At 50.6% G+C, this 71,256-nt stretch overlaps 1 protein-coding gene across 1 annotated transcript; it reads right to left on the reverse strand.

Annotated features, from left to right (window-relative positions):
- Nucleotides 1–10,707: 10,707 nt before the first annotated feature.
- HS3ST1 (heparan sulfate-glucosamine 3-sulfotransferase 1) lies at nucleotides 10,708–45,961 on the reverse strand. The gene is made up of 2 exons (XM_066384877.1): nucleotides 45,112–45,961; nucleotides 10,708–13,085 (listed from the first exon to the last, which is right to left on the reverse strand). The coding sequence occupies exon 2, from the start codon at nucleotides 12,974–12,976 to the stop codon at nucleotides 12,041–12,043; it is 936 nt and encodes a 311-aa protein (XP_066240974.1). The 5' UTR covers nucleotides 12,977–13,085; nucleotides 45,112–45,961; the 3' UTR covers nucleotides 10,708–12,040.
- Between the last annotated feature and the right edge of the window lie 25,295 nt (nucleotides 45,962–71,256).

Raw genomic sequence — 71,256 nt, forward strand, 5'->3', positions numbered from 1 at the left:
CCATACCCTCTCCTGCATGCAGTCTCAGAAAACACACTTTCAGACACTCTTGCCGTGTCTACCACGATAAGGTACAGTTTTCAAAATAATTCTAAATCCATTCTGCCTCAGCCCCGGTTCCAGACCGCAACAGCCGGACTGAGCCTCTCTCACCACACAGATCACGAGCAGCGTGGCGTGGGATGTGGAAGATGGGTTTATGTGGCTACGCCCCCACCCCCTCCTCCCCGACCTGGCGTGGGATGTGGAAGATGGGTTTATGTGGCTACGCCCCCACCCCCTCCGCCCCGACCTGCACCATCACGGCGCAGAGGCTGACGGTTCCAGAAACGAGATTTGTAGACAGAGGGCTCAGAGCAGAGGGAACAGGGCTGCAAGGGAACCCTCCCGTTTCCTCGGCTAAGGACATCACGAATCGGTTACAGCTCAGAGATTAGTCCTCTGGCTTCTGCCCAGAACGACTTCACGCATTGAAGGTATTCCTCTCAGAGCAGCTTGTGACTTAACATCTTGGCAGGTTGAAAAGAGACCAAGAAGAAGAAAGGAAAAGGGAGAAAAAGGGAAAGGAGGGGGAAGGAGGGAGAAAAGGGGGAAGGATCGAAGGGAAACAGACCGAACTTTCCTCTCTCTCTCTTTCTCTCTCTCTCTCTCTTAACTTAAGAGAAGTTAAAACATTTCAGACCTTGCCAGGAAGTTAAAGGTCACCTCGTTCTATGACCTTCTTCAGTGAAGGGAGCCTGAGGCTCAGAGAGGTGAGGCTGTGTGTCTGAAACCACACAGTGATCTCACAGATGGGCTGAAAATATTGTGCACACGTTCACAGCCCCGTGCCGTCTAGACAAACAACAGCTGAGAGGAGAAGAAGGTCTTCCTGGGCGATTATCTCCCCCAGCGTTTAATGAGAGAATCCAGCCGCCTGTGTGTACAAAGTTCCTTCATTTCAGTGAAGAGAGGAAAAAAAATAGTGTCTGTTTGAGCCTCTGGCCACCTTCCAGAGTTGGGGGGGGGGGCATGGCAGTGAATGGGAGGGAGGCTCCCAGCTGGGGGAGGGGCGATCTTGGCTCTCCACAGAGAAATGCGAAGCAATCCTTCACAAAAAACAAACAAACAAACAAACTATTGAGAAATGCATCCAGGACCATGAACAACAGCCAGTGCCCGACTGCTGGCCAAGGATCAAGTACGAAGGTGAACAAAAAGCCAATGAAAGGCCTTCCTTCACTTCTCTTTTTCTCCCCAGCCTTCGCCTTCTTCTCTTTCTTTCACAAGCCCTAAGGTGGTTTGTTTTTTTCTGATATCTGAGCCCCTAGGTGTTGATAAATCCCACATCTGTTGACCAGGAGTGGGGGGCGGGGCCCACCGTGCAGAGACTTTGTGTGTAGCTGACGACTTTGCCAATCCTTTCTTACTCCCTCTGCTCACTAATTAACAAGTGGGTTTTGTTCTGAACAGGTACAGTAGGTGGAACATGGGTCTGGTGGTTAAATAAACCCAGCTTAGAATTCAGACTCTGTCCCTCTTTGGCTGTGTGTCCCGGAGAAGGTGTTTGGATGTCTCCAAGTCTCACGTTCCGCGGCTGACCGCAGGCACAGAGCATGGACCACGGGGACGCGTGCGGGTGGGGGTGAGATGAGTTCTGTCGCCAGTTGTCTGTCAGTGAGAGATTGTCAGAGATCACCTCCCTTCCCTCCCTGGTGTCGATTTCTATGCACCAGATAAAAAGATGCTCTGTGCATTCATGCACTGAGTTTTGATAGTATGGGCCAGGCACTATTCTAGACTCTGAGGATTCAGGAGTGAACAAAAGACACACGTCACCACCCTCGGGGAAATGGGGATCTAGTGAGAAAGATCAGTAAGCCAGCACCAGAGGAAAAGCTGTGTGACGGAAAGGGCTTTGCCTGTTTCTTACTGTTCCATGTCCAGTCCCGTGAGCAGTGGCTGGCACATAGTAGGTGCTCAGGTCATACCCATGGAATGATGGAACAAATTACATATGGCACGAGGAAATTGAAATAAGGGAGAGCATTTAAAAAATATTGAATCTACAAATAAATATATATCGGAAGTCATAATCAGTTCTATGAAGAAAAATAGAGTAAAAGAAACAGAAAGTAGTGTCGGGGAAGTCCTTGCAGGGGAGGTGATATGTGCGTAGACCTCTGAGCCATCACGGTGAACCTTCACGAACCACTCCATTACCAAGCACAGTCCTTAGGGTTTACCGTGTGTTCCATGACTCGGGGTTTATCACTACCACTTAATGTTGATGACACGAGGCTCGAGGAGTTAAGGGATCTGTTCATGGTCACGCAGACAGAAGAGAGGTAGACATTTAATCTCAGCAGCCTGACTTGGGTCTGCGTCTGCCATCATGGGGGGATCCTGTCTTGACTCCTGCAAGAGGGGATGCCTTCTCGAGCCTTGGACCCTCCAAATCCAAATTACAGCGCAATCTTCTGTGTGTTTCAGAAAGAGCTGTGACACTTAGAAAACAATTCAGATTCCTGAGATCCAGCGTCATCCCTGTGGATGACAGCCTCCTGGAAATGCAGTCTGGTTGTGCGTCTTAAAAAGGCTCCTCAGTGACCTGCATACACGCCCATCACTCAAGACACTGGTGGGGCGGGGAGGGTGGACGGGGTCTGAGAAAGCCTCGTGTAGTCAGGACTCCACTGAAGAATAGGGGTGGTGGCCAGTGGTGGAATGGAGACAAACGTGGATCACATGTCTTCTGTGTCCTGAGGTGCCTTCCCCGATCCAGGTGACCAGGCCACCATGTCCCTCCTCTCTGAGTTCACCACTCTGGCAGGGCCTGCTGGCCAGACATCCCTGTCTCCTGCCCGGGGCCGTGGGCTCCTCCCAGACAGGGAATGTGTCTGAGCCCGTTGTCCCTGTCTTACAGATATCAGGGGCCTCATGCGATGGATTGAAAGAAGGCCCATACACCAGGATTTCGGGGTGCAGACCACGAGGCACGAACTATGAAAAGGGAAGACAGAATGGAATGATCTGAGCAGGAGAGACATTGAGCAGAGACAAGGCTGACCCGGCTGGCCCCGTCTCTCAGACACATGGTATTAATGGACCTGTGTTCTTCATACCTCTCTCTCTCTCTCTCTCTCTCTCTCTCTCTCCAGCCCCTCATGGTCTCTTAACTTGCCTTTTGTCTCTGTGATTATTTTCATTCTAGAGATGCCATATAATCGGAACCCTATGCTATTCACCCTGTTCGTTTCAGTGGGTCTACTGTTTCCCAGGTCCGTCCGGGGCCCTAGCACCCGTCAGAGCAAGGTTCTCCTGGTGAACAACACCGCATTGTGCGGACGGACCGGATGTGTTTACTCAGTCATCCGCTGGGGAACTCTTGATTTGCTTTTACCATTTAGTGACCGTGAATAGGTCTGAATTTTAATAAGTATATGGGCAAGGCTAAAATATCTCTTGAATTTGAAAACTCTTTTTAAAGTTTCTTCCTGAAGGTTGCCATAATCACCTCCACTTCCTGGGGGGGGTGGCAAAAAGTAAGCAGGACATTGCACATTGACAGAGGGGAGAAACTGAATTTTAAAGGAGTACTTTTGTTGAAAATGGGAGAAATGGCAGCTAATTAAAAAAATAGTCATTTATATCCTTGGGAAAATAATTAGGGTCTTCTTTATGAAAACAGGTACATTTCCAAATGATTAGTAGAAATTTTTTTTCTATTCAAATGACCTTTAATCGGCATCTGTAATGTGTGAAGGAAAAAAAGAAAAAAGAAAGACCAAACTTTTCTTTTTCTTCTTCCTTTCGTGTGTATTTCAGAAAAACATAAAGACCTTTATTATTCAGGTAATTGTCTCAAAAATTGTGTTTATTGATTGCTTGGATTTATAGGAAAGTTTATGTTTAGAGGCACAAAGAAAAAAAAACACATCATTAACTTTAAATGCATTGGCCTTGACATTCACAGCGGGCGGAGATAGCTGATGGAGTGCTCTAATCCCAACAGTGAGGCCTGAGTCACAGAGCCTTTGGGTGTGTCCACAGAAAGTGCATTAAAAGAACAAGAAACTCTGGTCAGGGCACACAGGAGAGGCGACCATCTGCTTCTCTCCCTCTCCCTCTCCCCTTTCTCTCTCTCTTTCCCTCCCGCAGCCAGTAGCTTGATTAGTTGAAGCATAGGTCCCACATAGGGTTGCTGGGTTTATGCAGGAATAAACCCAGTGGGGTTTACTACCCCGGTGGGGGAGTGTGCAGGAATCTGTCTCACTATCTCCTCTCCTCTCACTTTAATAAAAAAAAGAACAGTAAACGCACATATATTACATGCCTGTGTGCCTGGCTGTGTCACCACCTTTCAGATACACAGTAATTTCTTAAATAAAGTCTTATTCCCATTTAACATACAAGCCAACCGACCCTCTGAAATGGTTAATCAAATGTGCCCGTGTTACCCATGTTTTAAGTGGTGATGTCAAGATTCAAAACCCAGCTTTCTCACTGGGAAGCAGATAAAGAGATGCATGGTGGGGAGGGATGTAGATCGCAGCTGAATTGGATACTTGAAGTCCAAATTAGAAGTGGGTACAATCTTTAATTGTGTGGAAAATGTAAATTGCTACTGAAGATAGGACTTCCAAATCGCAGAAAGTGGCAACAGAACCTGCCACGCATTCTTCTTTGAACTTCGCGTTCAGTTTTTCCTGTGTGGCCTCAACACACTCTTTCATGTTTGATGAGTCATCTAAGAGGTCTTGTGGGTCTGCCAGGGTTTGTGCCCACACAAGACCAAGTTGGCCACGCTGCCCCGTCTCCAGCTTGTTCTCTGAGTGTCTCTTCCTCCTGTGATTTGGCCGGGCTATAAGACAATACAGGAAAAGCTTCACAGTGTTCATGCCTGTATTTTACTTACGGGACAAAAGATGTCTGCAAAATCGCTTACTCGCCGTCACATACGATCAAATGATTGGACTGAATCTAGTCGAATGGCTTAGGTCAAAAGAATGGAAGTTACAGAGCCAGCCCTAGGACATATAATGACCTATAATGGACTCGTGAAAGCTTGCCTCTCTATTAATCTCCTTTTCAAACAGGACTGAAGGTCCATTCGGTAGGTGTTCTGTCCATTTGGTTGTCAAGGAACAACCAAGTGTAGGGCCTCCTCTCCAAAGAGGCCCCCCAGTGAGCACGCCTCCCCGGATTCAGCTCCTTGTGGGGTCCTCCCCCGCACTGAATCGGGGCTGGTCCCACGGAGACAACGGGAGGTGCCACTTGTATCCTGTGTAACCCTTGTGACCTCTGCTTTGGTCTTTTGGAGCATTCACTCTGGGTAAATCAAGCTACCATATCCTCAGTGCTGCCACCGACCCAAAGTCCGCCGTGCCGAGAGGAAGAAGCTGGAGTTGGCCACATGGAGAATGAAAGAGGGGACAAAGGCTAGGCAGCCCCCAGATGTTTCAGTCACCTTACCTGAGGCATCAAATATGTCTCCAAAGAAGCCATCTTGGACACCCAACCCAGTCTAACCTTCAGACAGCTTCAGCCCTAGCCACCACTTGGTGATAATGAGGTGAGCACCCAAACAAGACCTTCCCAGTGTTTCCCACTTCCCCCTCCACAAAACTATGAGAGATACTAGATTGCTACATTAAGTTTTGGAGTAGCTTCTTTTTAGTTTAATTTTTTTTATTCAGAGGCAGAGAGGTGGAGAGATAGACATGCGCCCCAACAGGGATCCATCTGGCAAGCCCCTTACTGGGCAATGTTCTGCCCATTTGAGGCTGCTGCTCTATTGCTCAGCAACCAAGCTATTTTAGTGCCTGAGGTGAGGTCATGGAGCCATTTTCAGTTCCCAGGGTCAACTTGCTTGAATGCAGTAGAGTGTCAACCCCGGTGTGTGGATGTCCAGGGTTTGATTACCAGTCGGGGCACACAGGAGAAGAGACCATCTGCTTCTTCTCCCTCCTCCCCTTCTCTCTCTCTCTCTGCTCTCTCTGTGGCCATGGCTCAAATGATTTGAGCAAGTTGGCCCTGAGCATTGAGGATGACTCCATGACCTCGCCTCAGGCACTAAGATGGCTCAGTTGCAGAGCAACAGAGCAGCGGCCCTAACATGGGCTGAGCATCACCTGGTAGGGGCCTTGCTGGGTGGATCCTGGTTGGGGCACATGTGAGAGTCTGTCTCTCTGCCTCCCTGCCTCTCACTTTACTAAAAATAAAAAATAAAAATAAAATAAAAATTGAAAGTATTAAGAAGTAAGTTCTGAGTTCTCATCTCTGAAATTCAGAGAGAATAAGACATTTTTGCAAGTTGACTATCTTAGATTGGATGCCTGAGAAGCCAAGCCAGAGAAGTGGGTTTCTGTATTCTTGGGCAAGTCAGCTGCTGGGAAGGGAATTGCAGGAGATATGGGTAAGGCAGTAGAGGCACAGGAGAAATGAGAGGACTATTCTCTGCCGGAGCCATGAGACCTCTGGAACACGGGTTGTACCATGGAGACCAGGAGTCTGGGCTCCACATCCCACATCAGTCAATCATTAGTCACAGGCAGTCCCCAGGAAGGTGGAGGACAGAGTGGACATAACATCCCAGGCACCTTCAGCGAAGGCAGCTCCTGCCAACTCAAGGATACTCATCAGAAAATAGTGCTGGGTGAGCCACTTCTTCTGGGGTGGGCTGGGGACCCTTCCCAGGTAAATGTGATCTAGCTGGGACACTCCGAGCAATGGCTGAAGTCTCATAGATGCAAGTAGACGGGGAAACAAAGGTAGTGGGTGTGTGCTCTTTGGTTCAAAACCAGTCTGGGTTTGTCTGCCAGAGTCCTAAACGCTCTTAACCACTAACCCGCACACCCAACAAGTTTATGGTTTCTACCTACTGGAATTTATTATTTTTCCCCAAAACAGAGTTAAGTAAATATCAGCCCATTGAGCATCATTCACAAGGAAATTGAGGTTCTGAGAATGTGAACCTAAGGCCACATGGTCAATAATCAATCAGTACAGTCAAGATTCACCCCCAGGTCTCCTGGGTCTAATTACTTTTTTTTTTGTCAGGTTACCTAACAGGGAAATTGGGGGGAAATGGGTCTTCACAGCGGGGTGACAAGCTAAGGCCATTTCCTACATCAAAATACTCCATAGAGCAACTCCATCAGTGCCTGTGGCTCGGTCCTCCCAGTTGGCCGTGTGGAGAGCACTGTTGTGTTGCTCTGGTCTCTAGCTCAAGTTCAGGCTTCCTCAGCGAACTTCTGTGAAGACGGATCACGCTTTGTCATGGACCAGCTGCATCTAGTCTTTCGCTGGAAGACGGTCTGACCCCGTCAAACCCCGTCTGTGCGCCCCCACATCCCGGAGGCCCAGCACTTTCCTCCTGGGCTCTGCTAACGGACAGCTGCTCACGTAGGACTGCTTCTCCTCTTTACCCTCCACTGCACGGACTTGATCGTAGCCGGGCAAGGAGGTCAGCGACTCCATTCCACTTCTAACAATCAATGAGTCGGCCATCGAGGGCAAAACCTTTCATCTCGGGGCCTGAGGTTCTGCCTCTGTCAAGTGAGTACTATGCCATTTCCTATTTAAAATTGTCCTGCAGATTAGAAGAAATATATTCAAAGTCCCAAGCACATAGCTGGCGTGCCGTACACCACGATGGGTATTTTTATGTGACAGACACACCTCCACAGGAGACGGAGAAACACGAGTGCCTGCTAAGTAAGCTGCCACCGTCGGAAAGCGGATGCCACGGCCACGACGGGCTGCTGCAGAGCGAGTTTGCAGTGTGTTGAACCCATGTGCATGCCCAGCAGACAAGTCTCTTGCCTGCGTGCCCCCTGCCTCCCCCCACTCCCCATCATCACAGTCTTAATTCCTCAAGGTCTCCTTGTCCTGAATGCCCTGCTCAGGTGACATCCGTCACCCTCCATGGCCCAGTTCCCTAGCACATCCTCCAAGAAGCTTTGTGGTGGGCAGAGTAGGGGTGCTAGGGCCCATCAGTTCTGATGATCTGGGCCATAGCTCTGCCAATGACCTCTGGGAAGACTGTTGACCTGTTACTACTCCTGAGTAATGGCATTGGGAGTGACATCTCTGTCATCTCTCATCTTTTGTTTGTGACCCTCAGTGACAACATTCCCCGTCTCCAGGATAACTATCCCTCGAATGTGAGTAGCAGTCTTCTCTTTCTTTGAAAGCAACAGGGCAGGTCCAGTTCTTTCTCTTTTCTTCTTTTTAGTTGTTTTTTGATTACTTCTCATATGTGTCTTGACCGGAACCAGTGACCCCTTGCTCAAGCCAGTGATTTTGGACTCAAGCCAGAGACCTTGCTCAAGCTGGAAACCCTGTGCTCAAACCAGCATGCCAGCACTCAAGTCGGCAACCTGGAGGCTTCGAACCTGTGCCCTCAGCGTTCTGGGTTGATGCTCTATCCACTGAACCGCCGTTTTGTATACCTCGGTTTCCTCCTCTCTGTAACAGGGCTAGTTGTTCCTAAGTTAAATGAGAAGTACTGGTCAGTTTACAAATCTCATTTTCCCTGTCTTCCTGGCCTCTTCCATGTTTTTTTTTTTTTTTTTTTTTTTTAATTTAAGCCAAGAACAGTTAATAACTATGGAGTTCTGGTTGCTTCATTTTCTTTTATTTCCTTGGCTATAAAAGAAAATACAGAGTCCTTACTCTGTGCTTAATAACATGTTAAGCACAGAGAAGGGGCTCAGAAGACAAATACAATTTTAATGAACGTCTGAACGCATGGGCGTGATCTCTGACTCCCCCCGGAAGTGGCAGGCACCTGGGCACAGGTCTCCTCTTCCTACCTCTCCCGTTAGTCTCCTGGAACAGAAAGAGCAAGCACCCTGCGCTCAGAGGCACAGTGTCATTTCTGCTGAACTAGCGGATTTTCAGGCTGTGAGTGATAACTGGTGTTAACAGGATTTCAGCACTATCTGATTCCTGGGAAAAGGGGAGAGGGCAAGGGGGTTGTCTTGATTCAGAAACATCACGTGCCATGAATATTCTAAAACTAAGAGCTGAGGGTTTTGCTCAGCTGCCTCGCCCAGAGGACCCCACCTAGAGCCCAGCAGGTTATCCCTGGGACTGGACCCGTGCAGGCAGGAACCTCCCTCCCTCTGGTTGGCATCTCTCTCTCTCTCTCTGTTAGTAGAATCGGTAGTAGGTGTGTTTGGGGAGGGACCAGGTGCCCAGCTCGCTCCTGAGTCATGGCCTCTGGGCCTCTATGAAGGCAGGCACCGGTCAAACACAGGGCATCCTCTGAATGTGACAGTGTTCAGGTGACATCCAAGTGCCTGGGCTAGGTCTGGAGCGATGGTTTCTTACTTCCTGTACCTTATGAAGAGACGCAGCCATAGAACCCCAACCCTTTGTCCATAGTTGACATCCATGAACGTGCCCCAAGTCAAGACCCTGCGTCCCCAAATCAACAATTATTAAATTCACACCCATTGATCATTTCATACTGGACCGCCCCCTCCATACCGGTGCGGCCCCAGCAGCCAGACCACGTCCTCGGTCTGAGTCCTTCCTCCCGCCGTCCCTACCCGGCGCCTCTCGCCCCAGCAGCCAGACCACGTCCTCGGTCTGAGTCCTTCCTTCCGCCGTCCCTACCCGGCGCCTCTCGCCCCAGCAGCCAGACCACGTCCTCGGGTCTGAGTCCTTCCTTCCGCCGTCCCTACCCGGCGCCTCTCGCCCCAACAGCCAGACCACGTCCTCGGGTCTGAGTCCTTCCTCCCGCCGTCCCTACCCGGTGCCTCTCGCCCCCACACTCCCTGCCCCAAGCCAAACACCCCCATTAGGGTCCAGGCATTCCCAGGCATTTTGCAAAGACCATCCTCTTGGGAGTTGAAAAACTCACACTGGGGTCTCCACTTTGTCACCAAATTCCTGGGCCGCCTTGGAAACCAGATTTACCCTTTCTGGGACCCTCCTCTCTTCAGCTCTCCAATGGGGGTGATAACACTGGATTTACCCTTTCTGGGACCCTCCTCTCTTCAGCTCTCCAATGGGGGTGATAACAAGGAGGCGCAGTGCAGAGCGCAGCCTCCGGGGGAGCCCGCTCCGGGATCTCTGCCTCAGCCTCCGGGGAGCTGGCTGTTAATGACAACCCTGCTGGGCTCTGGAGAGGGCGGCCTTCTCTCTGCTGTCCGGGCAGGGCCTGGGGCGGCCGTGGGCCGGGCTAAGGCCAGGCGGGGCTGCAGGTGCTGAGCCAGAACCGAGGTGACTCACTGCCCTGACTGCCGGGCTGAGAACTCAGCCCCTGCCCTCTGGCTCGGGCACACGCACCTGTCGGGAGAGAAAACCTCGGGCCCCAGGGAAGGAATCTGTCAGGCTGAGTAGGGAAGGACTGTCTCTGAGTCTGGGCCTGTCCGTTTGCATTCAGAAAGAGTTGTGCAGAGAGAAACGAAGTGCGAGCGCTCCAGCTCTCTGCGGGGCCTCCAAGGCCCGGCTTACTCACATCCATGCGAAGGTGGGCACGGTCCTTATCTTCTCCGCCCCTGTGTCTGCCTTTTTGATCTTGGCATAATGACTCCCGCTTCCTGAGGTTCCGCGGGGAAACAGTCCCATCAGTTCCTGTGCGCAGAAAACGGTTGATAATGTCCATCTCACTGCTCTGCCTTAGTGTACGCGCTCTGTCAGGAAATGGCTTTATTTTGCCCATCTGTACTTTTCGTTTTACTGTAATGAATATGTTTTTGCTTTCGTGAGGAAAAAAAAAAAAATCCAATTTATTTAATCCTGTAAAAGGCTGACTGAAGGCAGGCGGCACGAGCGAGAAAGCCCAGGCTCCTCCGACAGCCCAGCTGTTCGGGGCCGAAGCGGAGCTGCAGCGGGAGCCCCGCTTCTCAGAGCAGGTGTCCTGGCCCCCGGGCCTCGCGCTCTGCTTTGCGCTTCTCTCCTTTTTGATTATCACCCTTGGGGGTTAAATCTTTCTCCTTCAGGACTCCAAATTAAGAACTGATTTTTTAAATATACACATATCTGCGTCTCAAAGCATATGGCAGGTACGTCTATAAATGCGTGCTGGGCTTTCAAGAAATAGATAAACAGACACCAGCTTAAGCAAAAGGCCATATACCTTCTTAGTCAGCTTTTCAGAGAATCCACAAGGCGGGGGACACAGTGATTTCGCCGTTCTCCTTTTCTATTCTAAGTGGCTCTGCGGAGGCCCACTGCCACCTGGGGCGGCACAGTCCCAAGGTCATTCTAAAGGCCAGTGCTTTAAACTCCTTTTATTGTAGGATTTTCCCAACTTGATTGTAGGTTTCGCCCATCTTTATTGTACGTTTTGCCCGCGGCTGAGGTCAGCAGGCTAGGCAAGCCCTCTGAGTCACAGGTACATTGTAAGGAGCTTCTGACGTGCTCTTCCCTGCTTCTCCAGTCTTGACATTGCTTTGCTTTGCCCACCTGGAGGTCACATGGTGTTAGAACCCACACTCAGGTGCCCGCTGAAGTCAGGAGTGGGTGAAACTGCCCCCTTGAAGAATAACAGTGGGTCTCAGTGAAAAGAAACCTTACAATGTAAATAACAATAAATCTGATGACCACAGTGAAACATTAAAAATTAAGAAAGAGCAATGAAGAAAAACAAGGCGAAAAGATGAACATAGTAGCCATGTAATTTTTTTTTTTTTTTTTTTAGTAACAAAGGAATATGGATTCTCCAATGAGTGCAACACAGACAGCTAGCTAGTTTGAGTCAGGGCCAAGTTAATTATATTAAAAAAAGACAGCGTCTCCAGAATTTTCTCTTTTCTTTGTTTTTTTTTTTTTTTCAGTGAAATCTTTTAGCTCCTTCATATAGAGACATATTACGCAATGTTAACAACCATGAAAAACAATACAAAATGCCCTCAATTTAACAAGTAGAAAAATATAACTAGTATATATATGGCAATTGTGAATCTAATACTGTACAGAAGTAATTTATGGATTTTACAAATAAATTATAGTTTAAATGCCCTTTTAAAATTACTTTTCCCCCACCCCTAGACGCACACGAGAACTTACAGTAGGGAAGGTTCCGAGCCTAGCTTATTGCAAATCAGTGCCAGTCAAATGTCCTGCCCACAAGCTCAAAGAACTTCTTGTTTGGCTCGTGGAAATATTCGTGCAGTTTACTGAGAAGTTTGGGGTCCACGTGGGGGTGCGCCCGGCCTTTGGACTCGTGTAAGCAGCGGTCCCGGCCGCTGTCCCGCAGGCAGTAAAAGCCCTTGGTTTTGTTGAAGTAGAAGTTCGAGGCGTTGATCTGTGGCGACAGCTTCAGAAACCTCTCGACCTTCTGGATCTCGGGGAAGGGGTCCCTGATGAGGCGGTCGCCGTCCACGATGTGGATGTGGCGCAGCGGGAAGAAGCGGAGCCAGTTGCGCAGGTGCACGTGGTAGAGGCTGCGATTGAGCGCTTTGTAGTCCACGTTGAGCCGGCCGTCGCGCACCAGGAACTCCTCGATGGACGGATAGGGCTTGCGCTTCTGCACGTGGTTATACAGCACTTGTGTGTAGTCGGACAGCACGCGCTCGGACGGGTCCCGCAGGATGAGCAGCAGGCGGATGGCCGGGTTCATGCTGTGGACCCGCTCAGGCACTTGGGGCGATGTGAAGTACGCGGGGGTCTTCTCCACGGTGAGCTGGTGCGGCGCAGAGAGGGGCATCTGGCCCAGGTACCAGCCCAGGCCTTGGCTGTAGTGCTCTTCCCAGTCGAAGAAGTGCACCTCGTTCTCGGCGGCAGCCACGTCAGGGTGCAGGCTGAGCATCTCCAGCAGCGCGCGCGTGCCGCCCTTGCGCACCCCGATGATGATTGTCTGCGGCAGCTGCTGGGCCGAGCCGTTGGGGGCTGCGGCGTCCAGGGCCTCGTCCTGGACCGAGGCCGCTTTGCGCACAAGCTCCGGCTGGCTCTGCAGGGCCCCTGGCGCGCTGGGGCGGGAAGGCACTAGCTGGAGCTGCGCCACCAGCAGCACTGCGCCCAGGAGCAGCGTGGCCATGCTGGACACCGCGGTGGCTTCACTGGGCCCGACGTCGCTGGGTCATGAAGCGTCGCTGCAGGAAATGCCTCCGGGTCAGTGACACATGGGTGTCGGGGGCAGCCAGTTACTAGGAAACAAAGTAGGGAAAATATTAAACCCCAAAGCCACAGGCTTACTGGAGCTGACCAAGTCTATAGTCTTGGGCAGGGCACTCATTTCCTTGTTCTCTCTCTCAGTTTCTGGATGCTACAAAGCAGAGTGGTGGCAAAGTTTCTGTGCGGGGCCAGGTAGGTGTGGTTTAGGCTCCAGGGACATTCTGTGGCAACTCCAAGTATGCCGTTGTGCTCGAAGCACCCAGAGCCAGCTCACCAGTGAACGGGTGAGGCTGTGCTCCAACAAAACTGTCGTGTGGACACTGAAATCTGAATTTCATATAATTTTCATGTGTCCTTAAATATTCTTTTTTCTTTTTCTCTACAACAATTTATGTGTTTAGTTCTCTGTGCAAACAACAACAACAACAACAAAAATAGATTTGTCCCAGAAGCCAGAGCTGGCCAAACTCTGCTATATGGAAATGGTGGGAAAGGTATTCTGGACCTCAAGAAACATCAGGGAAACATCTACCTGCCGTCTCCAGGCGGAGGGGCGAGCGATATAGGAGCAGACATTCCTCCTGCCTGCCATCCAACAGGGGGTCCTGATGCAACAGGGCAGGTGAACCCGCATCGTTCAGTTCCAATTCTCCACCCCACCCTGCATCCAGTTCTTGCTACGGCCTCACTGTGAGGGGAATGTGCTTCCTATCAATTTGATTTGGGTTTGCGGACATGTGGGCAGAAAGGATAATTTGTCAGTCCCCAGTCTGGGCATTCAGAGGCCTCCTGTGTCTCTATGTCTCTATTGACCCTCTTGCCATGAGAATAATGAGCTCTGGCCATCCTCTCGTCTAGGAGGAAGAAGAGAGACAGGTGCAGCAGAAAGAAATGGCTCGTAAGAAAGAATGCCTCAGAGAGGCTGTTAGCCACTGTGCTGGGGGGTGGTTTGTGTAGCAGCGCAAACCCGGGAAAAGTTAACTGATGTAACCTGACTGTAGGTACCGACACGCTACGTGTTTAGATTGTATTTTAGGCGGTGTACCATGAGGGCAGGGTATGTTCAATCATTCTGCTTGAAAGAGTTGGGGAAGGCGTCCCAGTGGAGGAAATGTTTGAAGTGGGGCTATAGGGATAAACAGGAGAGGTTACTAGAAGGAACAAAAACCTTTCATGTGTGCAAAGCCTTACTTTTTATAAAGGAGTCCTGCAGTCTGCTCAGTTGACCTGCCGCCACAACCTGACAGTGTAAGGTAGGAAGGTAGGACAGTTATTCACGGGAGCCTTACCCAAGGACACCAACATTCAGCTCATTTCAAAATTCAGAGCCCCCATTCAAAACTCTAAACCCAGGGCTCTCTTTCCACAAACAGCCTCCTTTATACCTCCTCTTCTTCACCCATCTGGGACTTAAAACCCCTCAGGCACACGGGCGCAGCTGGGCAGATAGCATGGGTCCCCAAAGACATGAGTCATGGTCTGCGTTCTCTGTGTGCTGATGAAAAACAATCTGTGTTTGATCCTCTCCAAGAACTAGGAGATTGGAAGCTGTCTTTTAAGAAATCCCTGTCTAAACACAAGGATGGCTCGGGGACTGCTGGATTTCCAGAACCAATAAAAATGTTCTGCATCCAGAGATCCTCTTTAGATCAAGTTTAAAATCCTCTTAATTAGTTTAAAACTTGTCCAGAATGTATAAGCAAAGAACCACATCCAGAGCTTCCGTTTTAATGGTCAAACCAGTTGATCTATTTCCCTTAAGTATCGACGGTATTAATAGTTTGGGGGGAAAACGTATATACAAGATCAAGCAATTAAACAGGTGGAAAGGTTTATAGAACCGCAGGATGCTGGAGAAGAGACGTGCAAGCTCAGGTGGCATAACTGCTTTGGAAAAAAAAGAAAATGTGCAAAGATGGCTGGCCGAACAAGATGTGAATCAAGGTTGGCCCTACTGATTGGATAAGCTCAATTTAATGGGCCATTTGCTTTAGTCAATTGAACATTTCAGTATGTTTCAGACAAATTCCATTTCCTTCTCAACTGCCCATGTGGGTCAACAGAACGGAGCAGCTGTGACGGCCTTGTACATGTTTTTGCGTGTGTGCGCGCCCAGGCATGTACACGTGTGCTCTTGTCTGGGTGTGTGTGTGTGTGCGCGCCCAGGCATGTACACGTGTGCTCTTGTCTGGGTGTGTGCGTGTGTGCGCGCCCAGGCATGTACACGTGTGCTCTTGTCTGGGTGTGTGCGTGTGTGCGTGCCCAGGCATGTACACGTGTGCTCTTGTCTGGGTGTGTGCGTGTGTGCGCGCCCAGGCATGTACACGTGTGCTCTTGTCTGGGTGTGTGCGTGTGTGCGCGCCCAGGCATGTACACGTGTGCTCTTGTCTGGGTGTGTGCGTGTGTGTGCGCCCAGGCATGTACACGTGTGCTCTTGTCTGGGTGTGTGCGTGTGTGAGCCTGGGTGTGTGTGTGCACCTGTGCAGGGGCGGGGGGGGGGCAGTGAGTGAGAGTAGCTCCTTTACACTGGATTCCCCCCCCCCTTTGCTGTGGGTGGGGCTGTCTCCATCTCACTGCTCTGTACTCGGACTCAGGACACATTTACAGGTCCCTGACCTTCAACACCTGAATGACAGAGTCATAGACCAGGATCTGAAAGTCACAGTGTCTGAATATTCTTCCCACTCTAAAATGGGGACTCCTGGTTAGCACACTGCACATCTGAGATCTTTATCCTGGCGGGAAAAAATATATATTTTTCCTAAAGGGGACTTACCAGCCGTCACAGAGAGAAGAAACTAAATATAGTGTGTCCTTTGAAAAGTAGAAATATAAATAAATGGGGCAGCTAGAAGTTTAAAAGCTTTTCATTTCTACTTTAAACTTTTGAAAAATGTGTTTATTTATTGTAAGCCTTCTACATTCGAAAAATGCTTACTATTTGAGCTATATGGAAAATAAAAGCTTAGTTCACGAACATACACATTCAGAAAGGAACAGAGAGAACAGAGAGAGAGAAGCACATATATATATATATATATCAGAGAGAGGTATATGTACAACGTGCACATATGAAACTTCAGCTAAGTTATATATACGCATATATATATCATATTATACATACACACATATAAAAGTATATCTAAATGTTAAGTATAAAATATATTACACACCCACACACAATGGCCAGCAAGAACCAACTTCTTCTTGTGGCAGTCTGGAAACTTTAATTTCTCAGTGGCAGAGACAGAATTTCCAGGCCTCTTAGTAACACTCTCAGAGAAGCAAAGCTCTCCACACTCAGGTGAACGTGTAAACCAGGACATCTGAGTCACACGAATCTTGACAATGGGATTGATTGTCAATATCAAAACAAAAGAGAGTCCCTGCCTTTCCTTTTATAGGTCAGAGGCCCCGAGATGACTTGCCCAAGGTCCCATAGTGAATCCAGTCCTAGACCTTGTGGCTCCTGAATTCTAGTTCTGTCTGTCTGCTACTCCTGCTGCCTCCCAAGCATGTCCTCATCACATCAACTAACGGCAATGGCTTTGGGGCCCTAAACAGGAAATGTCCCCCCAAATCTACCCAGCATGGACAACTCCCTGGCCAAAAACTCCAGAATCAGCTGATACATGAAGAACACAGGGTCAAACTCATTCATTTCTTCTCCGCAGAAGAATCAAAAGGAATTACAGAGCTACGGAGTCAGTCTCCTTCACTATATTGACTTTAGTCAGAGTGAACTGACCTCTCCTGTCTCAGTCTCCTCATCTGTACAATGATAATAATTCCACCCACTTCGAACGGTTGCCTAGAGACTGTGTATCACCGAGATACTGCATATCAATGGGCACTGGCCAGTAGAAATACAATAGGAGCCACGTACGCACTTTTTTCATTTTCCAAACATTTATTGAGTGTATGCTCCATATCTGACATCTTAGCTAAGTACTGAGATGGACTTCCCATTTTCACCAGGGCCTCCTCCCTGCCTGTACCATGGCAGTCACGCGGCGGACCAACTGCATTGGCAAAAAATAGAACACAGTCTCAGAAGAACTCAGCTCCTCACAGCCAGCCAAGGGATGAGCATGAAGGTGACCCCAACCCTTCCCAAAGGCGACAGCAACCACTATGTCCTCGCATGTCTCTGGTCCTTAGTCAAAGCTGGCCTTATGACAAATCCAGCATTATTATTGCTTCTATTATTAAATGTTAAAATGACCCACATATGCATTTCCAGGAGCCATGTTCATTTTCCAGGAGCCATGTTCAAAACAATGCAATGTACAGAGGATATACAATAAAATTGCACACTCAAAACCGATGTAGGTTTATTAACCAGTGTGACTCCAATAAATTCAACACAATGAAGAAAATACTTTACGTAGCCCCATATATCCAAAATGTTATCACTCCCGCACATAATCATCACATACGATTAAAGAGGTATTCTGCCTTTATTTTGCAGTAAGGCTTCACAATCCAGTATTTACATTTATTCTTACAGCACATCTCAGGGCCACACGTGGCCCGTGGCAGCTGCTGTGGCCAGCACAGAGACCCGGAGCCTGAGTGGAGGGCTGGCCCGGGGCCCAAGCGCTCTCGGAGGGCGGAGGGCGCTCTCTGACGAGCAGGAATCCCTCCCCACTCACAAATCAGGAGCTTCTGGAACAGGAAGAGGACCGGGGAGGCATGTTCACCTTTGCAGACATCACAAAGATAAATTTGTTATTCTCTCTCCAGCAGTAAACCTTCGGAGCGTCTGAGTTATGAGCTGGCAAGGACAGGGACAGGGCACTGGACAGCACCTAGAGCCCAGGGCACGACCCTCGCCAAAGCAACGGTGGCGGCCGCCATCCGTGGCATTTGTTGCCGAGTGGACTCCAAGCGGGCGCCTTTGCACAGAGGGCCCTGTGAGGCTTTGCACAGAGGGCCCCGTGAGGCTCAGTGCAGGTCCTGCAGAGGACCGGCATCCTTACGAGCAAGTGCGGTCTAAGAGAAGTGAAGTCAGCAAACAGTCCGGGCACGCAGGGCTGGCCTTCCCCCTTGCCCCATCTCCCACTGGCAATGCCCCGTCAGAGTGGCAGTAGGCACTGGGCTCCTGGCGGCGAGCCTCTGGTCCCGTTAACTACACAATCCAGTCCCGCCTGGCTCCGATGCTTTGATGAGAGGCAGAGCTTCTTAGAAGGCCCCAGACTTCCAAGGATGAACAAAGTGAACCCTGTCTTTCTCTGTGCAGGTGGGTGAAGAGGACTCAGAGGAAAACCGGTCCCCTCTTTGTTTACGGTGCTCCCCTATATCAGGAAGGCCATGTCCTTTGTCCGTCCTGCACTGATAAACAAGCCCTGGGTCTCAAGGACTCAAAACAGCAAGTCTTCCCCATCAGCGGCACCAGGCTACCTTGGGGATGTCGACCACGTACCAGACGTGGAGGCCTCCAGGGAGGGGCTGTGGTGTTTTCTAGGTGGAGGTTCCCTTGCGCTTGGAATTAAATGCAAACTCCTTCCAGGCCCCAGAGGCCCTCCGGCGGGACCTGCCGCCCTTCCAGCCTCCATGCACTCCTGCAAACCCAGCTCCGGCCTCCCTGACCTCGCTGCTGCTCCCGGCACGAGGAGCTCCCGCCAGCGCTGGGCACTGGCATTCGCTGTCCCTCCCTTTTCAGGAGGCAGGGCCCCAGGTTCCGGGGCCTGGCTCTTTCCTGCTGTTCAGATTTGATTTCAATGGCTGGCTACTCCGGCCAGGGAGCCCACCTGCTCGCTTCCCGTCACCTTCTTCCTCACCGTCCGCTCACAGCCCGCTTGTGCTATCCGGAGCTGGAGGCATCTGCCTTCCTCTGTCTGCCTCTCAGCTGACGACGTCCATTCTGTGCTGGCTCCTTGGCAGGGTCCAGGCCCCCCTGTTGTGCTCTGCCCCCCCCCCAGGAGACTGGCGTGATTTCCGGGACACCGTTGGGGCCAGAGATCTTATCTGCCGAGTGGACGTGTCAGATGGAGTGGCCAGTGAGGTGAACATCCAAAGGTACAGAGAAGGACTTTCAATCGACCCAAAGGGAAACTCAATAGTGTGTCGAGGAAAACGACTGCATCAAAAGGTACTGAGTGTGGCCCTGGCCAGTTGGCTCAGTGGTAGAGCGTCAGCCTGGCGTGCAGAAGTCCCAGGTTTGATTCCCGGCCAGGGCACACAGGAGAAGCGCCCATCTGCTTCTCTACCTCTCCCCCTCTCCTTCCTCTCTGACTCTCTCTTCCCCTCCCTCAGCAGAGGCTCCATTGGAGCAAAGATGGCCCGGGCGCTGGGGATGGCTCCTTGGCCTCTGCCCCAGGCGCTAGAGTGGCTCTGGTCGCAACAGAGCGACGCCCCGGAGGGGCAGAGCATCGCCCTCTGGTGGGCAGAGCGTCGCCCCCTGGTGGGCGTGCCGGGTGGATCCCGGTCGGGTGCATGCGGGAGTCTGTCTGACTGTCTCGCCCCGTTTCCAGCTTCAGAAAAATACAAAAAAAAAAAGGTACTGAGTGTGTGGTTCCTAGAGAGTCGAGCAGAAACCAGACATGGGAAAGCAGGACAGGACGGAAGGGGGAGGGGGAGCTTAGCCCGTCTAACGGTCATTGGACGAGGCCACCTGAGAATCTAGAAAATACGTTAATTAAAAAAGGAGGGGAAGCAGTAAAATAAGCGTGCAAAAATATTTTAATTTTGTCCTTAAGTCTTCGTATTCCATGATTCACATCGTGACCCAGATTTCAAATGTAATTAACTACAAGACATCCTCCGAGTCCCACCCCTGGAAGAATTCACGAGTCAAATGAAATACCAACAAGTATGTCACAAGAGGGACACTTAACCGTGTTGGGAACAGTGGTGTCTGTGCGCCATCGACAGAACCACCACCCCAGCCTTCGGCACCAGGCCGTGACACAGCTGTCACCAGCCAGAGCGCCTCCGGGGGGACAGAGAGGATCAGAAAGCTGAACCACAGACATCCTTAAAGGGATTTAACCGAAGGGTCGGAAAGGACGAGATAATGTACAAGAGGGCCCACCAAGTGCCCGGGCAGGAAGCGCTCACCTGTAAAATCACCCCTTCCAGTACTTGCAACAATATACGTGGGCGGGAGTTACTCTCATTTTATTTTACTTTTCTTTTTTTAAACAATGGGAAGGTAGCATGCGGGTAGTGGCAAAACAAAGTCGTTTTTGCCCTTGGACAGATTCGGGCTAGAATTCTTCTACCTAACTGATCTCCAATAGGCTTCTTCCCCATCTGGGTTCAATGTGCAATTAGGCAAAAGGAGCTAAAACATACTTTCTACAAATGCCGTTGTGATTAAGGGGACCCTCCACAGCACATAGGCAGCGCGGGGGCCTGGCTCCCCAGGACAAATAGGAAAACATGCTGTTCAGGTTGAATGACCTTCCCAAAGGTTACAGGCCTCGGGAGGGTGAAGAATAAAATTCCGCAAGCCGTCTCTAAGGCACGCTGCACGCCTTCTCCTCTGACGGATGACGCCTCCTGTGGGCGCGGGGGTGCTGGCAGGCAGGGGAGCATTAGCGGGCACGTGATGAGCTGGCAGAGAGGACCAGGATCGGACCTATTCGACTGCGACGCCATGCAGAGCCGGCCTCTCTGCAGGCTTCCCGGGGTGCGGAGTGATTTAGTTTCCCCGGAATGTACTGAAACCTGATTAAAGATGGTTTGAACAACAGAACTGTCACTCCCCTGTCCAGAGACATCAACAGCATAAGATCACGTGTTCACCTTCAAGAGTCCCGCGTCTTCACGTTCACCGTTGCACAACTACTTATGCACACTTTGCAGCGGCATCAGATTTCCCTCGTTGGCAGGTCCTCTTGGAAACCAAGAAAGAGGAAACAGATTCCCCTTGTGCCTGTCAGTCCGAGGCAGGCAGTGCGCGCTCAAGCCTCGCATACATATTTATTTTCTGGAAATTGCTTACACATGACACTCTTTTCAACAACAGCTGACATTGGCTTTTGTTCGGATTTACTTACGGTAATTGCTGTGAGGTAGGATGGGTGGAAAGAGTTCAGAGTAGAAAGGACTCAAGGTCAGTCCACAAAACGTTCGTAAGTTCCCCTGGACCACATTTACTATCTGAGACAGGAAGGGTAATTGGCCCCCTTTCCCCTTGGAAAAGAGGGTGCCCCCCCCCACCCCCCACGTGCCCTCCTCCAGCCCTTCCACCTCCCCTGCGGCCACATGGGCGGCGCTGGGAGGGTCCATGTTTACAAAAGGGGGACTGGAAAATGAGGGTAACTCCGCAGGACGGAGGGAAGGAGGCACCCAGGCAAGCCAGGGAGGGCAGCTCGGTGGGGGACAGGAGCAGGGCTTTGGGGCCAGGAGAAATAAATCACAGTGTGGTTTCTGAGCCTCTGAGAGCTCCAAGGACACAATGGCTGGGGGGGGGGGCAGCAGCTTGTCCCACAGGGAGCCTGAAGTCCACCGGGCAGTGCTCCTCTCCAGGTGAGGTGAGCGGTCAGGGCAGAGGATCAGGGTTAGGAGATGCAGGTGAGAGGTGACTTAAGCTTCCCGCTCAAGAGCTCTGGCTGCCCCGTGACAACTGCCCAGCCCTACGCTTTCCAAACTCAGACGTGCACTCCAGTCCCCTGAAAATCCTTATCAGCATGCGGACTCTGACCGAGAGGTCCGGGAGAGGCCCAGGTGTCTGAGTTCCCAGCAAGCTCCCGGGGAAGGTGAGGGCCCTGTGCTGGGACCCTCGGGGCATCTGTGCCCACTTGAGTTTGATTTCTGACCGCCTTGGCCTTGAGCCGGGGTGGCCGATTTTCTTTCGGTTTTTGTTTCTTACTGTGGTTGGGCAGTTTTTTGTTTGTTTGTTTGTTTTTTGGGTTTTTTTTGTATTTTTCTGAAGCTAGAAACGGGGAGAGACAGTCAGACAGACTCCCGCATGCGCCCAACCAGGATCCACCCGGCACACCCACCAGGGGGCGATGCTCTGCCCCTCTGGGGCGTCGCTCTGTTGCAACCAGAGCCACTCTAGCGCCTGGGGCAGAGGCCAAGGAGCCATCCCCAGCGCCTGGGCCATCTTTGCTCCAATGGAGCCTTGGCTGCGGGAGGGGAAGAGAGAGACAGAGAAGAAGGAGAGGGGGAAGGGTGGAGAAGCAGATGGGCGCTTCTCCTGTGTGCCCTGGCCGGGAATCGAACCCGGGACTTCTGCACGCCAGGCCGACGCTCTACCACTGAGCCAACCAGCCAGGGCTGGGCAGTTTGTTTTTAACTGCAGGATAAAAACTGTGGTAGAGGGATCGGTCTGGCCACCAAGGTGGTCTTGTTCTCAGAAGAGGTGGAGGGGGATGTAGGGTTTCATAGAGGAATTAGAGCCCCCCTAACCTGGCTCAAAGCTCAGCTCTGTAACTTAAAATCCTCCAGGCAGCGTTGAAACTGGGAGTCTTAGACCTACTGCACTGGCCGTGTGTTCCCCGTGTGAGAATTAAATAGAGTCGTCTATGTGCGTGCTGGGGATATGACCATATCGCCTGGCCCATGGCAAGCCCTCAAGTTGTGGTTGCTATTTTTGTCCCTGAAAAAAAAAGAAAGCAGTGTGGACTAAATGGGATCCAGGGACAATAATTAGCCAAACACATTTGTTCTCGGCCCAAAGTACTGCAGTGGTTCAGCCAATCAAAGGCTCAAGGAAGGAGGGACAGGGACCCCTGGACAGGGTCCAGGCTCGCTGCTTAGACGGGGTACGCAGTGGGCGGGTCCTTTGTGAACGTGGCTGCATGAATGACGGGCAGGCAGGGGCCCGCGCCAGTGAGAAAACTGGAGGAGGAGCCCTCTCTCGTCAACATGCCTGGTCTGCGCCGCTGTGCACGCAGGCGGCGGTGACCTGAATAAGTCCTTGGGGAGAGGCAGGATTCACGGCCCAGGCAGCCCCCGCGGAGCGCCGTGCAGGGAGCGCGGGAGGGCCCCCCTTGTTCCTGGGAGCAGCTGAGTGGAAAGGGGGGCCGTGCCAGCTGACAGGGGACAGAAGCCACTGCCTCCGCGCAGGCCAGCGCACGTGGCTTCAGTTCCCGCTCCAGGTGAGCCCCAGCCTGCACACAGGTGCCCTCTGCCTGGGGGACCCTCCCGGCCGGGGTGGACAGGTGACATCACTTCATGGATGGAGATTATTCATGAATTCCATGCATTTTCCCAGAAATGACCAAGAGAGACACATGGGACATTGGAGGCCAAAGGGCCATGAGCCATTACCTTGTCATGCCCTGATCCCTGCAGAAGTGGAGGTAGGCAGAGAACAGGAACCCCAAGGTCCAGGCCACAAGGGGTGAACTGGGTCAGAAAGCAGGGTCGCTTTGTGCCCATCCCACTGGACCGCACAGCGTGGGAAGCTGGGCTTCCTTTGTGTTGGGGTAGCAATCATGAAGCAGTTTGCTGCTATCAAGAATTATGTACAAACCAGAGTATGTTCTCCTTCTGGGTTGGCAAGGGCAGGCGAGGACTGGTCTCATCTCTGGGGCCAGACTGTGTGGACTGCATGTTTGTGTTTTCCCAAATGCGTGCGTTGAAGCCCTCATTGCCCAGCGATGGAATCTGCAGGTGGGGGCTTTGGGAGGAAGTTAGGGTTAGGTGAGGTCATGGGGTGGGACCCTTGATGAGATGAGCATCCTCATTAGAAGAGGAGTGGAGACCAGAGCGCTCTCTGCCCGGAAGCACAGAAGGAGATGACAGCCATGTGCGAGCCAGGAGAGAGCTCCCGGCAGGGACTGAGTCTGTTGACATCTTGATCTTAGACTTCCCAGACTCCAGAAATGTGGAAAACTAAATACTGTTGTTGTCTGAGCCACCCAGCCCATGGTATATTGTTATGGCTGCCTGAGCAGACTAATGCACAGCCCTTAGAAGAAATAGTAGAGTCTATGTGTAAATCTTTCCAGGGGTCATGCTTGCCTGTCTCCTGGATTCGGACAGGTGACGTCAACTTACAGAGTTGGTTTGCTGGTGCAGCCAGCGGCCAGAGGCAGTGTATGCGGGCTGTCCAGCTGCTGACCACTCTGCAGATGTTGCTGGAGGTGAGGGACCAGTGCAATCTGAGCTTATGCTTTTCTAAGACTCAATCATTGCTATTTACGTGAAAACTCCTGATTTTTATGAATGTAATAAATGGGTGTTCATTGCCACGTAAGAAGAACTGGAGGGGAAAAAAGACCAGAAGGCAAGTCTGCAGAGACTGATGCCTGAGGTCGATGCTCTGCCCACAGGTGTTCACTCAAACGTGTACCAGGCACCCACAATGCCTGGCAAACAAGGCTGCACAGAGTTTCTGGGGATTCAGAAATAACCCAGTCTCTGTCCCCAGGAGCACCCCGTAAAGCAGAAGACACTTAGGCGAGGAAACCAAGCCTCGTGTTTAGCGGGAGTATAGATCTAGCCGCAGCCCCACGCCAGCCCTTAGCGCAGACCAAGCTGGTGGAGGGGCAGGGAGAGCCGGTCTGATTCCCTGGAAAAGGCCATCATGTTCAGGCACAACCTGGGCGGAGACTCAGAGCCCACTGGGCCGGAAGCTCACAGGGACGTGCACGCGCGAGCAGAGTCTGCAGCAGGAGCAGGGCTGGCAGGTGTGGGCACCTGGCCAGTGCTGAGCGTGGCACTGGGCACAGTCTACGGGAGGCAGGGGGACATGAGGCTGTGCCGGCCGGCAGGACCACAACCTGAGATTTAGATACACAGGAGACTGTTGGAGCGCTTGTGGAAAATGCAAAACTAAATAACAGTGCTTGTGAGAATGAGGAGAACAGGGAACCCTCAGGCAGTGTTGGTGGGATTGTTTTTGTTTGTTTGTTTGTTTTATTGATTTTAATTTATTGTGCTTACATAAATTCTAGTGTCCCACCGAATATATCTCCCTCCGCCCTAACGCCGAGTTCTCCTTGATTCCCCCTTTGTCCCCTCCCCCCAACACCCTCCCCCTTCCCCTTCAGTATTTGCTGTCCTGCTCTCTCTATATTAGTGGTCCCCAACCCCCGGGCTGCAGACCGGTACTGGTCCGTGGGCCATTTGGTACCGGTCCACAGAGAAAGAATACATAACTTACATTATTTCCATTTTATTTATATATAAGTGTGAACGATGTTTTATTTTTAAAAAATGACCAGATTCCCTCTGTTACATCCATCTAAGACTCACTCTTGATGCTTGTCTCGGTCAAGTGATACATTTATTCGTTCCACCCTAAAGGCCAGTCCATGAAAATATTTTCTGACATTAAACCGGTCCGTGGCCCAAAAAAGGTTGGGGACCACTGCTTTATATAACGCCGTGAACTGGTACAGCCACCATGGAAAACAGTATGGAGGTTCCTTAAAAAATAAAAACTGAGCTTCCATACAACCCAGCAGTTGCACTTCTGGGTATTTATCCAGAAAAAGAAAAGAAAACAAAACAAAACAAAAACACTAACTCAAAAAGATATATGCTGTGTTCTTTACAGCAATATTTACATTAGCCCCAACGCAGAAGCAACCGAGGTTTCCATTGCTAGACGAATGGATGAAGACGTAATAGCTCACACAACGGAGTATTACTCAGCCATAGAAAGAATGAAATCTTGCCATTTGCATGAAGGGACCTAGTGGGGATTATGCTGAGTGCGCTACGTCAGGGAGAGACAAGTACTCTCTGGTTTCCCTTGTACGTAGACTCTAAGAAAACAAGACAAATGAGTAAACAACACAGAAACAGAGCCACAGATACAGAGAACAAACTGAAGGTCGCCCGAGGGCAGGGGGTCATGGGCTGAGTGAGAGGAAAAGAGGAACGGTGGAGGGAAGAGCACCTCGGCCACGGGACACAGCCCTGAGCTCGAATCCCAGCCCCGCACGGTCCGGCTGCAGGTCGGGGCCGGGGACTGGGAAACCATGGAACCCACAGCTCAGCTTTGGCCACAGGGCTTGTTTCTGTCTCTCCTTTTGGAAATGCCTGTCCTTGGTTTAACCTGATCGTTTGAAAGCAGACATGTCAGGGGTCCCTTAGTATATACATGCAGCGTGACAGGCACTGGGGATGGGACAATGACCAACACATCCCTGCCTGCAGGGCGTTGACAGGAAGGAGGCCCAGAAGGCTGGGAACACGGCACCACAGATGGTGTGGGTATTACGGTGCCCACATCGGCTCCTTCTCTGAATTAAACCGTTGTGGCTCAGTGACAGTCCGGGTTAAAGCCACAGGGCCCAGCCTCCTCCCCTCCCCCCCACACATGCACGCACGACTGTGATGTCTACTTGACCCTAACTGGAAGATGCTTAAAGACCACATCCATGTTGACTATTCCTAAATCCTTCAGCTCCAAGGTTCTGCAAAATGAGTTAGTATTTCATTGCCCTCTGATTCGAGCACTAGCTGATCTAGAATAAATTCACTTTGAACGGGGAATGCCTGTCTTATTATCTGACTCACCGCGGAAACCTTAAATGCCATTGGACCTCTTCAGAAGAACCGCACTTAGATACTGCACCTGATACAAACATTGCCCTAATTCCCTGTAGACTCTTCTTCTCCGTTCAGCCTCTTCAGACTAAATACAATACTATACGTTACGTCCAATCATCTCCAGACTGACCGCTTAGTCCTTCTGAATGTCAGTGCAAAATGATTTAGATTTTATGCTTTTGAACTATTACTTATTTATTATAACTGAAAGTGGCATCAGGGGGACACGTTCGGGAATCGTCAAGATGAATGCCAAGAGCTTGGAGGGGAGAGGCTGTTGGTTAAGAACACAGACTTGAATTCTGACTCTGTCCCTGACTCCCTCTGGATGGCCAACAGCAAGTCATGTGACCTCCGTGTGCCTCACCGGCTCACCTGAAACAGTATCAGCTTCTGGGAATTATTGTGGGAATTAAAGGAGCTATTACTACGTAAAGTGCTAAAAAGAGAGTCCGGTAACATGAAAAATGCCACCAAATGTCACCGTCATCGACGTCAGATCTCCATCTTCCCGTGTTGTGGCTGATAAAGATTGCATTCAGATGCCTGATTCTGCTAACGAGGCTCACCTCAGGCACACAGAACGCACCGCCACGAGGTCTTGCTGGAAAGGGCCAGTGCCCAGGAGGAAGCAGGCTGCTGAGCGGGGTGTTGGAAGCTGGGGTCTGGTCCCGAGTCCCCCCGACCTCTGTGTGACCTTGGCCAAGACTCAGAAATGCCCTAAGCCTCCTTTACAAAGGGAAACAACTGTGTCCCACATACTAAAGATCATCTGCCCTCTTATATCTATCTAAAATAGGAAGGATTTAGAGAACTAAGAAATATATTTGCGTGTCATGGCAAGACGCTATGACCCAAAATTCCACTACGGTTACAGGTAAGCCATAAAGTTTTGTCACTTGGGCTGACAGGGAAAGACCAGTATCATCTGATTTCATTTACACATGGAAAACAAAACAAATGAGTAAACAACACAGAAACATATGCACAGATACAGAGAGCGAACTGACGGTTGCCAAGGGGGTGGGGATAATGGGTGAGTGACAAGAAAAGACCAACGGTGGAGGGAAGAGCACCTCGGCCACGGGACACAGCCCTGAGCTCGAATCCCAGCCCCGCTCGTTCCGGCTGCAGGTCGGGGCCGGGACTGGGAAACCATGGAACCCACAGCACAGCCGTGGCCACAGGGCTTGTTTCTGTCTCTCCTTTTAGAGATGTATGTCCTTGGTTAAACTGACCACTTCATGGGCCAAAGGTGGCAGCAACATAGATGACATTTCCATACCGCTGAGGTTGTTTCAATGAGGAGAAATAATACAGCTTCTAGTAGGAAAGATATTATTTCCCTTGGATCTAGTCCCCCAAATTGCATTTGCTGTCCTGGTTCTATTCAGATCATACCCAATGTGCACTGAATAAATATATATTAGTTGGACCTAGGACTTGATTAAGAGGTGAGTTGGCTAGAATAGGGAACAGTCTATAAAGCATGCTGAGCCATCATGGGAATAAAACAGGACAAAGAAAAAGAGCATTGTATATAAAGCTTCTCAGTAACAATGAACCAATTAGAAGAAGCCCTTCGGCCCTGGCTGGTTGGCTCAGTGGTAGAGCATTGGACTGGCGTGCAGGAGTCCCAGGTTCGATTCCCGGCCAGGGCACACAGAAGCGCCCATCTGCTTCTCCACCCCTCCCTCTCTGTCTCTCTCTTCCCCTCCCGCAGCCAAAGCTCCATTGGAGCAAAGTTGGCCCGGGCACTGAGGATGGCTCTGTGGCCTCTGCCTCAGGCACTAGAATGGTTCTGGTCGCAACAGAGCGACACCCCAGATGGGCGGAGCATCGCCCCCTGGTGGGCATGCAGGGTGGATCTGGTCGGGCACATGCGGAGTCTGTCTGACTGCCTCCCTGTTTCCAACTTCAGAAAAATACAAAAATAAAAATAAAAAATAGAAGAAGCCCTTCAGCCTGGGGTTGGGGTAGAGGGGTTGGCTGCATGTGATAAAATGAGATTCACCTTCACCTGACCTCAAAGGATCAGCTTAATGACCTTCTAGGCTGGGTGGAGTTGGCTCACTTGAGAGGGACAGGACTGGAAATGGTGTACTGTTTTCCTTGCTCAAATAGTATGTAAATCTGGGAGTGAGCGGAATTGCTCAGGACAACACAGAAGGACTGGGAGCTGCCTCCGGGGACCAGCTTCTTGGCTCTTACCACATATAACAATCGGGCTCTCCCTAAATAAATGAAGAAGCAACCTTTAAAGAATAGTAGGATGTGAGAACACCCAAGTGTTAACCTGCCCAGAGGACCCACAGTTTAAATCAGGATCTGAGTAGACTTGCAGCATATCAGGCACTGGGCAATTAGAGATAGAGCGGACATCCTGACCCCTCCCTCAAACACCACAGGTGCATGCAGGGGTGTAGGGCTGCACTATGAGCTTCTGCAGGAGAAAATTATTTAAATTATACGGAGAAGTAAAGGCAAGGCCAAACCATGCGGTGATTATGGGGGAGGGGGGTGTCAGGGCAGTGAGGGGGCAAGGGCGGGCTGCTTGTTAGCCGGGCAGACAGATTCACAGAGAATGGACAACTGATCAGCATCTATCACACATCAAGTTATTTTTGGTCCTATAACTGTGTCGAGAGATGAGGAAAATTGCAAGAGAGCTGCAATTAGAAAGAGTTTGTGTGTTAAAATCAAAGAAGAAAAATGGTGTGGGAATGAGTGATCATGTCCCAACAACTGGCTTTCTTCCTCCAGCTCTGGGTGACGAATGCAGAGAAAGCACAGGCACTGAGGGAGGGAATGAAGAGCACACACCTGTCTGCAGGGGACTTCCCACGTGGCTCCTCCATGTGCCGTGTCAACTGAGTCCGAAGGGACCTCGCAAGGGTTCACTCATACCGTATCGCATCTCCAGGGGACTTCACACGTGGCTCCTCCCTGTGCCGTGTCAACTGAGTCCGAAGGGACCTCGCAAGGGTTCACTCGTATCGTATCGCATCTCCAGGGGACTTCACACGTGGCTCCTTCCTGTGCCGTGTCAACTGAATCCGAAGGGCCCTCGCAAGGGTTCACTCGTATCGTATCACATCTCCAGGGGACTTCCCACGTGGCTCCTCCCTGTGCCGTGTCAACTGAATCCGAAGGGACCTCGCAAGGGTTCACTCGTATCGTATAGCATCTCCAGGGGACTTCACACGTGGCTCCTTCCTGTGCCGTGTCAACTGAATCCGAAGGGACCTCGCAAGGGTTCACTCGTATCATATCGCATTTCCAGTCCCTCCCCAGAGGAACCTGTCCCACAAGGTACGTGTGCGTTTGCGTGTGGCACACATGTCTGCGTGTGCAGAGGTGTGATAGCCCCCAGGATGAACTTCGTTTTCAGGACTTGTTGCCCCTCACTTGTGCGCCTGAGACCTACATAGTTTTATTGACTGGTGTTGCCCCCAATGAATTCAATAAAAAAGAAAGAAAAGAATAATTAATAATAATAATAATAATAATAATAAAGACTTGATGCTCCTCTCACACCCTCTGGAGGCCATTCATGCAAGCAGGAAGCTGGCGCGCGCTGGGGGGTCCTGCATTTGTTAGCCCTGAGGACGCTTCCAGGAGGGTCAGTTTCCAGAAACACCAAAAGAATAAAAACCGACTGTCGTCGCATTGTTTTTCTCCTTGGACAGTGACCTTCACTCCCCCACAGCTGGTGTGAACACGCAGGCCTGGTTTCGTACTCCCGACGGGGACCAATCCTAAACCAGCGGGCTCACTCCTGTCCCACCAGCCACGGGACAGGAGTCCGTTTGGCCAAAGAATGATGCTTCAAGTTCAGTGAGGCTTTGAGGGCTGTGCTGAGATTCCTGGGTCGGCGCTCCAGAATTTGTCTTCAAATGCTTGGATTCATAGGGAAAAGGGTGTGTCATGCTGTGTGTCACTAAACTGAAGTCCAAGATTTCGTCTGACAATTATTATTCCACCCCCTCAGACGTTACCCAGGAGCATGTCATTCTCGCAGGACCTGTCCCCAGGAGCACTGTCCAGGGATACAGCAGGAAGACAAGCCCCTGCCAGCCCCCAGGGCCCCCTGGGAAGGGGAAGGTGGGGAGGGAACCAAGCATGTCTTGTCCAGTGAGATGAAGGGGCTTCAGAACAGACACTATTCTAGCAAGTGACAGGCGGCCAGGAAGAGGAAGTGAGGGACACCCTTCGTGGAGAAGGCTCTTGAGAAACAGACAGAAGTCTATTGAGGACAAAAACCAAGTTCACGGGACAGTTTGACTCAGCGGGGCCTGGTGGCATGGGGGACCGAAGTCCCAACAGATGGCCAGATGTCAGCCAGAGCCCTTCCGCTGCTCTGTGCCACCTGGGCCCTGCAGCTGGGGGTCAGAAACCAGCAAAGGCGGGCTCCTCCTTCCAGACGACAACTGTAGGCATGTAGATGCGCACGGAGCCGCCAGGAGAGAGCTCCAGGAAGGACAGGACAGAGGCTGACCTTGACTTTGCCCGGAGAACATTTCCTCGGGTCACCTGGATCCCTTTTCGGAGCAACGAAGGATGGCTGGCTGCCCAACTGAGCTCAAAAAACCCGAGCCTACTCATCCTCCGTGGGGCGAAGGCTGGTGTTTCCATTTATAACAATGATATTTTTATTTCCCAACGCCCGGGATCTGAGACCCTCCGCCCGCCGCCCACATAAATCCACTCTTCATGTGGCAATCGTGCCGAATATCCTGGATCAAGCACGAGGTATGGGGGACACGGGGGCGGGCGGAGCTCCAGGAGCCCTGGTTTGTCCTGCAGGGGAGGCAGGAGCTGTTTCCTGAGGGACACAGCCAAGCCAACAGCACCCTAACAATGCCACCTGTGTGCCGAGGAGCCTCCAGGACAGCTGAAAACAGTGCCTTACTGTGGCCGTGCTGGTAGACGCCCACATCTCAGGGCCTCTGCCTGTGTCCCCCAAGGGCTGGCGGTAAGACTGCCCTCACCCAGGTCTCTCCGAGACCCAGAAAGACAGAGCGCCAGTGGACAGGAAGAGCATGGATCACCAGTCCCAGAGGGGAAGGACGCGGACGAAGCAGGAGCGCTTCTGCAGGCTCCAGGCTCCAGGCCGGACAGGACACACTAGAACTCTCCCAGCCCAGCCCAGGGGCCCCGCGGGCCCCCAGAGAGGAAGGCCAGTGCAGCCCTATCACATGCCCAGAGGAGCGCTCCCCGATTTGTTATGGGGCGGGGAGGGCTGGGTCATGAGGGCGTCCCAGACAGCCCTGAAAGAACCGTAGGATGTGGCCTGAACCTGCTGAGAACGGAGACCCAGGTGCAGGGCTTGGAGGCGGAGGGCACAGCCCGTGCGCACGGGGTGGAAATGCCCGCGTCCCTGAGGAACCATGGGACACAGCCGAGACTGTGGCTGCCAGGAGGTGGGACTTGAGTCTCATCATTACTTTTTCTATGAAAAACAAAACAGGCAGAGGAGAGTCCGCAGTGAGCACGCCCACCTGCAGCGACGCTCCCGCGAATCTCCGCGTTTAATCCTGAGGTGTCGGAAGTGCTGGGTGCTTAGGTTTTTCATTCCACCCGTACTTCCTGGGTGCCAGGCACTGGTTCAGGCCTGATCCAGGTTTGGTCGCTCTCGACGATGTCCCCACATCCTCCTACCATCTAATCTACTGAGTCAGATTAAGCATTAAAGTGTATGAAAACGCATAATTAAAAATCACTCCTACGGGAGGTTTAGAGTGACTGTAACCTAGTGGCGTGCATGTCTGGGCTCAGATCTCTACTTGCGGTCCCAATTCTGTAAATAATGGGCATCCATGGGACATTCTGCAGCAAGGGACAGAGTAGGGGCCTGATTATGTTCTGCAAAGTTTGCTCCAGGTCAGAGGAAAGATTAACAGACAGAAAGACAGAAGTGGGCCAGCGCAGGCTTACAGCTAGCTGTGAAGACACGAAACCGTTTGTTTCCACCTTATTATTTACTTATTATTGTGTTATTTTCCATGCAATAGGTTTACCCGCCCCTGTACTGCAGGTCGCAAATGGATGTAAAAGTCACAGAGCTGGGGAGGAAAAAAAAAAAAAACCATGCAAAACCCGGAGAAGAACTTTGCATTTCAGCCGAGGGCAGCGACAGAACAAGCCGTAGAAAGCTGAGCGGCAGCACTCACAACTGCAGCGTACCAGCCTGAGTGGAAACAGGTGCTTGAGGGCAAGACTGACCAACGCAGGCTCCCTGACCACCACTGGCCACTGACCGCCCTCTTCCACCATTTCCAATGACTGCGTGCCTCAGTTTCCTCTTCTGTAAGTTCAGCCTGGGGGCATGTGACTATGCTGGTGGGGAACGGGGCCCACGGGGAAATCTTCTGCGGGCGATTGAGAAAGATTTCCTCCCCTGATTAAAAGAAGAGAGCCTCCGCCCACCTTGCCCTCTCCCCCCATTAGAGTGCAGATGAGGGACGCTGCCCGGGGCTGCTGTGGCCCTCCCTGCAGGGGACAGGGGTCAGCCAAGGGGTGGGGAGGATCGAAGAGGCTCTACAGTTAGATCCTTAATGACTTCCCTGATCCGCTTTGCAAACAAATGCCGGCTTATTAGAGAGAAAAGCTGATGACTCCTACTAAGTGTTACATTATAGACACTGACTGGGTACCAGGCTCCTGACTGGGTGTTGGACAGACATTAGAAAAGGTGACTCTCCTGGCGAAAGTCCAGGAGGAAGTATCATTCCATCCAGCAAGCAAGGCCATCAAGACTGGGGAAAATAAAATCATCTCCCCAATGCCAAACACCTCACACGATCCACACCCCCTGGAAGCAGGGGGCGTTCCCCTTGGAGTCACCAGGAGCTCCTCATGGTCCCAGCCCCAAGGATGCACTGGCCTCCCAGAAATGGCCGTTTGTCAGGATATGTGTGAAGACGGGGCTTAGGAATTAGGAAGAGGTCAGCATTTCACAGGGAGGAGCTGGGGCGGAACAGACGCTACCTGAGACTCTCTTTAGTACGAGCTGATGATTAGTAAACAGGAATGTAAAACCAAACTGAAAGATACAGCCTTCTGGAAGTCAGAGGGCAGCAAGGGGCACCGTGGCCAATCCCTCCACAAGATGGCACTCGGTTCCCTTGTCTTCGGTGTTTGTTGGTGGTTTTATGCCATCGGAGAACCATGGAGTTTATATCACGTTCCATATTCTCTCCAGGTTCACCATTAAAGTCTTGGTGTCCTTCCCTCAAGGTCATGGGCATGCAGTTGGGGTTCTGAACTTAAAGGACCGTATCTGGGGGTTTAGCCAGGGACTCTGCCAGGCTGCCCTGCCTCAGAGTGTCGCTGGATCTCCGTGCTCTTCGGGTCCTCGGGTCTGCCCGTGAGAGTGTCCTTGCTCTGCCTCCCCTTCTATTCCCCGGCCCCCCACCCCCGGGCTCCGTCCCTCTCTCCCTTCCTCTCTGGTTACTTTGTGACTTCCCTGAACAGCAATTCCACACCTTTCCTACATCACTGCTTCTAATAGGTGAGCCCAGGAAATGAAATTGTAAGGTTTGCTTCAAGCATATCAATTATGACCATAGAAGCAGGCCCTGGCTGGGTAGCTCAGTGGTTAAAGTGTTGTCCCCTTGCACCAAGGTCGTGGGTTCGACCCCTTAGTCAGGGCACGTATGATAAGCAACCAATGAGTACACAACTAAATGGAATACCGAAGTGAAACAACAAGTCGATACTTCTCTCTCTCTCTCTCTCTCTCTCTGAAACCCATGAAAAAATTAAATTAAAAAAAAATCATAAAAAGACTAAGAAACAAAGGACAAAAAAACCCAGATACGGTCCCCTGCATACCATGCTTGAGAGGCAGCCCATGGTCTCTGTGACATGACGCCAAGTGTGCAATGGAGGGGCCGACCTTGCTTTCATCATCTTATGAATAGCCTCTCTTTCTGGGTTTTTAATGCCGACTATGAGCCAGGCACCGTGAAAATGCCTGACATAACTCCTTTGGTTTAATGCACACTGAGTGACCATCTGCTGTCATTTTAATTGCAGTATGTCCATTTTCCAGATGTGGAACCTGAGGCTCGGAGGTGAGCGGTCACTCACCCCCCATGACGTGGCTGAGAGACAGCAGAGTGGACTCTGACCAGATCACTCAGCTGCCGAAGCTGCGCGCTGACCAATCGGCCGCCACGTCCTCTTCTTGGCCTACACCCCGTGCAAACACACTGCTAGGAAGCAGTCCAGGTCACGTGAGGAGTTAGCAACATCATATGCAACAGAAACTGACTATTTTGGCACGAACCACATCTCCCTACTGAAGAAAGCACAAAACTCTTAGAAAAGTCCACATACAACAAGCTTCTTATTCATTTAGTTCCTCGCCAGGTGACTACCTGAAATGTAAATGAGCCATGTTGACATGTCAGAATGCCATGCTCCGGCAGTCACAGGGGAGATGTCGAACTCAGTTTACAACCCGAGGTCATCTCCCTGGAGCTGGTGTGAAAGACCTCTGAACAGCTGCAGAAGCTTTGGACTCACTGGTGGAGGGAGCAGCTGCAGGTGTGAGCTTTCAAAGCCCAGGCTTCCCCTGCGGTGAGCGCAGCGGGGCCTCGTGTGAGCCGGGTCGCTGCAGGTGCAGCCCTGCGGCGGTGTTCGTGTTGAGTAGGGTGCTGCCCTAGTGGTCTCGTGGGTGCAAAATAGCTTCTCCCCAAAGGGCGTGAGGAATCACCTGTGTGCACCTCCAGACACGGGATAATCCGGCTCACTTCGTAAATGCACTGAGAATTCTGATTGGGTCCACAATTCTTTCACTTCTTCCAGCAAAAATAAATAAATAAATAAATAAATAAATAAATAAGATCTCCTTGGCTTGATCTGTCTCTCAGCTTCGTAGAGCAAGCAACCCTTCCTTTTCTCCTTTGGACCAGACCTGGCTAAAGCATTTCACCTTCAAGAGTATTGGACTCTTGCTGCTTCTCCACCCTTCCCCCTCTCCTTTCTCTCTGACTCTCTCTTCCCCTCCCGCAGCCAAGGTTCCACTGAAGCAAAGTTGGCCTGGGCACTGAGGATGGCTCCATGGCCTCCACCTCAGGTGCTAAGAAGAGCTCAGTTGCTGAGCAATGTAGCAACGCCCCAGATGGGCAGAGCATCACCCCCTGGTGGGCATGCCAGGTGGATCCTGGTCGGGCGCATGCGGGAGTCTGTCTGTCTGCCCCCCCCCGCCCCCCCTTCACTTCTCACTTCATAAAAATACAAAAAAAAAAAAGACTATTGGACTCTCTTTTAACTATGTAGGGTTGTAGAACTTTCACCAAAGTAACCGCTCAGGACTGTTGCCACAAGAATAGGGATGTTTACAAAAACATAGGCTTTCCAGTTAAATTTCAGAAAAAATAAAAAGAATAAGTCATTTCTTCATTGTTGGTGTCTGGACTATACCTATACCAAAACATTCTCTGTTGTTTGTCTGAAATTGAGATCTCTCTGGGTGTTCTGGCATTTCCTATTGGCCTTCTCTTTTAATCCTCATTAAAAAAAAAAAAAAAAAAAAAAAAGCAACCCCGCGTAAAACCCTTTATTTCTCGGGATGCCTGCAAGTCCGTAAGCAGGAGATGAGCAGTTCAAACAGACCTGACTTCACAAGCCAGCCTCCTTGTTCACAAGAATAACTCTAACATCTAATCCGGAAATCTGTAACTGACACCTTCTCCCTCCTTCCTACCCAGGGCGCTGGGGAAAAAAAAAAAAAAAAAAATCTGGCCTCAGACATAATTAAAGTAAAACGCAAGCGAGTTTTCCAGCCGCGTCACCGAAGTGTTTCTTTTTCTCAGCACAGCCCGGAGATGTGCCTTTTCATTCCGGCCACATCTGCAGCCCACCGTCCTCCCCCTGGGCTTTAACTGCTGATACAGGGCTCCGATTTACAATCCCAATGAAAGAGGGCGCCCATTTACATAGAATCACCTGCCGCGCAGTGTATCTGATCTGCGGGAATCCCGGAGAGAGAGGCACCAGGCGCCCAGGGTGCCCGGAAAGCGCTGGAAGGGAAGTTCTCGCTGAAGGCAAGGAGACCCGCGCAAAGGTCTGGAATCTAAATCTACTTCTTCACTGACGGAACACGCGGGCCACGCGGTCGGTCCCTCCAGGGACCTCACGCATCTCCACCTTGAGCCACGCAGGACAGGCCGGGCAGGTGGAGAGTCGCGACCGCGGGTCTGGGGTCTGCAGCCCCCGTTCCGAGGGTCTGAGAAAACGTGTTTCCCGTCCAAACCTCCCTTCCTCAAGCCTAAACGGAAGATGCCATGAGCTTCCACCTCCCGGGTCGGGCCGGGTACAGGAGGAAAGGGGACAGTGCACCTTATCACACTATATAAAAGAAAAAAAATGATCATTTTCATCCTGTTTCTTCTTTTCACAATTTTTTTTTTCATTGTTCTTTAAAACTGGTTTCATTCCTTCGGCCGCACGGTGCTTTCGCGCGGCCCAGAGTCGACTCGGCGAAGGGTTCTGTTACCGTGGCCCGAGCACCTGGGCTGACCACACCGGGAACCCTGATGTGGACACAGGAGCTCTCAGGAAGGGCTGAGGGGCTCCCTGGGATTCGGCTGTGTGACCACCGTTCTTCCGCTCTTCTTTCCAGGCCTCTCTCTTTCCTTAAGGATGTTTTCCCGACCCAGATTCCCCCAGGCAGAAATGCTTCCTCTGGTTTATTTTCTGAGCAAAGAATGACTTGGACCCTGAAACGGTGTTTCAGAAACTGGTGGGAGAAACGAAGAGGACACATTCTCCTGGGGGTGGGGGTGGGGGTGAGAGAAAGTAAGCAGGGGAACCAGGGACCAGTGAAGTAATAAGATAAACGCTACTGTAATAAAAGCTGGCTGTGGAAGAAAGTGTCGCAATTAAAGAAATAAATGAGTGATTGGAGGGGTGGGTTCTCAAGGGAAGGTCTGCTTAGTGCAGGGGTCGGGAACCTTTCTGGCTGAGAGAGCCATGAATGCCACATATTTAAAAATGTAATTCTGTGAGATCCATACAATGACCTATGTACGTTATGCATTATCCAATAAAAATTTGGTGTTGTCCTGGAGGACAGCTGTGATTGGCTCCAGCCACCTGCAACCATGAACATGAGCGGTAGGAAATGAATGGATTGTAATACATGAGAATGTTTTATATATTTTAACGTTTTTTTTTTTATTATTAAAGATTTGTCTGCGAGCCAGATGCAGCCATCAAAAAAGCCACATCTGGCTCGCGAGCCATAGGTTCCCGACCCCTGGTTTAGTGCATGACACAGACAGAGGCCAAACATTATTATGCATTGACCCCCATATAGGAAAACTTGCTAATTTATCTGACTGCCATACTAAATATTAACCTGTAGGTTCCTCAAGATCAAGAACTATTTTTTATCATTTTATTTATTGATTTTAGAAAGAGAAGAAGGAGCCCTGGCCAGTTGGCTCAGTGGCAGAGCATCAGCCCAGCGTGTGGAAGTTCCAGGTTCGACTCCCGGTCAGGGCACACAGGAGAAGCGACCATCTGTTTCCCACCTTTGCCCTCCTCCCTCTCTTTATCTCTCCCTCCCTTCCTTTCCCGCAGCCATGACCTGAATGACTCGAGTGTGTTGGTCCCGGGCACTTAGGCACTAAGCCTCAGGCACTAAGAAGAGCTCGGTTGCAAGAGTGGCCCCAGATGGGCAGAGCATCGGCTCCAGACAAGGTATGCCAGGTAGAGCCTGGTCAGGGCACATGCAGGAGTCTGTCTCTCTACCTCTCCTCCTCTCTCTTGGCAAAAGAAGGAAAATAAATAAGTAAGTAAGTAAATAAATAAATAAATAAACGAGAAGAAGGGGGAGAGCGAGAGAGTAACATTGATTTGTTGTTCCACTTATTTATGCATTCACTGGGTGAGTCTTCTATGTGCCCTGACCGGGGATCAAACCTACAACCTTGGCATATCAGGACAATGCTCTAACTGAGCTACTCGGCCAGGGCTAAGAAATCTTTTTTTTTTTTTACTTTGGGCACAACTTCCCTGGCAACAACACCCAACAACAGGGGCTGCGCAGGTCTGAGACAGGGTGTATCAGTTTCAAGGGCGCAGTACATTTCACACATAGAACACATTTTTAAAATACTCCTATCTTGTGATACAAAGATGAGATTTCGTAATAAAAAAGTGTCTTTGCCGGCTAAAAAAAATTAAAGCTTCAAAAAAATCTTCACAAATGATAAGGTCCAGGCTTCAAGTGGGTTTAGGAACACAGATCTAAAAGATTCCTGGCACAAGTCAGATGCTTGGTGAAAAAAGATGTTGGATGCCGGATTTCTGAGTCAAAATTCAGTAGTAAGGACCTCCTCCCGTACTCCTCGCTCACCTGAGGTACCTGCGCTTTGTGATCATGTCTTTCCTGCTGGTCTCTAATTTCCTAGAGGACTGGCCCTTGATTGGTTTGGTTCATTAATATATATAATACATTCTAGCACTTAATATAGGCATACGGTTAGTTCTCTATAAATGTGTTCAATCGTCAGTTTTATTGAAATTAAGAGTATAGGCTGTTAATGGGGGTTTACCCACAACAGCCACTTTCAGAATGTAATCAAGGGTCCAAACTCTCACACTTAAAAACCTTTTATGTTGGCCAATGAAACTTACCAATAGTTATGAGGACTTTGCTTATATTGAGTCGGACACTAAACTCTCAGATCCGCCTGACCTGTGGTGGCGCAGTGGATAAAGCGTCAACCTGGAACCCTGAGGTCGCCGGTTCGAAACCCTGGGCTTGCCCAGTCAAGGCACATATGGGAGTTGATGCTTCCTGCTCCTCCCCTCCCTCTCTCTCCCCTTCTCTAAAATGAATAAATAAAATCTTTAAAAATAAATAAATAAATAAAAAATAATAAACTCTCAGATCCCTGGTTTGATCCCAGCCCCTTGACATTTCGTACAGGCCCTCTGCAGACGTATTGACATCCTCGGCACACCACTGTCTAACGTGGGGTAGATTTTACTTATCAATCTCCCGCCATCTGTCTCCTCCACCAGAAGATACACACGAAAGCAAGGATTTTCACCTGTTTCTATTCCCACAGTGTCACCAGTGAGTAGAACATCACTTGGTATACAGTTGCAACTCCATAAACATGTGTTAAAAGAATAAATTTGGGCTGTTGTAACCACTTACTAGGACAGGAAAACGGACCACCACAAACAGTCTGTTAATGTGCAGGTTAACTCACTGGAAGTCTGTCTACACTACATTCTGGACACGCTTTTGCCTCGTTAGTCTGAGTAACTGATTTTACTAAGTCTCATATTGCAACCAATTTCTAATTTCCTGTCTATCCCCCCAAATCAAGAAATCATAGATTGGAGGCCTGTGGGACAGATAAGAGGCCCGCCTACAAAGGTTTTTTGTTTGGATCACATGGTATTATTATTTAGCAATACTGAATTTAGGCCCTGGCTGAGTAGCTCAGTTGGTTAGAGCATTGTCCTGATACACTAATATTGTGGGTTCGATCCCCAACTGGGGCACATACAAGAATCAATCAATGAGTGCATAAATAAATGGACAACAAATTGATGTCTCTCTCTTTCTCTCTCACTCTTGCCCTCCCTCTCTCTCTCAAATCAATAAAAATATATTTTAAAAAAAAATTAGAAATATTGAATTAGTTGCTAGTACTTAAAAATCAGCAGATTCTATACAAAATTGTGAATTTATAACCTATCTTGAAAAAAAAAACCTATCTTGAAAAAAAGAAAATAAAAGCAAAAACAGATCTGGCAAGACTGGGCCTGAGGTCCCACTGGTCACCCCTGCGCTGGGTCTGAGCCACACCACCCCCTTCACCCAGGGCCAGGCCCCAGGCCTGTTTCCAGGGCTGTTTCTTCCCGGCAGCTGAAATGCAATTGAGTTTGCGACCCCTGCTGGAAAGCTACCAAAAAACATGCAACGCGGAAGAAAAAAAAAAAAAAAAGGAAAAAACAGATGCCCACTGGGATCTATTTCCATTACGTTCAGGCTATTCTTGGAAGAGTAATGTATTCATTTCTCTAGAACTCTCATGGTTCCCCATAACTATTGACAAATTATGGCCCAGTAAGTATTATTCTAACAGCCCTGGAAAAAACTAGGAGCTCGTTCCCTGTGGGTAGAGGAAGCTGAGAATGCCTCATGCCCGAGGCAGGCCCGGAGATGAATCGTGAGAGGCTGTGCATCGGCTGGTTACAGATCAGACTAACTCGGAGAGGGAGGGAAGTGACTTGGAGACCAGGGGCCACCTCCAGGAATTGAGGAGCAGCTGCCAGGCCAGGCTTGGAAAAGGAGATGGGAGGACCCTATCGCCAGGGAACAAGCCAGGATCATGCCACGGACACTGCACCTCTGGGACATCCTGGGACATCCAGGCTGCTGCACGTGCCTCTTGAGTCATGACCCAGGGTGATAAGGAAGCACTCAACTGCCGTAGGGATCATTAGCTAGTCCCTCAAGATTTCGGGTCCCATGAGGGATCACCAACTAAGCCCCAGCTCCAGGCCTGGAATTTGGGCAAGGAAGGAGTGCCCCATCTCCCACCGAAAAGTCTCTTTGTGCCCTCTGAATAAGAGGGTTGTTTGGTGGCTGGGAACCTTCCAACATGCAGAGGTGCACACGGGTTAGGAGGCCTCTGTGTGGGGGCGGGAGGGCGAGGGCAGGGCCGCAGGGGGAGTGGAGGGAGGGCAGACAGACCTGAATCCCAGTCGGGAACCCTTTGCACCTTCAGAACGTTAATTAAGTTTTCTGATCTGCAGATTCCACATCTTTAGAATAGAAAAGATGCCCTCTGCCTGTGCGCAGCACAGCGTCGCCGTGACGACCCAGGTCAAGCCTCCGTTCACTATTCACAGATACTCATCAGACCTCTATTAAGAGCCAGGCACTTCACAATGTTCTGGGGACAAATTTCTGAACAACACTGAAAACACAATCGAGAGCCAGGACTTGATGCTAATGACAGACTTAGACAAGGAGGACCCGGGTCATTCCTGAAACTGATCAGGTGGCACTTTTCCCCAAGGGGTACACTCAACTTTCTTCTTCGTTTCATTTTATTTTAATTTTTTTGATTAATCAATAGTGGGCCCCTTCTTCCAAACTATGTTATCTTAAGATACGCAAAATGCGTCAAGCTAAAAATGAATTTTAAAAACCTCTATAACATGTTACTCTGATCTTAAAAACAAGGAACTACTGGTTCTGAGAAGCAATGAGGCCCGGTGCTGGTGGATTTCAGAGAGCGGCTCACAAGGTATACAGGTGCATTATATGACATCTTCTCTTTCGTTCAATGTTCAGTCTGCGTAATTCGGACAGACACACACGAACTGCCATTCACACTGAAACAGACGAAGGACAACGTGCAGGAAAGGCTAATTGAGGAACCCTGTTCTTTTCTTTTTTCTGGTCAGTGTTTCAGAGTTGTTGAAATGCCCTTCATGTGCATTTTCTCACTTCCCCATCATCTGTCCATCTCTGTGTCGCAGAGGAAGGACCTGAGATCTGAGAGAGAAAAATCATTTGCCTAGGGTGCTGGTGGAAGAAGCTGCCTCCAAATTCAGCTAACGCCCTTGTGTTCCCCTGCCGGAAAAGGGCCGCTGAGCTAGAAAGCACCGGGTCATCAGTGGGCTTTGAAGGAAGGCAGAGACGCCAACGTGAGGGAGAACAACCCCGGACTTTTCCAGACCGGCTGGAAAATTACAGCTTTCCACAGTTGCTGGAAAGTTATTGCATCCACCACCCAGCAGCGAGAAAGTTGGTAACTCCTCACTCATCCACAACCGTCTCTCACGCGGGGACCCTGGCCAAGAGGCACGGCCGCCCGAAACCTGGTGTCTGAGCCAGGACCCCGGATACATGCAGGCTCAGTTCCATCAGGACACCAACACAAGTTGCCGTCCCTCCCTCCAAACTCTAGCTGCCCCAGAGGGAGCATGACTCCGTACTGACAGCGGCTGTGTGCCACCCCGGTGGGTGCCGCGGTCTGGGAAAGGCGGTGGGCACGGATCTGGCGGGCTGACACCAGCCAGCTCATCCTCCCAGCCCTTTTCTGCTCACTAGCACATTTTAATTCAAGAAAGGCTTCCACATGGCTTTTCCTTTAAAAGAGCTCTGGAGACTTTTCTGGTAAGAGAAAAAAAAATTTTTTGACACTAAAAACACAAACCCCAACTATACTGTGGAGTCAAAGTAAAAGGTTCTTGGACATCCATGCTGTGCAAAGCCCTGACTTAGACCATAGGACTCGAGGTTTCATACTAGACACGCCAACCACAGAACCAAGAGCCCTGATGACATCTGCAAGTTCAAGGTACCTCTTTCTCACCAGTGTTCCAAACACACACACACACACACACACACACACACACACACACACACACACACACACACCCCTCCCATCTTAAAGCCGCAGTGTCTTCTACACCAGGCAGGCTCGGCCTGGTGTCGCCGCAGCCCAGAAAAAACTCTCAAGAAGCCTCAGTCAAGGGCCTTAATTTGATGCCACAGTTGTAATTAACTGCCGAGTGAGGAGTGCTTAGTCACAAAGTTGTCACCCTTGTCAAACTCGGGCTGAAAAAGTTGGACGCACTGACGCCGGGGAAAGGCTAGCTTCCAAGCAGAGCCTTTTCTGTGGAGCGCCGGGGGAAACCTTATGTAACACAGTGGTCCATTTTAATACGTTACTTCTGCAGTCTAACGGGAGGGAAACATCTAGGCACTGGGAAGACAAAGCATAACGCACGCGGTGATTCGCAGCCCAAGTGTTCATCTCCTGGAATTCCACTAGGTCGGGCTTATTGTAATGGTTCCCAATTGTCACTGAGAAAACAGAAAGCAAAAATAAGAACTCCCAGTGCCAAAGCATGGGCTTGAAAAACGCAGGGAGGCAGAAGTTGGGTTATCTCTTTCTCCTTTTTTAAAAAGGTGGAATTCTTGGAATTAACCCTTGAGTATAAATTGGTAATTGCATTTCAACAAATTCAGGTGCGATTTGGCTGCAAAGCGAGAATGCACAATTCAGGCCCAGAGAACCCTGCGTGCTCACTGGCTGCAGCCACAGAAGCCGGCAGAGCACCCGCGCCCGGGCCTGAGGGACGCGTCCCGGGCCCGGCTCCAACGGCAGGCGGCAAGCGGCGGGCGGCGCAGAGGAGCGGGTGGTACCGGGGTTCTCGGAGTTCTATCTGCTGGAGGAGGAGCAGGAGCGGGCGCACTGCGCTCCCTCATCCCTCGGCTGCTCCTGGCGGCTGCTCCCTGCTAGCAGGGTACCGCTTCGAGGAGCGCAACGCGAACACAGCGGATTTGGATTCGCCTCCCCAGAATCCCTTCCCCCCCACCCCGCCCCGAAAGCATTTTGGTACAAGTACTGGATAAAAATAGCCGGCGGATAACGCTGGGGGAGGAGCGAGACTCGCGCAAGGCGAGGCAAGGACGCGACTGGTCCTGCGAAGTAGGGGGCCAAGAAGGAAGGAGGGGTGCCACCCCGCCCCCACCTCAGGAGAGAGGGGTCTCTGGGAGAGAAATCGCGGGCGCCCACCGAGCGAGTCCGTGAAGTCTAAGACCTACAGCGCCGGCAACGAACGCGTGGCCGAGAACACCCCGCGCCCTGCATCCCGGCTTCTGATCCCGCCGCTAGCCCATCGCATCCCGCTCCGGAAAGCCGCGCTCCGGCTCCCAGGGCAGGTGGGGCCAGACCAGAAGCGGCGCGCAGTCTGCCGCCCGGCTCAGAGAGCGCACCTGGAGATGTCGGGCTCCTCGAAGGTGTCCTTCGCTCTGAGCTGGGGCTACGGACTCCCACCGCGGGTTGGCGCCCCGCCTCCCCTCTCCCGCATGCATTGCCGCCACCCATAGTACTCGAAATAGAAACAGAGGCAGGAAAAAATAAAAAAAAAAAAAGGCGTTGGAGGGGCGAGGGGCGGAGGGTGAAAAAGTAATAGGAAGATTCAGGACCGCGTATGATTGCCACTCGGGGAAAGAAGCTTCTTGCTGTCAGGCCTGTTGCCTCACTCCCTGCTCGGAGCATCCCTGCCCCTCGGGAGGTGCCCCATCCTTTCTCCACTCCGACCGAAAGCAGAGGCAAACCGGACCGAGGTTTCCTCACCCTGGATGCTCCCTCAACCGACTGACTTTCTTGCTGACTGTATCCTCGCCCCAGTTCCCAGTCCAAGTGGTACCCGGGATCCACTGCGCTCTGCGCTGCTGCGTTCCTGCGCCGTAACAGGGAGCAGCGGTGCGCAGGGTCGAACCTCCGACTCGGCCTGGGGAAAAGAATCCACTCCTCTAAGAGTCAGAAACCCGGATACCTGCGGGCAAAATAGAAACCGTCTCTACGGACTTGCAGAGCTGGGGAGCCGGAGCAGGGGGTGAGGGAGGCAGGGAAACCCCGAGTTTCTGTTTCCTCGTTTCCCTGCATCCACTACACTTGCTCCAGCCCCGACTCACCTTGCACTCTGCGCTTGCCCTAGGTGCGGGACGCCTGGCCGAGGCACCTCAATCGCCCCCTGGCTTGCCGCTCCCCAGACTGGTGGCCCCTGTCCGGCGCGTTCCGCACTCACCTGAGCTGCGCAGCTGTCCAGCCGGTCCGGCGCCCGAAGTCGGTTCTCGGGCTGGGCCATGGGCAGCGCCGTCGAGCACCAGCGGCCGGCGGAGCGAGCTTCGGGACACCCGTATCAGGCGGAAGGGAAGGGGCGCGGGCACCCAGGAAGCCGGCAGTGGCGACGGCTGGCAGCTGTCCGCGCTCCGGCGACTTTGCAGGCGCGAGGCTCAGCGCGGAGTCCGGTGGAGGGGAGGAGCAGGAGGAGGAGCGGGAGGAGGGGACGCTGGAGGCCGAGCCCTCAGGGAGAGCGCGGAGGGCAGAGGAAGAGCGCGAGCGCCCACTGCTGCCAGGCGCGCTCTGGTGCCGCCCCGAGTCGGCCCGCTGGGTGCTCGGCGCGCTGCTCCGCGCTCTGTGCCGCCGGGCCCACCGAGATTCCCGGCTCCAGCTGGCAGTTATAGGAGCAGTCGGTCCCGCCCACCTGGAGCGGCGGTTCCTTGGGTTTCAGCCCAAGGGGGAGGGAACCAGCGCGGCCGGGAGGGTGGGGCGGGTTGCGTGACTGTGCCTTCGCTGCAAACCTGGGGCGTCCGGTCTCCTCCGTCACCCTGCTAGGAAAGGGCAGGTCCGAACCCCGAGGCCACCTCTTCCTCCACTCTCCAGTCCCGCCAGGTCCCCGATACCTGCGCCCCTCCTTCGCGCGTCCGCAAAGCGTGTTCCCTTCCGGGCAGGTGACCCACCTTAGGTTCCGATTCTGCCTGCGCCGCCCGGGAAGCATGATGAGCCACCCTCGGGCGCTCACAGCGCTCACGGAGCGACCGGGCCAGGACGCCAGCGGCACGGCGGCCTGAGTCGGGCTCCTGCTCCCGAGCGTTCCCGGTCGCCATTGAGCACGCCCGCCCCCTTCGGTTTGGCGCCTGGCAGTGGAGGATGATTTACCAGGAGAGCGCAGAGAATTAAGCTCTGCTTTGCTAGTGCACGGGATTGCAAACGTCAGCTCTGAAATGCAGCAGGGTCTGCCCCGCCACCTGCCCCCCCCCCCCCCCCAGTTCCCATGGATGGGAGGTTTTGTGTGACAATTTGGCCATTCAGTAGTTCAAGTTAAAATTTAAGATTTCCCGAGGCAGGAGATTTAATCCCCTTACCCAGGCCAAAGCCAATCACCTCAAAGGCATATCAGCAAACATGCTTTAAAAATAAATGCTAAAGGAACATCAAAGTACAGCCTTTTTTTTAAGATGAGATTTCAGTAGGTCTTCCATATCTTAAACATAGGGAGATAAATATTTGGGAGAGTTTGACTCTGTCACTTGAGTTTTGAAACTCTTTCACTTACTTAGTTTAGTTTAAAAACACGGTCCCACCTAAGGAACGGTCCTCCCAGGACACTGAACCCCCTGCTCACAGTAATGCCCCTGGCTGCCCGTTCAGAGTGCAATGACCAGCACTTTCTGGCTGTCTGATAAAACCAAAGCCGGAGGCAGAGACCAAGCCTTAATCCGGAAAAGAAGCTCTTAGGGGTTTTAGTGACTCTGGCTACTTCTTTGAACCAGGTTAATGTTGACATGCCTACTTTATATATAGGCAACTCTGTTAACATTAGTCTGGTACAGATAGATGTGTATACCCACACATACATATATGTATATGTATGAATTTTATATACATGTGTATGTATGAATTTTTAAAAGTCAACCTAAAGCCCCACCTCAAAAAAAAAAAAAAACCTTAGCACTTAAATTTAGATTAACTTTAAAAGAAGTGCATTCCCCCCCCCCCCCCACTATACAAAGCCCTGTAAAACCACGTACGAGGTTGTGTGGGTCAAATGATAGTCTAAGATTAACCTCTGCCAATTACTGGTGTCCTTAAGCTCCTACCAGCAGCTAAGCCCAGTGCAGATCACGAGTTCTTCAAAACAGGGAGTGGCTTTGATGCTCTACGTTGCTGTGATTGCTTTTCCGTGCCGGTTCAAAGTGCTTTTGTGCCGATAGTCACAATCTCACAATTGATTTGCCAGATGCGAAGGGAGGCTGGCACTGTGGTTGGAATCCAGGGAGCCAAAGGCAGGTTAACTGACTTGCTGAGTTAACCGCTACATGTCGTCGTAAAAAGGAGCTGGAACCCAGGCCTCAGGCCCGAGTCTGTTAGAAGATTCACTTGCAAAACGTAACTCCAAGCAGATCTGGCAAGTGATGAGAATCGGAGGACTGAAATTCTACCTTCTTTCATTTTTTAATTTCAGCCAGCATTCATTGGTCAATGATCAATGCTCTTATGTTTAGATAAATACGACAGTATTCATTGGTTCTTCTGTTCTTATTTAGTTTTATGTCTCTGCCAGGACATTCGTCATTTCTTCTAAACCCCCTTCTTTGACCTCTGCTGGGCATGCGTTAGGTTTCCTAACAAGCATTTACATGTCACCCAAACTCAGCTGTGTTAGAACATAAACATTTTATTGAAAATATCCGCTTAGAGATCTGTCTTCCCCACTAGATTTAGAAGGATTTTGTGTATAGGGACAACAATTTAATTATCTCTCCTTAACTCTTGCATGGCGGCTGAAACACAGTATACTCTCAAAAATAAAAATAAAAAAAGCTTCTGAACTGAAATTCTTTCAAGGAGTCATGGTTCAAGTCAGACATGCCTCTGTTTCAAAGCTGTGAGTGTCACAATGGAGACTCATCGGAGACACAGGAGCTGTCGGCTGAAGGAGTGGCCGACACCCTTCAGTGTGTGGCCGGAGACCCCCCTTACTCAGCATCATCACTTTGAAATGAGATGCCCTCTAAGCTGCTAATATTCCAACGAACCAGAGTCTTTATTGAGCACCTAGTATGTGCTCCACACCAGGGTACTATTACAAAGTTAAGACATTGCCACCACCCTGTGGGAGCAGAACATCGTATCTCAAGGCGAGATGAGACTAACCCCCACAACCCGCTACTGACAAAACTCACTGACATCAGGCAAGTCGTATATTGTGTTCCGCAGAAGATAAAGGCGGAAAGAGCAAAATGGAAACAAAGTGACTGACCTATGGGTCTGGTCAACGATCAGTCATAACACCAGCTAAGAGGCGTTTCTGGCTTTGGAGCCAGGCACCGAGCAAAGTGAACTGCACGGGTTGCACGTTTGTCCTTGTGCCGGCTTTCTTAGAATGTACGAGGATTTCTTCAACCCCCCAAAGCAAAGCGCAGAAGTCTCAAGTCCTGGCATCCGTGAGTGGGAGTGATCAGGGCACCAGAGGAAGAGGTGATGTGTTCAAGGTAGCTGCCTTTCCAGTGAAAACTAAACGCCGAGTCCATGCTCTCTCTAATTGAGTGGTTTGCTTATGTTTTATTTTGCTATTTTTGATTGTCTTCTCCCCCCCCCCTCCCCTGGGTATGTGGTAGAAGAGGGAGGTCAGGAGAAGGGGAGGTGGGAAAGGAGAGAAGAAGAGAGAGCTGGCTCCTTGGGCAGATGTCCAGGCTCCACCGTCGCCATACCTGCCTGAGCCCACTGTGAGTTTATCTGTAAGTTCTGGCTGTGGGGCTCTCCTGTAAAGCCTCTGCTCCCATAATGGCCGTTTGAATCTTCCAGGTTAATAGCACGAATATTAAGCAGTCCAGTGGGATTCTGTATAAGCAGAGGAAATTGGGATCAGGTTAAAAATCCAATTTTAATAAACTTTCCAAGTCCTGATTTAGATGGCACCCTAATGGCTCTTCCTGCTAAATCACCTGAAAAGTCAAGTGCATTTTTAAAAGGTCCTTGTTGTATGGGAAGCTTGATGCGCATTGTCGAATGGTAATTGTGTGTCCCTGTCTTCACAGAAGAGAGAGTGTGTAAAACTGAAGAGACAAGGTATAAAATGCCACTGTCCTTAGAGCTACTTGGCTAGAGGGGAGGACATTGGGCTTGAAAGATAATTTTTTACTCTTTTGACCAAAACAAAGAGAGCATGATTATACTGTCTGAAAATGGTCTCCTCAAATGCCTCCCCTAATTGGATGTGCTGAGGTCTAGAATTCTCTCTGTTTCCTTTGATTTGTTATTTAGCTAGTGCAGTCGGCTTGTGGGAGAGAGAATGAGGGTCATATCCCCAAAACATATATGTGAAGGATTGTTGTTCCTTCCAACTCAGCTCACCCACCACACGCCTTCCCCCACTAGCCTGGGCCAACTCTCCCCACTTTTAACTGTACGTCTTTGGAAACAGTCCAGCTATCTATGGTTAATAGATTGTCTGATGTTTTTCTGAAAACTGGCTTTTTATTTATCCCCTTCACGACACTGATCTACTCCTGTCACATACATATATATATATATTGGGTTACTGGTTAATTACAATGCTTGCCATGGAGGGACCTGTCCTTCAACAAAACAAATAAGTTAACTAAAAATTACATATCATGACTGCATTGCTGTACAGATGAACATATTGTTCTTATTTATTAAATATTTTCTGAAACCAAGAAGCTCATTTTTCTTCTGATTTAAAAACAACAACAACAACAACTTAAAAGACTTTGGAGAGGTCCTGGAAGTACCGGTGCCGTCTGATGGACAGGCTGGCCCTGCGTAGACGATGACGTCACAGAGGACGAAGACTTCATTGATTCAGGGAAAGTACGTAGGATCGATGCGATTTCAGGGACGTATCTTGCGGTCTCTGTTGTGGTGGATAAACAAGTCCAGACAACACGTGACTTTTATTTCTGATCCCGAGTCCAACTTTGCCCCAAATCGTACACATCGGTGCTGCAAGGATTGCAACACTGCAGGCCCGGAGCCGCCCCCTTCTCACGTTGTTGGACCCTGCGGGTGACGGAATGCCGTGGGGGCATCGGGAAAACCGTGGCCCGCGCCGCTTTTAGGTTTGCTGGGATTACAGCCGGCGGATGCTTTCATGAGCTGGTCTTGCTGCTTTTCTCTTTCGGTCCTTAGTCAAGGATATGCGGAGGTTCAGTCTCTTCACAGAATATAAAGATCAGTCAATCAACCAACCAATCAATCCATCAAGTCCCAGCCCCATCCCTTGAGTTGAAACATTTACTGGGTGTGTCTTACATAGCAACCCTGGGGTTGGCAGATGGGCAAAGATTTCTAAAAATAAAATAAACATATAAAATGATCTATTTTATTAAGTTTAATGCGATTGAAACCCTTCCCTAAAGGAGCTCGCAGATGTGCAAGGGCAGAAGACTGAGTTCAGTTGGCTAATTGTTATGAGCTTCCGGACCTCGGTGTCCTGGGAAGGCCAAGGAGCTTTGGGGGCCTGTTGCTCCCACTCTCACCTCTGCCCTGAACCCTCAGATTCTAGTCTCACGTGGTTTTTCAGCAGCTCTCCCCTCTTGGAGTTCCCCACTGAAGTCCTCTAGAGTCTAGAGTGTGGCCCCATTGTCTCTGAAAACTGATAGAGCTGCCTCCTCCTTTCTGAGCCTCAGTTTGAGTCCAGACTTAAAGGACAGCCAAACTCTGAGAAGGCTCTCTTCCCATTTTTGAGACACTGTTCTCATGAGAGGGCTTAAGACAGCAGTCCTAGGAGCCAGCCACATACCGTATTTTTCGCTCCATAAGAGGCACCCGACCATAAGACACACCTTGAGTTTTAAGGAGAAAAATAAGAAAAAAAAACTGAACCAAATGGTGTGTTAAAATATTTAATAAAATACCATATTTTTCGCTCCATAAGACGCACGGGCATTTTTGCCTTCACTTTTGGGGGGAGAAAGTGCTTCTTATGGAACAAAAAATATGGTATAGTTGTTTCTTCTTTCTGGCAGTGATATTTATTTCACAGACTGCTTTGAAGCTCAGACAGCATAGCTCTTACATGAAAAAAAAAAATAAAGTAAAATAAAATAGCATTTTATAGTTAAAATAATCAGGTATCAAAATTTATTGTACAGTAACATAAAGATGGCTAACTTGTTTCACCGTGCTAACTCGGTACTGTGAAATGCGATGACACTTTGGCGCTCTGTCCTTTTGTTTGGCGTTGTGTGTGAAATTCAGCCACTCCTGGCTTGGAGCTGAATGAAGTTGATCGTTACTCTGAATAGCATGATGCTGTATGAATACCCCGAAAGTTCTCAGACACTTTACTGTTGATGGTTTTCGGGCTGTTTCCAGCTTAGGACCTTCCCAAGTCACACTTCTGTGGACCCTCTCAGGCATGTGCTTTGGTGCACAGGTGCAGAAATGCACGCGGGAGTGGATTTTTCACTGTGCGGGGCTTGCAAACGCTCAGCTTGAGCGGTGGATGCCCAAGTGTTTTCCAGAGAGGTTCAACCTGCTCATTCCTGCCGGGACCACGTGAGCTTCCCAGCTCTGCTGTTTCCCCTGTGCTTGGAAACATCATCTGTTTAATGTGAGGCACTCGGGAAGCATGCCGTGGGGTGTCATGTGGTGTTAACGTGGACCTCCCTGCCGGTGAAGTTGAGCACATTCCCTGTTTAATGACAGTTTGGCTATCTTCTTCTATGAAGTGCCTATTGACGCCTTTTGCCCATTTTTGTATTGTGTTCTTTATCCTTTCGTTATTGATTTGTAGAACTTTATATATTGGGGCAAGTTCCCGTGTCTTCCCTGTCTTACCTATAAAATGGGAAGACTAATAATGTCTATCTCACACAATGTTGTTATAAGGATTATACAGAGTCAAGACATGGAAAAATGTAGAACCACCTGTGGCCGATAGAAAGTGCTCAGGACATGTTTACTGTGGTGACAAGCCAAGGTCACAGTGCTGGCCAGCTGTGCAAAGCGAAGGAGGCCTTCTCACCTCCACGCACCAGACTTTGCCTTGGACAACAGCGACTGTCCCCATATCCAGAAGAATAGGAACTCACCATCGTCACCCCGAATGGTGTCCACCCAAGGCCCCCAGAGTTAGCTTTGCAGGGAAATGCTGTTATTATTACTTATTATTACTTTTTTTTTTTTTTTTTACCATCACCTCATTACTTTTACAATATGATGCTTCTCTTCTCCTCTGAGCGGAGTAAGGCGGCATTCAAATAGAAAGTCACCAAAGAAGCATTTGCCTCATGGCCACTGCATGGTGCAATTGCCATTTGGCATATTAATTCCCGAAGTTTTCACGCAATGATGTTGAGCCAGTAGGTTAACAAAAACAAAACCTCTCTGAACGCCGATGGAGAGTGTATTAAAAATTAAAGGACGTGTACTGTGAGCGATGAAGTATTTTAGGCTAAGTGCCCGTGCAGGCCACCTCCGACTTCCCCTGGTTCTCCAGCTCTGCTCAGGGAGAACGGGACCAGTTTTCTTTTACCATATTGGGAAACGCTTTGCCTTTATTGGCCAAGGTTTTCTTAAAAACAAACAAACAGCCAAACAGTCATCAGTCTGCGTTGGCTCCCTCCCTCTGTGAGAGTTTCACAGATGGGTGAAACGCATTCTTTCTTTCGGAAGGGGGTAAGAGAGAAGGACCATCGTTTGGGCCTTTACAACCCAAAATGACAGCCAGCCAATCTTTCATTCCTCCTTCCTCACCAAGAGCTGCCACAAATATCGTCCTTCTAAGGTCCGGTCATTAAATTCGGATTTTTCTATTTTTCTCCTGCTTCTCTCTCTCTCTCTCTCTCTCTCTCTCTCTCTCTCTCTCTCTCTGCTTTCCTGGATTAGCCTAGCTCTTCCTGGCTGTAATTTCTCAACTGTTAAATTTTATTTACCTCATTGAAATGTCTATAGAGTTCCCTCCCCAAGAGTAAAGTTCCCATATTGTTTCAGTTCTCTCTCCAGGCAAGAAAACCATCCCATTTAGATTAGAGCTAACCCACGTTCAAACGTTCACACTGAGACCCAGGCATGCACAAAGGTAGGATTACAGTTGTGAGTATGCAGAACACAGTTTATTCTTGGGTTATTATTATGTATCAATTATTGGATTTATTTGTGCTACAATTGTAAACCTATTTTTTGCCCATCCCTGCCTGTGTGAGTCAAGAGTGAGTTTAGAAAGAGAGAATCAAGAAAATGGTCCCTCCATTGGTACAGCTTCTTCTAGAGTCACGTCTTCCATAAAATCTTGTCCTCTCAACTCCCACGGTGTCTCTCATGTGTTGTAGGAAACTCATTTTTGCTGTTTTTCCCTCTCCCTTTCCTGTAGACTCTACAGTGTAGAGCAGGGGTCCCCAAACTACGGCCCGCGGGCCATATGCGGCCCCCTGAGGCCATTTATCCGGCCCCCGCCACACTTCCGGAAGGGGCACCTCTTTCATTGGTGGTCAGTGAGAGGAGCACATTGACCATCTCATTAGCCAAAAGCAGGTCCATAGTTCCCATTGAAATACTGGTCAGTTTGTTGATTTAAATTTACTTGTTCTTTATTTTAAATAATATTGTATTTGTTCCTGTTTTTTTTTTTTTGTTTGTTTGTTTTGTTTTTTTTTTACTTTAAAATAAGATATGTGCAGTATGCATAGGGATTTGTTCATAGTTTTTTTTATAGTCCGGCCCTCCAAAGGTCTGAGGGACAGTGAACTGGCCCCCTGTGTAAAATGTTTGGGGACCCCTGGTGTAGAGGATTCTTCATCTGTGCCTGCTGCGGTGTAGCGCCCCCTTGTGGCAATACTGTGCCTCTCTGTCCTTTGATGTTGGGGTTGGCCATGTGATATGCTTCCCCCAACAAAACGTGAGCAGATGAGCCTCACCTGAGGGGAAACTTTCTAAGGCATCAGCAATGTCCCCCAGCTTTATTTTTCTTCTCCCCTTCGAAGTTTCTTTTTCCTGGCTCCCAGAATGGAAACACACATGGAGTCACAGAAACCCAGCTGTGGCCTCCTTCATGTGACATGAGCGAGAACTAAATATCTGAGGTTTGGGGTTTATTGGCTACTTCCGGCAAGTGTTTATCCACTTGTCTTATTCAAGGGACAGTCCCCGAAGACAGGGAATGGTCCTTCTTCGGGGGGAGGGGGAGCTGCACAGATCAGTGCTTGGCGGTCCCGAGGAACTGTTAGACGTTTGCTGAGTAACTAAACGGCGCAATGAAGACCTCCAGTGAGAAGTATCTATCCTTTACTATGACAGCTCTGTCTACTGGGAGGTTTCCGTCACCCAGAGCAGAAATACAACCCTCCAGAGCTTCCATGATAGGCATTAGTCCTGTTCCTCAGGCTCGTTTTGGAAATCTAATACCTCATCTGTAAGACAGCCCCTCGGAGTTTGCCTTGACGGATAAAATATTCCCGTCCTTGCCATTTCGTTACCTTACGTGGTCTCAGCCCCTCTCCCCGGCGGCCTCTCCTTGGCAGGTGCTCCCGTTGACCCACGTCGCTCCCAGAACGCTGGCTGCAGAGTTAGCACCCGCCTCCGTGGGTGGTCAGAGCACGGAGAGGAGGACAGGGCCGTCTCCCCTGGATGGACACTCCGTCTGGGCTCACGACACAGAGGCTGGCCCAGCCTCTGTTATTTCTGGCAGCTGCTCCTCGCTGCTGACTCACACGGAGTCAGCCAAATCCCTTAAGCCTTATTCACAAGCCTTTATCACCGAGCTCTGCCTCAACTTGTGCAGCAGGTTTAAGGAACCCAAATAAAGATCCTAATGCTTTTCCTTGTTAAATTTCTCAGCTCATTTCATCTGGTTCATGGGTCCTGTCTATTTGGGAAAAAAAAGAAAGGGCTTTATTGTTGGGAATGGAATTTCAGCTGCAAGCCAACACGCAGGAGAAGCAACCTTGTCCCACCAACTCTGACATGACTAACGAACCCCATGGTCTGATCCACCTGTACTTGACTAGCTCACATACTACAGTGCCTCTGCTTGATTTCTGCAGGAGAACAAAGCGGTAACATTTGGTTGCAGCTCCAACAAGCATCTGTATTTACGTGGGACAGGCTCAGTTCTCACGGTGTTCACCTCCTGGTATTGGTGCCATGGCTGATTGTTTTTTGCTTGAGTGTGTGTGTGGGGGGGCTGTCCGCTAACCTGCATCAAACTACTAGACTACAGCCATGGTGACAGGACAGATGTGACTGCATCTGCTTGATTATGTTGCATGAGGTTGTAACATGGCTGGGCTAGGACACTCTCTCCTTTGCTGGCTATGCAGAAGCCAGGCCTGTCGGGACCTGCCCTGTGGAGGAAGTCAAAGAACGGAGGGTAGCTTCTAGATGACAGCAAAGGCCCTGAGGTCCCCAGTCCCATAGGCTGCAAGAAATGGATGGCCTGGAAGGGGGTCCCCCCCCCCCCCCCCCCCCCCCCCGTCGACACTTGAGGTGAGGTCGCGACCCTGGCCAACACCTTGGTTGCAACATTCAGATGAGATTTCAAAGCAGAGTGTCTAACAAATTCAGGCCTGGCCTCCTGACCCGTAGAAACTGTGATGTCACATATGTGCGTTGTTGGAAGCTGCTGACTACAGCTTGCTGTAGATTCTTACTCAGCACTGAGTAGCTAACAGGCCATGAAACCATGTGATAGAAACCAAATGCAGTTGGAACCCAGCAACACCATGAAGCCCAGAAAATACATCCGTCTTTTTTTTTTGCAGGTTAGGCCAACTTACAGAACCTTAGACGAGTCCCACGGACCACAGCTCCCGGATGTTATGAGGCCACCTACTATGCAACCTCAGACAATAGAATTTTTTTTTCTAGTGTTTGCCCTGAATGACCTTCTACCCATCTCTCTCATTCAATCGTCCAGCTCTCTTTTTATTTTTATTTTTGTGATTTATTTATGATTGGGAGGCTACAGCAGACTGAGTGGCCCCTTGCTCAGGCCAGAGACCTTGGGCTCAAGCTGGTGAGTCTTGCTCAAACCAGATGAGCCAGTGCTCAAGCCGGTGATATCAGGGTTTCGAACCTGGGTCCTCCACGTCCCAGTTCGATGCTCTATCCACTGCACCACTGCCTGGTCAGGCCCAGCTCTCTTCATTTTCTCTGGGTCCCTTGGTTCTGCACCCAGGTCTGAACATTTGGTCCTGCTCTCTTAGCCTCTGAACTCCGATTCTCTACTGACTCAGCATTGGGTCTCAGTCTTGATGTCCCCCGCACTCTCATCAGGAGACACTTCCATACTGGTTCTGTTACATCCGCATCTCCCAGGTCTGCTTCTTCCAGACATCCTGCCAAAGAAGGAGCACCTAATATTCTAGGCTCCTTCATGATGAAACGCTCCCAACCACCAATGTGACCTTCGACACCATGGTAGGTATTGGCGATATCAGTGAGGTCCCTGCAAGCCTTTTGTTATTTGCACTGGGCTTCTCTTCCTCTTGAGCATGAGCCTGGTCATGATCCTCATCCTATTAAAATTCTGTGTACATCCTCACCTATCACAGGAAACCTGTGAGCTCCAGGGGTTGAGCCACTTGCATACATGCACAGATGGCCCGTTGGTGAATGACCCAGGCCACCGTTCGGAGTTTCCCAGGGGAGCGCTTGAGGTCATGAGGCTAAGCTTGACTCCTGCTTGTCACTCCTGCTGGCTCGCAGACTGGACGCCGGGGTCTGAGGGAGGAGCGATGACTCGGCCTTTGTGTCTTACTGGTCACGCTGTTTTTACAGGCGGCTGAGCTTGCCGGACACAGACAGGCTCTGGCTTCCCTCAGGCCTAATGTACTGTAAATGCTGTGTATACAGAGAGAGGGAGGCCAGGCCGCCAGGTCCTGCTCACTCAGGCTTGCTCTTTCAAATCAGAAGGACCTCTGGGCTTCGGGACGGGGGGCTTCCTCTTACCCTGGACCTTTCAGGTTCGGGAAAGTTCCCTTGGTGTGTTACCGTTGAGGCAGCTTGAGTGACGCACGGGGTGGCCTCAGATTTAGAGACATATCAGAAACAGGACTGAGCTAATTACTGAGTCAGACTCCCGATTTTACCAACAGAAAAGCAGAACCTCAGAAAGTTTAAGCCTCATCTGCAAGACGGATGACATCTAACGTCTGCAGTTGATTCACGGCAGCGTCCAGACTTGACTTCAGACAGGGTAGACATGTCGTTCTTGGGAGGCCCATAAAGAAATGAAGGGCCGGAGGAGAGAGTCAACCATTTCCAGGGACCTGGAGGAGAGGTGACATAGAACACAGGAGGGGGGACCGAGAGGGCAGGACCCGGACCCCAGGACAGTCATTCTCCAGGGCCGAGTCTAGACTGTGAGGAGTCTGGCAAACGGGTAGGGATGAAAATCGTAGCTGCTGAGGCCAGGGAGGCCAGGGTCTGGGAGAAGAAGGAGTCGGGCACGAAGCCCTTTCCCCAGGGGCCGTGTTGGATGGCGAGCCTCTTAGACCAAGTCCTGATACTATAGAACTGTTTATTTTCTTGATTCCTCTCCTGAGCATTTAGTCAAAGTCCTATTGATTTTCATTATTTTTAATTCCGGCCTCCCCTCAGCTGTACAGTGGAGGTGATCATGGAGAGGCCTTTTCTGCCTGGGCCAGAGGGTGTGGGAAAGATGGCGGCCCCCCGGGGCCAGCAGGGTGGCGATGGATGGTGGGAACCCGACCGGACGCCAAGAGGAGGGGGGTGTGGGAAAAGGAGGCGGAGCCTCAGATCAGCTGCTGCTTCCCTCCAGCTCGTCTCTGCGAGGACCAACCTTGGAGGGACTCTCATTGATCTACTTCGCTTGCAATCCATTTAGGGGCTAGATTAAAAGCCTCCTCCGCCACCGTCTACAAGGCTTGCCGTCTGCTTTGACGATTCCCTCTGCTAGGTCCCCATGGCCGATACCTGGACGTAGCCGCCCACCCTTGCGATCTGCTTTGTTTCTGAGTTAAAGGTAACTGGCTCTCTACCCACCGGGTTACAATCTTTCTCAAGGCAGGGACAGTACAGTATTTTATTTTATTTTTTATTGTCTGTCATCCTCCTTCTCTAGCTCCTGTCCCAAGGGGCTGGCAGGTAGCAGATAGTCCAGAAATAAGTGTTCTGCCAAGGAGACACAGGGGCACGCTGGGGTTAGGCCAGCCGGCTCCCTCGGAAGATGCCCTGGTTTGAAATGTGGTCCCACAGGGTGACCGTGGCAGGATGTTGCCAGGGGCCTTGGCTTTTCTGTGCCCTAGTTTCCCAGTCTGTAGAGGACCTAGTCAGCTAGCAGTACCCGCTCACTGGGTTAGAATGAGTACTCAGAGTTATTTCCTGAAAAGCGCTGAGAACTTCGCACTTACCGGTCCGGCACTTACAAGGTCCTCCCAAAGGTGGAGTGTGTGTGCTGAGTCGGGGGCCTTGTCTGTGTGCCTGCCGCCGAAAGCGTGGCCCAGTGCAGCCGGAAGCTCTGGCCTGGCTCTGTCGACATTCCCCTGTCCCCACCCGGGCACCACTTCCAGCACGATGGCCCGCACGGGTCGGGGTTCTCTCCCTGGGACACACAAGGGCCTGGCGATTTGCCTCAGTTTCCTTGCTTGGACTCCGCCACGGGTGCCCCCCACGGCTGTACTGTAGAAACAGCCCCTCCGGACAGGCGTCCTCCCCCCTTTAACCTCCTCCTTTGCTCTTATTCAACCCAAAGAGGGTCAGGATTTGGACCTCTGGGTACCTGACGACCACCCGGAGGATTCCAGATTCTATTTTCTAACATCCTGGGGAGGGGGCTGGGTCCCTGATGATTCTGGTAGAGGACCCCCTGCCTTACTCAGGCTGCTTGTTGATCGGGAGGGGGTTTTCTCCGGGCGGCAGGAGACTGATAACGACCAAGTCCTGACTCCAATATCTGGAGCCCCTACAGACATTGCATGCCTTCCAGGTCGGCGGTTCTGAAGGTATGGGCCGGGACCAGGAGCTTGTTAGAAATACAACTTCTCCAACTCCAAGACCTTGTCAGTCAGGATCTCTGGCGGCGGGGCCAGCAGAAGTATTTTCACGGGGCCCCCTGGGAGATGCTGATGGTGTCACGTCAAGAGTCAGAGCACTCTCTTCTGGATGAGAGCGCCGACGGCCAGGAACACCCCTGCTCGGTGTCTAGTTCATACCTTCCTCAGGTAAGCAGCTTCTCAGGGGTGTTTCTTAAACTCACTTGACAAAAATCATACGACGGAACTTCATTCTCAGGCTCCACCCCTGAGGCTCTGAATCAGACCTCTGGGGGCAGAGCTGGGGAGAGACGTTTTTAACCAGAATTGCAGGAGCATCTTATCAGTGAGCTACAGGAAACTCTTGTAGAAGCTGGAGATGTGGCCTCTTCCTGTCCAACACGTGGGAGATGAGCAGGGAGGGGCCAGGCGCTGTCAGGAGAACAGATGGCTGTTAGATTGCTCATTGGTGGCCCCATACATTGGACAGAACACAGCTGTGGTGTCTACAGAGGAGCTGCGTGGCCTATCTCTCCTGACATCTTCACCTGTCCTTGTCACTACATCCAGACACGTACAGTGGCAGCCTCTCAGTCCCCTGTCCTTACGTCCCTGATGTCCAGAGCCTCTTATGTTGCAAAAGTGAGAAAGTGCTCAGCCCCGGTGGGTCAGCACTCTGCCCACCTACTCTGTGCTCCGGACCGTCTGGAGTGGGGGGGGGGGAGCGTTCACGCATGTGGGCCTTCCGTTCTCTCCCTGAGTCCTGTCCATTGTCCGGGCCTCCATCACCCCCCTGGAGAATTATTCCTTGCTGAAACAATTCTTACCCACTAGTAGTTTTCCCTTGCTCTAAAGATAAGGCCCACACTTCTAAAGGTAGCCAGCCTGGCCCTGCCCACTGGGCCCATGCAGAGGGGTTCTTTACAAACACCACAGAACGCCTCCTGCTAGCTGAGCTGAAAGGCAAGCAAGCATACGGAGGGGTCATCGGGGCTCCTGGAAAGAAGCGGACCAGCCTCAGAAACACTAATCGCCAGGAAGGCTGCAGTCAGGGCCACAGCAGAGGCGAGGGCTGCCCTGCTCAGGCCACCATGGAGACGACAGTGACCTTGGTTCCCACATGATTGCCTCGCTCTCTCAAGATCCAAACCCCAGAACTGGTTGTCAAACCGCTGCGCCCAATTCACGGCCTCCTGTCGACCCCACACAGGGTGAGAGGAACTGGAGCCGCTCTGTTTTATCAAGTGAGGGGCGAGGGTTCCCCTCACCCGGACTCCCGCTAACGGGGTTTCCAAAACGAGACACCACGAAGCGCAGGGAAGGGGGCCGTGCCGAAGCTCCAGCTTTGGACAGTGCAGATATCTGGGGGGAAATATGTTAACACAAGATTCAGAGGCTTTCTTGAAGTTAGTCATAGCAGATGGTCTCCTGTCCTCCACCTCTCCCCCTCCTGTCCTCCTCCTCCCTTCCCCTCGTCTTCCCTTCCAGCTTCTACCCACCCCTTCTCCTTCCACTGTTGCTCAGTATCAGCAAAGTTGTAGGTCCTGGGAGGAGGAAGAGGTGGGAGAATGCTATTCTGAATTGTAAGAAAAGAGATTGGCAGCTGTGTCTGTCGAAGTTGCTTAATTAAAGCTGCCAAGAGTGGTTGGTCTTGTTTTGGGGTCTCCTCGGGTCTTTCTCTTCATTCCACAGCACACACATGTTCATTTAGAGGAAAATCCTCGGAGTTTGCAGGTGCTCCTAATATTTAACCTAGAAATGTCCCGATGGGTATTGCTCTGTAAGACAATAACCCAAAACAATGGGGGAGAAGGGTTAGGAAGGAAGATGCTCATTGCGGCTGTATTTATAACCTTCAAATGGGAACAGTTCTGGTGGGATACACACCTACTTGGTCTGCTCACTTTGTGATATACTATGCTCACAAAGCACTTAAAACGCCTATTAAGAAGTGAAGTGGGCCTGAGCAGGTGGTGGTGCAGTGGGTAGAGCGTCTGACTGGGATGCCAAGGACCCAGGTTCGAGACCCCAAGGTCGCCAGCTTGAGCACAGGCTTGTCTGTCTTTAGCAAAGCTCACCAGCTTGGACCCAAGGTCGCTGGCTCGAGCAAGGGGTTACTCAGTCTGCTGAAGGCCTGCGGTCAAGGCACATATGAGAAAGCAATCAATGAACAACTAAGGTGTCGCAATGCGTAATGAAAAACTAATGATTGATGCTTCTCATCTATCTGTTCCTGTCTGTCTGTCCCTGTTTATCCCTCTCTCTGACTCTCTCTCTGCCTCTGTAAAAAAAAAAAAAAAAAAGTGAAGTGAGAAAAAAAAACAGTGCATAAAATAGAATCGCAATTATACGCAACAAATTAAAAAAAACCTCCTACCAAGTGAGAGAACACAGGAGCTAGACACACAACATTATTACAGGACTTGTTTTTAGGTGATGGGATGACTGGCAACCATCCATGTTGCATGGATAAAGCATGTTAAAGCATGTTTTTGTTTGTCAGCTTTTGCATGTCTTGAATTCTCAAAATGTTCACTTAAAGCATGCATGCATTTCTTTACACCCAATACGGTGAACTTTTGCGAACAGCAAGGTGCTGTGCCTTGGGCACAGTGCTATGCACTTGCACTTTGCACTGTGGTCTTCCGAGAGGACCGCCCTCCAGCTGAGGTTGCCAAACAATGCTTCATTTTCCTAAACCTAGCAGCGTTGCCATGTGGCGAGTCGGTCTTTCTGGACACTCTGTCTACTGTTTTTCTGAAACAGTGTTTTCTCCTGGGCCTGCTCCTGCTTCTCTAGCCATTCTTGACTCTTTTTTTTTCTTCTCAGTTTCTTTTGATTGTCTTTCCTCCTCGACAAAATTCTAAATGCCAGAGTTCCCTCCCACTCACACCTTGCTCTGTCCCGGAAGTGATCCCGTCCACTTCTCTCTGAATTCTGACATCTTCTCGGTGTAGGGGGTCCAGACCTCCTTCTCTTCTGATTGGGACCTGCAGTCTAACTGCTTACTTGGCATCTCCTCAAAGGCGTCTCTCAGGCATTTCAAACATCTGTTCAAAGTGGAATTCTCTAATAGCTGCTCTGTGATGTAGAAACTGAAGGAAGAGCTTTATGCCAATTAATATAGTCCACATTGGTCACGTGGAATTTTGCTTGTTTGTTTGTTTTTTACATTTTAAAATGAATAAAAATAGAAGTTCTAGTTTATTTTTTTTCCTGAATGTCAGTGGCTTATCTTGGTTCCCCTCTAAAGTACATACAACCACATTAAAAATAAGTATTTGCATTTGCTAAAAATCATAGATAATTGCCTGCTCTGAATTAGTAGGATGCTGATTTTTTTTTTAAAAAAAATCAGAAATGCAACAGAAATTCCAGGCTTCAAGGAAACTTGGATGGTAAAATTAAAAAAATTTTTTTTTTTTTTACTTTATATCTGATGCAATGTTAAGTAACATTTAGATAGTGCCCACCTAATTCCTCCCCTCTGTGGATGAGGCTTTTAAAATAAGGTCCCAGGATACTTGGGCACTACCCACTGACTCCCACATCCGGAGAAAAATAGAAACTTTTGACTGTAACCGGTGACTATATTCAAGTTTTGGGGGGTGCAAAAAATTGAATTCTAACAAGGGACCAATATAACTATTTCTTCATTGGAGTGACTTCCATCAGAGGATTTTTCTGCCTTCCTTAATAGCAAAATTCAGTGACCCGACAGCATAATTTTTGCACATGCTTGTGGTGTAGAGACTTGTGACACACCTGTTCAAGGTCTACCAGTAGGCGTTATGCATTGCATCTCTCCCTTATCTTGAGGCATTTATTAATTTCATGGGTTATGTTTCCCTTCTGAAAAAAAAAATAGAGATTTACTTACATAATAAGTATTGATCTGCTTTAGGGGTTTTGCGAGGGAGCATGAGTCAGGATCTTTTAGACTCTTGCTAGTAAAACATGATGCAGACCCCAGCAGCAGTAACAATAGCAGTGTCCTGTGGGAGCTTAGTAGAAATGCAGATTCTCAGGCTCCACCCAGACCTGCTGAGTCACCAGCTACATTTTAACAAGCGCCCTTGAGGAATTCATTTAGATGCTAAACATTAAGAGGCATTGTTCTAGAACTGTAAATATTTGGGTTTCTTAAAAATCTAACTTTCCATTGCTATATTAATCCAAATTGTGCCGATCATCATCTCAACTATTTGTCTTTTACTTCGTAAAAAAAGTAGCTAATAAAAATTTTAAGCTTAGGCCCTGGCCGGTTGGCTCAGTGGTAGAGCGTCGGCCTGGCGTGCAGAGGTCCCGGGTTCGATTCCCGGCCAGGGCACACAGGAGAAGCGCCCATCTGCTTCTCCACCCCTTCCCCTCTCCTTCCTCTCTATCTCTCTCGCAGCCGAGGCTCCATTGGAGCAAAGATGGCCCGGACGCTGGGGATGGCTCCTTGGCCTCTGCCCCAGGCGCTAGAGTGGCTCTGGTCGTGGCGGAGCGACGCCCCTGAGGGGCAGAGCATCGCCCCCTGGTGGGCAGAGCATCGCCCCCTGGTGGGCGTGCCGGGTGGATCCCGGTTGGGCGCATGCGGGAGTCTGTCTGTCTCTCCCCATTTCTAGCTTCAGAAAAATACAAAAAAAAAAAAAATTAAGCTTAGAAATCATTTAGCAAGCTCAGGAATAAGAAAACAACTCATTTAAAATTGGGCAAAAGGTTTAAAGATGCATTTCACTGAGGAGAAGTACAGCAAGCGGGTGCATGAACAGGATGCTCAACATCATGAGTCATGAGAAGAGTGCAAATTAAAACCACAGGGGTGTCCCATTACTCACTGATGAGAATTGCAATAAAAATAACAGTAACGGGGATAGTCCCTGACCATCCTAAGTGCTGGTGAGGTTGTAGACAATGCTCTGGTCCATTGCCGGTGGGAATGCAAACCGGTCCAGTCACACTGAGTAACAGTTTGGCAATTTCTTAGAAAGTCAAGTGTGCACTCATCATACGATTAATGACGATCTTACCCCTCGGTGTTTACCCAAGGAAGTAAGTAAAGTTATGCCTCTCAGAAACTTGCATGTAAATGTTTCCAGCAGTTTCATTAGCAGTCACCCAAACCTGGGAACAATCCAAATGTCCTTGAACGGAACGCATACCGGAGGACCCCTATAACAGAACGCTACAAGGCCACCGAGGGGAACACATTTCTGACGCACACGAGCACATGGACGGACGGATCTAAAACGCCTTATATATTATGCAAATGAAGGAAGCCAGACTTCTGTTTATTTGACATTGTGTAGAAGTCAAAATGATAGGGCAGCAGGTCTGATCGTGGCGACCCTGGTTCCAGGGTCAGGGGAGTCTTCGGGAGCAGAGCCCTTGTGTGCCCAGGGAAGCTGTTTTCTGTCCCGACTGTGGTGCTGGTTGTACCGCTCCAGGCATTTGTCAGGTCTCATAAAACTGCACAGAAAGCAGTACCCAGTAATGTATGCACACGAAAAAATAAATTTACAAAAGTAATGTGTTGTTTGCAGTGTACATGCTTCACTTCTCTGCGGTTCCAAAGGGACAAGGCCGAACCAACGGCATCCCGCAAGCTAAATACGGCGCGTGGTGTCGCATGTGGTGCCGCGTGTGGTGTCGCGCATAGCAGCCCGGCCTCGAGGCCGCGCCCCCTCTCCCTCCCCCACCCTTTCTGGCCGCGCCCCTGTGAGGATCGCCCACTGGGTACTTGATTTGCTCTCGTCTGCCTGGTCGGAGCTGTGCTCTCCTCTCCTGAGGGAGCCCCGGAGGCGCTGGAGGAGGTGGGACAGGGCGATTTGTATACTCCGTCTGAACTGCCCTATCCTGAGCTTGCTCTCCTTGCTTCGATTGGAATAGAAGCAAAGGTAAGCCTCTAGTTCAGAGTGTGGAGTGTTGTTGCTGGACACCGGAATGAGGAACACAGGCCGGGAAGGCTTGCGTGCCTTACACCCTAATACTCTGTCGGCCGCGGGGACAAGGGCAGAGCACCTGGTGTCACCGTCCTGAGTGCACAGCCCTTCATCCCAGGTGACTGGACCTTTCCATAGGATCTTTCCCAACAGGTGCACAGGCACGGGTGAGAGCCTGGCCCACTGGTGATTGACTGACTGCCTGTCATCCGTGGAACCCATTTTCATATTTGAAATGCTGCATAATCCGGTGGATAGAGCGCTGAACTTGGAAATCCAGGTTACTTGGACTCTGTAAGGACTTCGTTGCCTTAGGTGAGTGTCCTAACAGCTTAGTGCCTCAATTACCTCAGTCATTGTCATGAGGGGTCACTGGTCATAAAAATAATACAGACGATCTACTCGTGGTTTAAGTACATAAAGTGTTTTCACAAGGTTTCACCCTTTCAAACCCCAGGTTCAGATGGAAAGAGTGCCGAGTGGGGTTCGGCGTCTGGTGTGCAGGACCGGGATGCGCTGAGCCCTCCGTCCGTCCCTCTACGTTCGGCCTGTGAAGACCTCGGCCCACAGGGCAGGTGGGACCCGGGACCTAAGTCATTCCTGAAGCACAGAACTGGCGGCGTGGCCTTCTCTTCCCCTCCCTTTTTAGTTTAAAAAACATGCGCAGTAGATGAGTTAAGTGAGGCCCAGAGAGGGAAGGAGCGTGGCTGAAGGTCACGAAACCTGAAAGTTACCCAGTTTGGCAGTTTAGGTTTGCAGCTCAGGAAACAGCACTCTGTGGAGCCTGAATGTGTCCATGTGTGCCGTACACACACACACACACACACACACACACACATACACACACATATATACGTACAAATATACACACATCTATGTATGGTGCTGAATGTGAGGCATTTGGTCAACGTGAAAAATTTGACAGGTCGCTTCATTTGTTTATCTGGTCAATATTATCATCTTATGTGACAAACGACAATGCAACTTATGTCAAGTTTGCTCCTCGGAGCAGTCAGAGTGGTGAGGAGACTATGAGTGTGTGGTGCACGGAGGGCGGGGCAGGACGCAGGGAGCGTCTCCCCCAGGGTTCCTCTGTGACTTGGACAATGAGCATTCTGCCCTCACAGAAGGGGAAGGACGACCCCCAGGCGCCATCAAAGGGACAGTGGCTTCTCCGCTTGTTTGAAAAACAAAGACCACCCTCCACTCCCAGCGCCGAGGAAGGGCAGCCAGCTCTAGAATCTGTCTAGTTCGTGCATGGAGCTTCAGAGCTTCGAGGCTTCGGCCTTTTTGCTCTTAGCTGCTTTTTTATGGTTTCCAGTGATTTCACTGTTGTCATCGTTTTAAAAATACTGCATTTCCCCACATATAAGTCACACCTTAATTTTGGAGTCCAAAATTAAAAAAAAAATGTATCACATAAAGTTATTGAACTCAAATTTCATTCATCATAAAATTCATACAACTCCTCATCACTGTCAAAACTCCCACCCATTAGCTTGTCCTCATCTGTGTCTGATGACGAATCACTGTCTTCAGATATTGCCTCGTCCTCAGTTCCATCTATGGCATCTGAAATGCCACAACCACGCTTTGAGACACATCTAGTTTTTAGATCCCAAATTTTCCAAACAAGGTGCTTCTTATACATGGGGAATGCAGTAAATGTAATTGGTGTGTTCTGCAGGGATTGGGCAAGAAGTGAGGTTGTTCTGTCCAGAGAGAGAAAGAGAGGGGGAGAAAGGGAGAAGGAGAGGAGTTCCTGGAGAGGAAGGGAAGAACTAGGGACCACTCCCTCCCCGAGAAGTGACAGGCAAGGACGAGGGAGGACAGACCTTTTCTCTACAGAAGACAGAGCGTGAATAAGCGTGTGCTGGGACCACTGTCTGCCTGAAAGTAATCGTCCCCTCCCTCTCCTAGAGCTGCTCAGTCCCCTGCCACCACTGGCCCAGCCTCCCCTCTGGGTGGCCGGCTCAGTGCCGCTCTGGTGGCCGTGCCCTCAGAGTGCATCCCCAGGCGGACCACGCTGTCCCTCCCAGGAAGGAGCCAATCAGACCCGAGTTTGATTTCATGGAGAAGCTCCGTGCAGCTGAGGGGGGTGAGGGACCAGCTCCGTGCGGCTCAGGGACGTCCTCCCCGCTCGCTCTGGTGCTTAAAGGCTGCAGGGGACGCCTCGCCCCCTGGCCTGGAAGCGGTTGTCTTCCTTACCTTGATCCGGTGGCACCTTGGAGAAACTGGATTGTGATCGGGCCCTGACTTGTTATGAGGAAAGACCGTGCCCCTAGCCATGGTTTCTGCTGAGCTCTCCATTGGGTCGTTTAGTTCGTCAGGGTCAGGGGAGTGGAGCGTGGAAGGAGACTCGGGAGCCAGACCAGATGCTGGAGAGCTACTGCTGCCCCCAGGCCTGTCTCTGGAGGGGGCGTGGGGCCCCAATGGGGGGAATGGCTACACCAGCCTCAGTTCCCCTCAGAACCAGGGAGCTCAGGTCCACAGGCACAGGGCAGGGGGGGGTTTGCCAGAAACTTCAGCTTTTAGGGACATTTTTAAAAAGATTTTATTTATTCATTTTAGAGAGGAGAGAGAGAGAAAAGAGGAGGAGGAGCTGGAAACATCAACTTCCACATGTGCCTTGACCAGGGAAACCAGGGTTTTGAACCAGCGACCTCAGAATTCCAGGTCGTTTTATCCACTGCGCCACCACAGGTCAGGCACTTTTAGGAACTTTTAAAAAATATATTATTTCCCCTCTTGGACCCAATCATTGGGCCTTTCCGTCATGGTGATGGGTTCTCCAGATCTGTCAATCACATGGCCTCGATTAGACACCTGAAGACTGAAGACCATCCGGGAAGGAGGGGAAGGATGTTCAGTTCCCGCTGTTCCACTAAATGACTTTGTGATTTTAAGCAAATCATTTTCTTTCTGTGCTTCTATCTTTTTTTTTTTTTTTTTTTTTAAGTAAAGATACTGAAACTGATCAGTAGTCTCCAAAGTTTTCTTTTTCCCGGCAGCTGTGAGTCTAGTGTTCAAGTGGAATGTGACCGGGAACTCCAGGATATGGGACAGGCACGAGGAAGCCACTCCGGTTGGCATGGTTGGCTGAGCAGAGGGCAGCCCCCCAGTGAGCCGGGCTTCCTGCCCGGACAGGACCCATCCCCCTCCGCCAGGAGCAGGCCACAGGGCCGGGCCAGGTGCCCGGGACATCCCCAGGAAGGAGTGTGGGCATGCCCAGGCGTTTTAGCCACACGGCGCTCTGACTTTCTGTAAGTCAGGTCAGTCAGTGAAAGGAGGTCATGTCAGGGGCAGCGCCGGGTGAAAGTGAACGCTCGTGCTTTGTGACCAGAACGGCCGGGATCTGTGGACAGAGCCAGGGACCCTTGTCCCTCACCGACAAGGGCACATGGCTGCCAGCTGCACAGGGCACCGTGGGAAACAGAACCCAGGGTGCAGTTTCTGGAGGGCGCTCCGTTCTCCGTTCTCCGTTCTCCGCATGAGGAAAGAAGCCTGGACAAGTGTTGAGCAACTCGGGGGGGGGGGGGGGGGGAGAAAGTGAGGAGGGAGAGGGAGAGGAGAGATTGCTATCTGAATGGCTTTTCTTAATAAAACATTTCCTCCCATCTCTGAGCAAAACCCAGGAGCCAGGGAACCCCGTGGCTGTGGTGAGTCACCAGGCCGCCACCCCCAATTCCTCTCCCAGACTGCTTGCTGGGACTTGCCAGCTCGGTGTGGTGACCTGGAAGGATGACAAAGCAGCTAACGTCCTGTGAGAGCTCTCCCCACTGGGCTCCCTGCCCTTCAGGTGGGATTCGCCCGTTCACGCAGCCGGTGGGTCGGGCACAGGGCGGACCGCACACACTGGAGAGCCCCTGCCTTAGTGTGTCCCACTGTGCCAACCAGCGAATCCACAGGGGTGAGCGGGAGTTCACGGGCTCTTCCCTCTCTGAACACCCACTCAGGTGGCGGGCCCGACCCTCGGAGTCTGCCTTAGCCCCGTGTCTGGGTCCAAGGCCCCAGCTGCATGCTTGCACAGCACCGTGCTCACTAGGGACAGCCACGTCCACCGCAGTGGGAGTGCGGGGAGGACAGGCCCATGCTCTGCTGTCCACAGCTCTGGTCCCAGGGCTTCGCACAACCCCTGGCTCCGCAGAGGTGTTCCTAAGGACCGGCTGCAAGAACTTAACAGCACTCACCACCTGTGGCCTCTAGTTTCTCGTCTGTTTTCCTTCTCTCCCCTTGTTACGGTCCATTCTTGAGCTCTGAAAAGCTGGGGCCTCACCCCTTCCCATCTGACATCCATGAAGTGTCCCTTCCTGTCACCGAAGGAAGCGAGCCTGCGATGGAATCAAACCCAGAACCTGGGCCTGTCCTGCAGTAAGTAATAAATGGCTTCAGTTTCCTCGAACCTAAACATGAGATGGAAGACACAATTTCTGCATCTGCAGCGATTCAGAAAGTTGAGGAAGAACTTGGGTGGCCTGCCTGAGAGAGTCTGCAGCCCATGACGGGCACACGGCACTGGCTTGCTGTTCATAGTGACTTCAATTTGTTTCAACGGCCGAAGCTTGTTGAATTGCTGCAAATATTTATATATACATTCTCTTTCTCTGGATATACTTTACTCCTGATTCTGCAGTATTTCACACTGTGCCGTGTTTGTTTGATCATCTCTCTGTCTTTTTAAATATGTTCGCATACATATATTTATATACACACAGCATATAGACACATATCTGCATGCAAGTGTGCCCACACAAATTATAGTCTACCGTGATTATTTGGAAAGTAAGTTATATCCTTTTTCCTTTTTACTTGTCAATATTTCAGTTTCTAAGAATAAAAGTGTTCTCCATAGTCAATACTATGTAATAACCGAGTGCGGTCCAGGTGGGTCCTAGACCAGCTTGAGGCAGCACTTTGTAAGTTATATAAACATCTAACCACTAGGCTGTACGCCTGAAACTAATATTGAAGGTCAATTATAGTTAAAAACAATTCTTTTTAAAGAAAAGGAAATTCTCTTCATCACAATACCGTTACATTGAGAAAACTTAACACTGTCACAATAGTTTAATCTGCCTTCCCCTATTCCATATTGCCAGTCGCCCTGACCCTGTCCTCTGTAGGACCTGGCCCATCGAGTGGCCATGTCTGTGTAATCTCTTCCCGCCCGGGATGTGTGTCAGTCTCTCCGACTTCCCTGCACGGACAGGTTAAAGGACGCAGGCTCGCTGTCGTCTCTGCCCCGGGGCGGGCTCGTCAGACGCTTCCCTGTGATCGGGTGCGGGTTCCTCCGCCTCCCGGCCGCACGCTTCTCGGTGACGGCGTCCCCTCCTCAAAGCCTCACGTCCACGGACGTGCGATACCACCCGCTCCTCCTCACCGAGGCTACGTCTGATCACACCACGTGCTCTCCCCTTTCACCACTGCCTCGTTGGCCGTTTCTCTCCGTTCTTCAGTCCTCACCCAGCGTTCCCCCACGTTCGGCTCCCGCTGCCGGAGCTGGTCCTCTGGGTGCTGACCAGGGTGGGTCAGCTCGGGGGCTGCACCCTGCGCCAGGCTCTCCATGTCTTACCCCGGGCTTTCCCAGCACCAGGAAGAACGCCCTCCGAGCTGGCACGGCCGTGCAGCTAAGGAAGTTCATTCCATCGTCAGAAGGGACGAGGAGGCTGGTGAGCAGGCGCGGACTCAGGGTGGGGACGGAGGCGTGTATGGCAACCCTAGGGAAGCCCCGAGAAAGGCCCGGGAAGTCCCGGACGTTGGGCGGTAAGACGTTACAACTGCTAGTGCGGAGTCCCCGGGGCAGAGGCAGCTGCGCATGCGCTGCAGGCAGAGGTGGGGTGCCCCCCCCACCCCCGCCCTGTCCTACTCCGGCCACATTCTGCACGGTTGACCGAGCGAAGTCTCGCTACCTCCGAGCCCATTTATTCTTCCGTAAAACCGTGAGCATCATGCTGACCTCATGGCGTCTTCCCGGGTTTTAGACAGATAGCGGATGTGAAGTGCCAGGCACGCTGCTTCATGTGGGGTACGTGCTCATTAAATGCCCCCCTTCCCACCTCCCCTCCCCTGCGTGTTGTTCAGGTATTGCCATGGAAACTCACTGCTTTCACTGAGGTCTCTTTTTAAAAAAATAATAATAATAATTTTTTTTTGCAATTATTCTAAAAGCTCATTTTTATTTTTCATCTGAAATGAGAAATTCTAAAGGTAATGACATATTACATTTTCTGCTAAAGGTAAATTAAATGCAGGGTTAAAGCTGATTCTGAACTCCACTAGAAAGTCCCGGAAATGCATATATTTTAAAATTGTTTTTCATTATTTTTGGTAAATTAAGTGCAACTATCTAATTATTTTGCATGATGATAATGATATCTCTATTTTATTATTATCACGAAAACACAATCATGGTAATTTCTATTTAACAAAAAAATGAACGTGCAGTATTTGCTAGGCCCTTGTCTGGATGCTCCACAGTCATTACTTCCACTTCTCCCAACT

The sequence above is a fragment of the Saccopteryx leptura genome, chromosome 5 (genome assembly GCF_036850995.1).
Source record: "Saccopteryx leptura isolate mSacLep1 chromosome 5, mSacLep1_pri_phased_curated, whole genome shotgun sequence".
NCBI classification, from domain to species: domain Eukaryota; kingdom Metazoa; phylum Chordata; class Mammalia; order Chiroptera; family Emballonuridae; genus Saccopteryx; species Saccopteryx leptura.

Coding starts and splice junctions, on each gene's coding strand:
- HS3ST1 (XM_066384877.1), bottom strand. CDS start 12,976: ATGGCCACGCTGCTCCTGGGCGCAGTGCTGCTGGTGGCGCAGCTCCAG.